Source organism: Procambarus clarkii, chromosome 52 (genome assembly GCF_040958095.1).
Source record: "Procambarus clarkii isolate CNS0578487 chromosome 52, FALCON_Pclarkii_2.0, whole genome shotgun sequence".
NCBI lineage: Eukaryota > Metazoa > Arthropoda > Malacostraca > Decapoda > Cambaridae > Procambarus > Procambarus clarkii.
In genome coordinates this window covers 5977876-6049964 of record NC_091201.1, presented here as the reverse complement: position 1 = coordinate 6049964, position 72089 = coordinate 5977876, and the positions used below count along the sequence as shown (strand labels likewise).

Below are 72089 nucleotides of genomic sequence, written 5' to 3'. Positions count from 1 at the left end.
CCTCTACCACAGTCTGAAGGTTCTCGTGGGTCAAGCACCTCTACCACAGTCTGAAGGTTCTCCTGGGTCAAGCACCTCTACCACAGTCTGAAGGTTCTCGTGGGTCAAGCACCTCTACCACAGTCTGAAGGTTCTCGTGGGTCCAGCACCTCTACCACAGTCTGAAGGTTCTCGTGGGTCCAGCACCTCTACCACAGTCTGAAGGTTCTCGTGGGTCCAGCACCTCTACCACAGTCTGAAGGTTCTCCTGGTGGTCTCTCACTTCGTTCCTCCGTCAGCTGTTAACGTTTAACAAGAGAATCAGGACTTTCAGCTTCTCAGAACGACCTCAATCGTTTAGTGTCATTTTCAAGACAGATTATCTTGTCTATCGTGTTGAAAAAACTAAATCTACATTATTAATGTTTTTTTTCAATTTTAACGGTGTTATTTATCTACTGACAGAGTTAAGAGTGCGGACATTGGTAAGTCTTAAGATATTGATGGTGACATCTTACGCATGGCGTAAGAGCTTCTGCCACGACAGCTGAACCTGTTATCACTGCTGATGCATCACAGTTCTTACGATATCGAACACAGCATCAAAATTCCGACTGTTTAGTGAAATTAGAAGCATTGATATATTGACGTTCCATGGGACTAATGACCACTGGCTTCTGTCGGTCACGAGAGCGGCCAAATTCGTACGCTTTAAGACCTGTAAAACCACTTCAAATTTAACGTTTGACAATCGAAGGCGCTAGCTGGTATCTTGCCATCTAGTGAGATGACAAGCTTGAGTCGACTTCAAGAACATCTCATCTCCAGGAGGAGCTATGAGCCAGGTAGGTGGTGAGGAGAGGTATGTGTTGATATTCCGAAACGGTTGGGCAACCAACCATTTGCTCTCGGTTGTTCCATCATACTGTTTGGTCTGGTGTTGGGCCTAAGGCCTATAAACCCCCTGGAGGGTTACTCCCTCCATGGCAAGATCGACTACACCATTACCATAACTACTCCCAGTTTAGAAGGACGAGCTCACTATTAAGGGCACGCAACTCTCTATAATGTCATTGTAACTCTCAATAATGTCATTGTACGACGGCTGTTAATGTCAGCAAGGCGGACAGCCCGCCTGCTTTCATACCTCTCACTGTATTTCCCACTTCTACACTTCCCTTCACCTATGCCTCTCCTTCTTCTTTACTCAAAAAAAAAAAAAACGGCTGTTAATTTTGTCTCGTCATTATAATTTTGTGATATAAATTATGTCAATATCTGTCTCATAATGTTAAATCTCACTTTGTCATTACCTCACCTTGCAAGTTGGTAATTTAATGTGCACTCATTGTATGTTAATATGTAAGAATGACATAGACCGTCGAAGACCTATTTAGTCCAGCCAGAACTGTATCAATTTGGGAGGAAATCCACAAGAGCTGTAGTGAGGATTCGAACCTATGTGCTTGGTGGATCCCCCCCCCCCCCCCCCCCGCTCTAGACATCCGGGAATAGCGCTGGGCCAGAGTGCATGGGGGAGGGGGGGGAATTGAGTGAAACCCAGGTTTGGCTTCAGTGGAAGCCTGGGGAAGCCAGGAGGGTGCAGTAGTAACCCCAGGTTGTGATTCTTTTGACCATGGCGTGACGAAGGGGTTAAGAAGATTTTGATTTTATTTTATTATGTCAATTAAGTCACGAACGGCATCTGTGATTAGCCTCTTGGTTGACGACCTCTTGGCTGACGACCTCTTGGCTGACGACCTCTTGGTTGACGACCTCTTGGTTGACGACCTCTTGGCTGACGACCTCTTGGCTGACGACCTCTTGGTTGACGACCTCTTGGTTGACGACCTCTTGGCTGACGACCTCTTGGCTGACGACCTCTTGGTTGACGACCTCTTGGCTGACGACCTCTTGGCTGACGACCTCTTGGTTGACGACCTCTTGGCTGACGACCTCTTGGCTGACGACCTCTTGGCTGACGACCTCTTGGCTGACGACCTCTTGGTTGACGACCTCTTGGCTGACGACCTCTTGGCTTGATTGTGACTGTTGCTGACAGCGACGTCACCTCCTGAATGACATTGATGTCGACTTGACGGTCTGACTGAGGTCTATCTTTTCAATTCTTCCTGTGTCTGTGAGAGAGAGAGAGAGAGAGACAGAGAGAGAGACAGAGAGAGAGAGAGAGAGAGAGAGAGAGAGAGAGAGAGAGAGAGAGAGAGAGAGAGAGAGAGAGAGAGAGAGAGAGAGAGAGAGAGAGAGAGAGAGAGAGAGAGAGAGAGAGAGAGACAGAGAGAGACAGAGAGAGAGAGAGAGAGAGAGAGAGAGAGAGAGAGAGAGAGAGAGAGAGAGAGAGAGAGAGAGAGAGAGAGAGAGAGAGAGAGAGAGAGAGAGAGAGGAGAGAGAGAGAGAGGAGAGAGACAGACAGACAGACAGACAGACAGACAGACAGAAAAGGCATCCCTCGCCTCATAACAGAAACATCCACAGACAATCTTGTCACATAATGAAAGAGGTTCAAACGATAGCAACACCCAGATGGGACTCCTAAACACAAAGAAATAGAGTGTTGATTAGAATGTGACAGAGTAATGACCCAATAGTTTATGTGAGATATAACACATGTAGTTTTCATGTGCTTTATTCTGTAATATATTTGTATATGCTTGGGGGGGGCGGGTACTTTTTAATAGTAATATATGGTATAATATTTGGGTTTTACCCTTCACTTTGTTAGAAAGAATTGCTTACGTAGATCGTCTTCGCCTTTCCCAGAATTCATGGAGTGGAAAGTGATCATGGACTACGGGAGCGAACGAAACACTTCGTTAAACTGCAGCAAATCGTTTGTTCCAGACTCGGAAGAGTACCTTCATGGTGAGAGAGAAGAGCATCATTGTTAGTTTACATCTTGTGTTTACCTCTTCTCTTCCCTTCAAGAAGTTTAAAACTTAACTCTTTAAAACTGGACTCTCTAAAACTTAACTCTTTAAAAGACAGTATTAAAATTTTACCTATCCCTGGAAAATAGGTAAAAGGTCCTCATATCCCAGCTTCATATACTCATATCCCAGCTCCTTGTCCTCTTATCCTAGCTTCTTGTCCTCATATCCCAGTTCCTTGTCCTCATATTCTAGCTTCTTGTCCTCATATTCCAGCTTCTTGTCCTCATATCCCAGCTTCTTGTCCTCATATCCCAGCTTCTTGCTCTCATATCCCAGCTCCTTGTCCTCATATCCTAGCTTCTTGTCCTCATATCCCAGCTCCTTGTCCTCATATCCCAGCTCCTTGTCCTCATATCCCAGCTCCTTGTCCTCATATCCCAGCTTCTAGTCCTCATATCCCAGCTCCTTGTCCTCATATCCCAGCTTCTTGTCCTCATATCCCAGCTCCTTGTCCTCATATCCTAGCTTCTTGTCCTCATATCCCAGCTCCTTGTCCTCATATCCTAGCTTCTTGTCCTCATATCCAAGCTCCTTGTCCTCATATCCCAGCTCATTGTCCTCATATCCCAGCTCCTTGTCCTTATATCCTAGCTTCTTGTCCTCATATCCCAGCTCCTTGTCCTCATATCCTAGCTTCTTGTCCTCATATCCCAGCTCCTTGTCCTCATATCCCAGCTTCTTGTCCTCATATCCCAGCTCCTTGTCCTCATATCCCAGCTTCTTGTCCTCATATCCTAGCTTCTTGTCCTCATATCCTAGCTTCTTGTCCTCATATCCCAGCTTCTTGTCCTCATATCCCAGCTCCTTGTCCTCATATTCCAGCTTCTTGTCCTCATATCCCAGCTCCTTGTCCTCATATCCCAGCATCATGTCTCATATCCCAGCGTCTTGTCCTCATATCTCAGCTCCTTGTCCGCCTATCCCAGCTTCTTGTCCTCATATCCCAGCTCCTTGTCCTCATATCCCAGCTTCTTGTCCTCATATCCCAGCTCCTTGTCCTCTTATCCCAGCTCCTTGTCCTCATATCCCAGCTCCTTGTCCTCATATCCCAGCTCCTTGTCCTCATATCCCAGCTTCTTGTCCTCATATCCCAGCTCCTTGTCCTCTTATCCTAGCTTCTTGTCCTCATATCCCAGCTCCTTGTCCTCATATCCCAGCTTCTTGTCCTCATATCCTAGCTTCTTGTCCTCATATCCTAGCTTCTTGTCCTCATATCCAGCTCCTTGTCCTCATATCCCAGCTCCTTGTCCTCATATCCCAGCATCATGTCTCATATCCCAGCGTCTTGTCCTCATATCTCAGCTCCTTGTCCGCCTATCCCAGCTTCTTGTCCTCATATCCCAGCTCCTTGTCCTCATATCCCAGCTTCTTGTCCTCATATCCCAGCTCCTTGTCCTCTTATCCCAGCTCCTTGTCCTCATATCCCAGCTCCTTGTCCTCATATCCCAGCTCCTTGTCCTCATATCCCAGCTTCTTGTCCTCATATCCCAGCTCCTTGTCCTCTTATCCTAGCTTCTTGTCCTCATATCCCAGCTCCTTGTCCTCATATCCCAGCTTCTTGTCCTCATATCCTAGCTTCTTGTCCTCATATCCTAGCTTCTTGTCCTCATATCCAGCTCCTTGTCCTCATATCCCAGCTCCTTGTCCTCATATCCCAGCTTCTAGTCCTCATATCCCAGCTCCTTGTCCTCATATCCCAGCTTCTTGTCCTCATATCCCAGCTCCTTGTCCTCATATCCTAGCTTCTTGTCCTCATATCCCAGCTCCTTGTCCTCATATCCTAGCTTCTTGTCCTCATATCCAAGCTCCTTGTCCTCATATCCCAGCTCATTGTCCTCATATCCCAGCTCCTTGTCCTTATATCCTAGCTTCTTGTCCTCATATCCCAGCTCCTTGTCCTCATATCCTAGCTTCTTGTCCTCATATCCCAGCTCCTTGTCCTCATATCCCAGCTTCTTGTCCTCATATCCCAGCTCCTTGTCCTCATATTCCAGCTTCTTGTCCTCATATCCCAGCTCCTTGTCCTCATATCCCAGCATCATGTCTCATATCCCAGCGTCTTGTCCTCATATCTCAGCTCCTTGTCCGCCTATCCCAGCTTCTTGTCCTCATATCCCAGCTCCTTGTCCTCATATCCCAGCTTCTTGTCCTCATATCCCAGCTCCTTGTCCTCTTATCCCAGCTCCTTGTCCTCATATCCCAGCTCCTTGTCCTCATATCCCAGCTCCTTGTCCTCATATCCCAGCTTCTTGTCCTCATATCCCAGCTCCTTGTCCTCTTATCCTAGCTTCTTGTCCTCATATCCCAGCTCCTTGTCCTCATATCCCAGCTTCTTGTCCTCATATCCTAGCTTCTTGTCCTCATATCCTAGCTTCTTGTCCTCATATCCAGCTCCTTGTCCTCATATCCCAGCTCCTTGTCATCATATCCCAGCATCATGTCTCATATCCCAGCGTCTTGTCCTCATATCTCAGCTCCTTGTCCGCCTATCCCAGCTTCTTGTCCTCATATCCCAGCTCCTTGTCCTCATATCCCAGCTTCTTGTCCTCATATCCCAGCTCCTTGTCCTCTTATCCCAGCTCCTTGTCCTCATATCCCAGCTCCTTGTCCTCATATCCCAGCTCCTTGTCCTCATATCCCAGCTTCTTGTCCTCATATCCCAGCTCCTTGTCCTCTTATCCTAGCTTCTTGTCCTCATATCCCAGCTCCTTGTCCTCATATCCCAGCTTCTTGTCCTCATATCCTAGCTTCTTGTCCTCATATCCTAGCTTCTTGTCCTCATATCCAGCTCCTTGTCCTCATATCCCAGCTTCTTGTCCTCATATCCTAGCTTCTTGTCGTCATATCCTAGCTTCTTGTCCTCATATCCCAGCTCCTTGTCCTCATATCCCAGCTCCTTGTCCTCATATCCCAGCATCATGTCTCATATCCCAGCTCCTTGTCCTCATATCCCAGCATCATGTCTCATATCCTAGCTTCTTGTCCTCATATCCCAGCTTCTTGTCCTCATATCCCAGCTCCTTGTCCTCATATCCCAGCTTCTTATCCTCATATCCCAGCTCCTTGTTCCAATACCACTTGCAGGGGTCGACGTTCAATTCCCTACCAGGGAATTTGCCCAACTACTTGGACAAATAATGCCCATATAGTTGGGCATTATATGTTCACTCCGTCCTCATATCCTTGCTGTTAGTTTGTCTCGTATCCCTTGCAAGTGATGTATAGTTAGACTGTCTTAGCGCTCACCCCTGCTAACGATCTAACTGTTGTAATGCAAGGTAATTACCATTATAAGCACTAAGCCATTACGACTATCACGCGCTTGGATGGGATAGAGGGATAAGTATTTGGGATAAGAATGGGTTCCCAACCACTTGCAAAGTCGGGGATTGAACGCCGACCTGCAAGAAGCGAGGCCGACGCTCTATCGCCCAGTACAAGTGGTTGAACGTTTAATTGAGGTGATCAGTCTCCCCTTCCCCATGCCCAGCTCTAGGGTGGTTCGGAATAGCCCTACTCGTTACCGGAGGGCTGATCACCGTGGCACTCTACGCTCTCTTCTTCGAACAAGTCTGCTTCACCTTCCTCAACGCCCATCGTGTCTTCCGGCGTCACATCTACTGGATCTCTTCAGTTTATCCGGTGAGTGGGTGGTCCTCATCTTGCGTCACATCTACTGGATCTCTTCAGTTTATCCGGTGAGTGGGGGGTCCTCATCTTGCATCACATCTACTGGATCTCTTCAGTTTATCCGGTGAGTGGGTGGTCCTCATCTTGCGTCACATCTACTGAATCTCTTCAGTTTATCCGGTGAGTGGGTGGTCCTCATCTTGCGTCACATCTACTGAATCTCTTCAGTTTATCCTGCTGTTTTCTGTCTACTTATCTCTGTTGGACACTTCCTTTGTCTGCCACTTTTTCATGATTATTGCCCTGACATGACTATATGTTATCTACTGCTTGTAACTAGTCACTGTCCCTACACCCCTCCCCATCGTCTCTCCCCCCTACAACACACCCCGAACACCCCCTCCTCACCACCCCATCCCACTACACCCCCTCCACACCTCACCAGACGACTCCCACCATCAATATTTTTCACAACATCTGTGAGATTCTGTCATTTACAATGAAGACATTTCCTTGCAGTTCATGGCGTTGATGAGTGTGATTGCAACCGTTGTTCCCAAGGCCCACAACATCTGTTCTGCTGTGAAGGTCACGTAAGTGTTCACCCCAGGTGCTGTCCCTCAGAGTAACTAACACACCAGGTGCACTGTCCCTCAGAGTAACACACCAGGTGCACTGTCCCCCAGAGTAACACACCAGGTGCACTGTCCCCCCAGAGTAACACACCAGGTGCACTGTCCCCCCAGAGTAACACACCAGGTGCACTGTCCCACCAGAGTAACACACCAGGTGCACTGTCCCCCCAGAGTAACACACCAGGTGCACTGTACCTCAGAGTAACACACCAGGTGCACTGTCCCCTCAGAGTAACACACCAGGTGCACTGTCCCTCAGAGTAACACACCAGGTGCACTGTCCCACCAGAGTAACACACCAGGTGCACTGTCCCTCAGAGTAACACACCAGGTGCACTGTCCCTCAGAGTAACACGCCAGGTGATCTGTCCCTCAGAGTAACACACCAGGTGCACTGTCCCCCCAGAGTAACACACCAGGTGCACTGTCCCCCCAGAGTAACACACCAGGTGCACTGTCCCTCAGAGCAACACACCAGGTGAACTGTCCCTCAGAGTAACACACCAGGTGCACTGTCCCTCAGAGTAACACACCAGCTAGCTAGGTGCACTGTCCCCCAGAGTAACACACCAGGTGCACTGTCCCCCAGAGTAACACACCAGGTGCACTGTCCCCCCAGAGTAACACACCAGGTGCACTGTCCCCCCAGAGTAACACACCAGGTGCACTGTCCCTCAGAGTAACACACCAGGTGCACTGTCCCTCAGAGTAACACACCAGGTGCACTGTCCCTCAGAGTAACACACCAGGTGCACTGTCCCCTCAGAGTAACACACCAGGTGCACTGTCCCTCAGAGTAACACACCAGGTGCACTGTCCCCCAGAGTAACACATCAGGTGCACTGTCCCTCAGAGTAACACACCAGGTGCACTGTCCCTCAGAGTAACACACCAGGTGCACTGTCCCCCAGAGTAACACACCAGGTGCACTGTCCCACCAGAGTAACACACCAGGTGCACTGTCCCCCCAGAGTAACACACCAGGTGCACTGTCCCTCAGAGTAGCACACCAGGTGCACTGTACCTCAGAGTAACACACCAGGTGCACTGTCCCCTCAGAGTAACACACCAGGTGCACTGTCCCCCCAGAGTAACACGCCAGGTGCACTGTCCCTCAGAGCAATACACCAGGTGCACTATTACTCAAAGCAACACACCTGGTGCTCTGTCACTCAGAGCAACACACCAGGTGCACTGTCCCTCACAACAACACACCAGGTGCTCTGTCACTCAGAGCAACACACCAGGTGCTCTGTCCCTCACAACAACACACCAGGTGCTCTGTCACTCAGAGCAACACACCAGGTGCACTGTCCCTCACAGCAACACACCAGGTGTTCTGTCCCTCAGAGCAACACACCAGGTGCACTGTCACTCACAGTAACAAAGTGATCACTCTACTATTCACAGTACCTGAAGAGGCAGCTAGAGTGTGTCTATTCTAGTTCTTCTATTCCCAAATATTAGGAATGGAACCTAGTTATAATTACCCCTCAGATGGCAGCATGGAGCCCTTACCAACCCCCCGTAGCCTAGGCATTAACTTTTCAAAATATGACCTATAGACTTAGTAGAAAGATTGTTATGAATTCCTTCAAAGTTTCGTTAGTGTTTATTACATTTTGCATTTGTGTCTATGGAGATGTGACTCGCAGCTGAGGAAATAGCATTTTACATTTGGATAGTTAGAAGTTGGATTACATCTATTTCCACAATGATGAGAATTTTTGTTTTTAACTATTTTTTTTTTACACAGGTGGGTAGGGTAATTCTTTGGCCTGTTAATAGGCTGCGGGTGTTACTCTCCCACAGTTCAGGGTAAACCTTAACCTGCTAGTTTTCCCTGGAACACGACCCGCCACTCAGTTTACAACCCGGTACTATATTACTGCTGGTTGAACAGAGGGGCGACAGATAAGGTTAGACACCTATTCACTCCTCCCTTGCTAGGACTCTAACCCAAACCGCTCGAGACATCTAATCTTATTGGTTTTACTTATTGCCACAAACACTACGTGAGAGTGGATAACAGAATACGTCCAGCTACAATACCTCTCTTAAAAGCTTCATCAGTATCGGAAAAAGGCGATATTGGTGAAACTTTTAAGCTTTACAAAAAAGTTCCTTTTTTAATACCAAGCTGGCATTAAAAAAAAGAAACCTTATTTTAATGTATTTTTTAAATGGTTAATGGTATGCAGACGATGAGTCACAATAACGTAGCTGAAGATATGATGGCCACACAACACACCAGAAGATGTGGTGACAATCGACTTGTAATGGTCCAGGACGGACCGAAACGTCGTCGTCTCCTCATCTTCTGGTGTGTAGTTTGGTCAACGTATTAATTGTACTTAAACAAAAATTACCTTAACTAAAAAATTATTACCAATTTGGCTTTTAAAATATCAAGTCTACTGAAAATAAATATTTCCTAAACTTAATCTAGATTTTTAAATCATAATTATCTTTAAAACAAAGCAATATTCCAAGTCGGCAAATCCGTCGTCATGGCTAAAAGTCCCTACCACCAATCTGGAATATATTTGTCGACTGATACGTATCTATCCCTTCAACTATCCCGCCCAGAGATACTATCATCTAGCCTTCCCCGGTCCACAGGTACATGGCGATCGGGATCAGTCACTTCGCGGACCTCACGGTACTGATGTTTGGGAGCGAGGAGGTCATGCTGGCCAGGACAGTAGGTAACACACTCAACCTACAGCTCCGACCACTTTGTTGCTGCTGCTGCTGTCTACCGAAGCCCTCGGTCACCAAGTCAGTTCACGTGACCCCGAGTTTCCTTTTTAACGAGTCCTCCCTCGTGTTCTAAATTGCCTTCATTCCATACCATCGTGTCATGTTCATTACCAACTACCATTTTATGAACATGTGGAAAAGTTTAGCATAACTACATAACCTAACGTTTACCTGTGAAAGGTGAGACGACGTTATAGTTCGTCCTGAAGTCTTATCGTGACGAATTTATTTTGTAGTTGTATATATGTAGAATGCTGGCGAGAAATGCAGGTATGGTCAATGAGAGTTAGTTCCTTACCTAAGATGGGTGCAGACACCCGCACTCGCCAGTGATACGGATTGAGAATATTGATTACAGTTTTGGATTCATCTGTCATAGACGCCACTATATGTGTCAAATCGAGTCCAGTTAGCCAACACATGTGTCAAATCAAGTGTAGTTAGCCAATACATGTGTCAAACCAAGTGTAGTTAGCCAACACATGTGTCAAATCAAGTGTAGTTAGCCTACACATGTGTCAAACCAAGTGTAGTTAGCCAACACATGTGTCAAATCGATATCTAGTCTTCTATTGTCACTGTATCAGTCGATTATTTTGGTGTTGTTTGACTGGAAACCTCTAATGATGGTCTGGTATAGAGACTAAATGTTTCTTGATAGACCCTTTATGTTTGTACATTAAGTTAGTCCCCTTGAAAGGGTTGCTATTGTCTTGCCTATATATTGAGATCGTTGCCTCTGACATGACCGCCCCCCCCCCCTTCCAAGTGGGCTTATACGAAGGACATAGTCGACGATTATCTTCTATGCCTTGATAGGACTCCCTGGGCCAGACCTGACCACTGTTCCCGCCACCCGCAGGTCATCACTACGCATGGTGATGCTGCTGTTGGAGCAGCTGCCCTTCACTCAGGCCGTCTACCATCTCACTGTACTCATCCTCATCTCTGCTGACATCATTACTCTCGGAAATGTAAGTGTAAAGAAGGAGAGAGAGAGAGAGAGAGAGAGAGAGAGAGAGAGAGAGAGAGAGAGAGAGAGAGAGAGAGAGAGAGAGAGAGAGAGAGAGAGAGAGAGAGAGAGAGAGAGAGAGAGAGAGAGAGAGAGAGAGAGAGAGAGAGAGAGAGAGAGAGAGAGAGAGAGAGAGAGAGAGAGAGAGAGAGAGAGAGAGAGAGAGAGAGAGAGAGAGAGAGAGAGAGAGAGAGAGAGAGAGAGAGAGAGAGAGAGAGAGAGAGAGAGAGAGAGAGAGACCACTACCACTACTCACCGTGCCTCACTAACCTCGTCACATCTACTCACCTTGCCTAACTAACCTCATCACCTCTACCTCACCGTGCTCAATATCTACCTAACCTGGACTACTGCCCGCCGGCAGGTGGACCCAGGGGGAGTCTACCTGTGGCTGAGTCTCTTCAACCTGGCCTCCTTCATGAGTGGGGTCTACGCCCTCCAGATCCTCACGCAGTTCTCCAAGGGCTACCTCGAGTACTACAAGTATACGGTGAGTCTCCTGGGGCCAGATTCACGAAACAGTTACGCAAGTACTTAAGAACCTGGAGACGGATTCACGAAGCAGTTACGCAAGTACTTACGAACGTGTACATCTTTCCTCAATCTTTGACGGCTTTGGTTACATTTATTAAACAGTTTACAAGCATGAAAACTTCCCATTCAACTGTTGTTATTGTTATAAACAGCCTCCTGGAGCTTTGGAGCTCATTAACTGTTTAATAATTGTAAACAAAGCCGTCAAATATTGAGAAAAAAGTTGTACAGGTTCGTAAGCGCTTGCGTAACTGCTTCGTGAATCTGGCCCCAGTTCTCTAAATATTTTCTTATCCTTATCCTCCAACCACTTGGGCTGGACGGTAGAGCGACGGTCTCGCTTCATGCTGGTCAGCGTTCAATCCCCGACCCTCCAAGTGGTTGGGCACCATTCCTTCCCCCCCCCCCCCCCCGCCGTCCCATCCCAAATCCTTATCCTGATCCCTTCCCGATGGTATACAGGCGTAATCGCTTTCTCCTGATAGTTCCCTTCCCCTTCATATCATAAATTATTTCCCTCGCGGTTGCAAGGCTTAACTAGCAGTAATGAAATGCATTTTGGAAAGTGTGACTGAAAATATTTACTGAACAGCCACAAATAAGAAAGGTTCTAGAAGCATCAAACTCCTGGCCAACTAGAACTTTAAACCTTCCTTGGAGTGCCACTTGAGGATGGAGGAATGAGGTGATCCACGCTCCAGTCACATATATTGTTAATTACAATTAACTTGGTAATAGAATTTTATTCACCTGGGTACTAGGAGTCTCGAACCCCCAACCCCCATGACCGGACGAACCACCAGTTCCTCTTGGGGTCGGTGGTTGCAGGCGCTTAGGTGAACTATCTTCATATTAGGTGAAATATAACTTAGGGAACTATCAGGTGCCAAGCCATTACGACTATATAGCACTTGGAAGGGGTCAGGATTAGGATTTGGGATGGGACGGGTTGGGAGAAATGGTGTTCAACCACTTGGACGGTCAGGAATTGAACGCCGACCTGCATAAAGCGAGTCCCGTCACTCTACCGTCTACCCCAAGTGGTTGGCCGGCTCTTAGGTGAATGAAATATAGATGTCTATCAAACGTAACGTAACATAACTTAACCTAACCTAACCTAACCTAACATAACATAATGTAACGTAATGTAACGTAACCTAACCTAACCTAACCTAACATAACGTAACGTAACGTAACGTAACGTAACGTAACGTAACCTAACCTAACATAACGTAACCTAACCTAACCTAACATAACATAACATAACGTAACCTAACCTAACGTAACGTAACCTAACCTAACATAACATAACATAACGTAACGTAACCTAACCTAACCTAACATAACATAACATAACGTAACCTAACGTAACGTAACGTAACGTAACGTAACCTAACATAACATAACATAACATAACATAACCTAACCTAACCTAACATAACGTAACGTAACCTAACCTAACATAACATAACATAACGTAACCTAACCTAACATAACGTAACGTAACCTAACCTAACCTAACATAACGTTACCTAACCTAACCAATCCTAGCCTACCTCATTATACAGGCCGTCCTCCTGTTTTCGTAGTTCTTACAGTACCGACGAGGACCATACCGACGAACAACAAAATTAGAAAGTAGAAATCGCCACTATGGAGTTGGACATACCGGAAAACTATTTTTTACTTGCGTTGCATAGACAGACTAAACTAATCTAGCCTAACTTCCCTAGGCCTAATACAAGATATCTGAGGCCTAATATAGTACATATGTGTGCTATACTAGGTGTATGAATATTTAAATTAGTTTTTTAGCTTAATTTTTTTCTTTAAAGACTTCGTTATTAGTCAGTATACTACTATCTAAAAGTTAAGAACGTACGAATTCGTGACTATTGACGATCGTGACAATAGGTATTATCTAAACAGGAGGATGGGCTGATATATGTCTAATCTAACATTATCTGAACAGAACAGATTAGATATTAATTTCAAAATATATAATAAATAAATATTCAATATTATTATAGTTGGAGATTTAAATTTGATTAGAATAAACTGGGATGACCAAAAGACCAATTATCAGGAAAAACAATATATTGGGAGAAACTTCCATTGTTGATGCTTTTAAAAATTGAGCAATCAAACTACACAGGAACATAATATTGTTAATTTAATCATTTTTCAACAAAAGCAAATTTAATTGCAAATTTCCAAAGAGGAACAAATAAGTAAATAGGATCATAATAAAATACGGGTTTGTCGTTACATGGTAACATTACTTAAAGAAACATTACTGTTCCGAGTTCCATCCTCAAGTCGTTGGATTCGATAAGATAATTTAGTAGTTAAACTGCAGCAATTACTTCAGAACGTAAATGCATAACTGCACGAGGCCTGCAGGCCCCTGAAGGCCATCTCTTATGGCCAAAATAATTCACTTTCGTGAATTAGCTCCGGCTTGATCTGAAGCCTGTAAATGTGTTCTATTTTATTGTGTTGACTTGAATAATCGGAGTACCGACACACTTCTTGTATCACCAATCAGTGATTGTATATTGTATCACCAAGCAGTGATTGTATATTGTATCACCAAGCAGTGATTGTATATTGTATCACCAAGCAGTGATTGTATATTGTATCACCAAGCAGTGATTGTATATTGTATCACCAATCAGTGATTGTATATTGTATCACCAATCAGTGATTGTATATTGTATCACCAAGCAGTGATTGTATATTGTATCACCAAGCAGTGATTGTATCACCAATCAGTGATTGTATATTGTATCACCAATCAGGGATTGTATATTGTATCACCAAGCAGTGATTGTATATTATATCACCAAGCAGTGATTGTATATTGTATCACCAATCAGTGATTGTATATTATATCACCAAGCAGTGATTGTATATTGTTTCACCAAGCATTGATTGTATATTGTATCACCAAGCAGTGATTGTATATTGTATCACCAATCAGTGATTGTATATTGTATCACCAATCAGTGATTGTATATTGTATCACCAAGCAGTGATTGTATATTGTATCACCAAGCAGTGATTGTATCACCAATCAGTGATTGTATATTGTATCACCAATCAGTGATTGTATATTGTATCACCAATCAGTGATTGTATATTGTATCACCAGGCCAAGTCGTTAGCGATGAAGACGCTGGTGATGGCCACTAACCTCCAAGGTCTGGCCTTCGACATTATGGCCAACTATGGGGCCTTTCCCTGCATCCCCCCTTTCCTCCCCCCTCAAGTCTACAAGCAGAGTAAGTCTTTTGTGTTGGCCTCTACAAGTCTTCAGGCAGGGGTAAGTCTTTTGTGTTGGCCTCTACAAGTCTTCAGGCAGGGGTAAGTCTTTTGTGTTGGCCTCTACAAGTCTTCAGGCAGGGGTAAGTCTTTTGTGTTGGCCTCTACAAGTCTTCAGGCAGGGGTAAGTCTTTTGTCTTTCCCTCTACAAGTCTACAGGCAGGGTAAGTCTATTCTTACCCTGCCTGTATGGGAAATTTTGGATCATCTTACAGGCGCTTCAGAAGTCTATGGTCTGTCTCTCAAGATTTTGCCTGGAAGCTCGAGTGGGGAAAAATGTGTTGTGTTGGTTCGTTTGTGTTGTGAGTGGTCCTGGCTTAGGGATTACTCTGACATTATGAAGTATGTGTTGGTGCTGAAGGTAATATTCCCCGCGTACTCCCACACTACAACACAATCGTCGTCCCACTCACTTCACACCTCTAATATACGGTTATTCTCGTTCATGTTCCTTTCCATATAACCTTGCACTTGTCTGAGTTTAAGTCAAGTAGCCATTTACCACATCTTATTATGTCTAGTATATTTTGCTGCATATCACATTTCCAGATCGTTTTAAAGAGCCAGATTCCTCTGTCAGGTCGTATATATTGGGAACAGGATAGACGCTAGCTCAGACCCTTGTGGTACTCCACTCGGTGCTTCTTTACTCTGATATACCTGCCACTCTCCGTGACTCTTTGTTCTATTCATGATAGATACTCCCTCGACCAACTTAGAACAGTCTCAGATTCAACAGCCTGCTTCTCTAGGTTGAATCTAGTGTGTACTCACCTATTTGTGCTTGCAGGATCGAGCATTGGCTCTTGGATCCCGCCTTTCCAGCCATCGGTTGTTTACAACAATGACTCCGGTCCCATTTTCCATGTCCCGCGCGTGTGTACTCACCTAATTGTACTCACCTAATTGTGCTTGCGGGGGTTGAGCTCTGGCTCTTTGGTCCCGCCTCTCAACCGTCAATCAACTGGTGTACAGATTCCTGAGCCTATTGGGCTCTATCATATCTACATTTGAAACTGTGAATGGAGTCAGCCTCCACCACATCACTTCCTAATGCATTCCATTTGCTAACTACTCTGACACTGAAAAAGTTCTTTCTAACGTCTCTGTGGCTCATTTGGGTACTCAGCTTCCACCTGTGTCCCCTTGTTCGCGTCCCACCAGTGTGTGTGTGTGTGTGTGTGTGTGTGCGTGTGTGTGTGTGTGTGTGTGTGTGTGTGTGTGTGTGTGTGTGTGTGTGTGTGTGTGTGTGTGTGTGTGTGTGTGTGTGTGTGTGTGTGTGTGTGTGTGTGTGTGTGTGTGTGTGTGTGTACTTACCTAGTTATACTTGGGGGGGTTGAGCGCTGGCTCTTTGGTCCCGCCTCTCAACTGTCTATCAACTAATATACAGGTTCCTAAGCCTATTGGGCTCTATCATATCTACACTTGAAACTGTGTATGAAGTCAGCCTCCACCACATCACTTCCTAATGCATTCCATTTGCCTACTACTCTGAAAAAAATTCTTTCTAACGTCTCTGTGGTTCATTTCGGCACTCAGTTTCCACCTGTGTCCCCTAGTGCGTGTTCCCCTTGTGTTAAATAGTCTGTTTTTTCCTACCCTATCAATTCCTCTGAGAATCTTGTATGTGGTGATCATGTCCTTTCTAACTCTTCTGTCTCCCAGTGACGTGAGGTTTAACTTCCGGAATCTCTCCTCGTAGCTCATACCCCTCAGTTCGGGTACTAGTCTAAACGCAAACCTTTGAATCTTTTCCAGTTTAGTCTTATGCTTGACTTGATATGGACTCCATGCTAGAGCCGCATACTCCAGGATTGGTCTGACATATGTGGTATACAAAGTTCTGAAAGATTCCTTACACAAGTCTCTAAAGGCCGTTCTTATGTTAGCCAACCTGGCATATGCTGCTGATGTTATCCTCTTGATATGGGCTTCAGGGGACAGGCCTGGCATGATATCAACCCCCAGGTCTTTCTCTCTCTCTGACTCTTGAAGAATTTCATCTCCCAAATGATATCTTGTATCTGGTCTCCTACTCCCTACACCTATCTTCATTACATTGCATTTGCTTAAACTCTAACAACCATTTGTTCGACCATTCCTGCAGCTTGTCCAGGTCTTCTTGAAGCCTCAAGCTGTCCTCCTCTGTCTTAATAATTCTTCTCATAATTTTGGCGTCGTCAGCAAACATTGAGAGGAGTGAGTCTATACCTTCTGGGAGATCATTTACGTGTATCAGAAACAGGATAGGTCCGAGTACAGAGCCCTGTGGGACTCCACTGGTGACTTCACGCCAATCTGAGGTCTCACCCCTCACTGTAACTCTCTTCTTCCTATTCCTTTGGTACTCCCTTATCCACTGGAGCACCTTACCAGCTACACCTGCCTGTTTCTCCAGCTTATGCATCAGCCTCTTACGGGGTACTGTGTAAAAGGCTTTCCGACAGTCCAAGAAAATGCAATCCGCCAGCCTTATCTTTCTTGCTTAATCTTTGTTAGCTGATCGTAGAATTCTATTAAGCCTGTAAGGCAAGATTTACCCTCCCTGAACCCATGTTGATGGGTTGTCACGAAGTCCCTTCTCTCCAGATGTGTTACTAGGTTTTTTCTCACGATCTTCTCCATCACCTTGCATGGTATACAAGTTAAGGACACTGGCCTGTAGTTCAGTGCCTCTTGTCTGTCACCCTTTTCGTATATTGGGACCACATTAGCCGTCTTCCATATTTCTGGTAGGTCTCCCGTTTCCAGTGACCTACTGTACATTATGGAGAGTGGCAAGCAAAGTGCTCCTGCACAGTCTTTCAATACCCATGGTAAGATTCCGTCCGGGCCAACAGCCTTTCTCACGTCCAGATCCAACAGATGCCTCTTGACCTCATCACTAGTAATTTCGAACCCTTCCAAGGCCGCCTGGTTTACTGCCACCTCTCCTATCTCTTAAACATTATATTGTAGACTGTCCCATATTGACTGACTCTCGCTCTCCTGGGCTAAGGTATGCTGAACTGTGTAATTACTATATGAGTACTGGAACACTTGATGATATATTAGACTTGTACCCAAGATTAACCATGTAATGTATCAATTATACAATGTATGTATGTGATGCAACTATATAACCTGAGCTTGTAAAACCAACTTCATCACCTTCAGTGATTAAGTGCTTAATTGCGCACTAGTTTCTCTATCAGCTATCTCACCCTGTCAGAGTAAAAGAGACAAATGTATGTGAATGCATGTGTGTGTATATATGTATATGTACGTATATGTGTGCGTGTGTATGTATATGTAAGTGTATAAAGTATATATGGAAGCTGATCAGAAATACATCTCACCTTTGTAAATGCACATTAATGACACTATGTAAAAGACACATCGAACACTTTATGTAGGGCATACGTAAATCTATGTATCTATGTATTTACGTATGTAGGTTAGCTTAGCATTTTAAAAGCACCGAATCACATTCTGTGGTTGATTGTTCAATAAACCCTTGAACTATATGTTTAACACATCTCTAACCCTGTCCATGGAGGACAGAAGAAAATGCATATATGCTGGTTAGCATTGTAAATGTGTGGTCACGTCTGTGGTAGAAAATAATAATAAAAAAAAACTCTCCTAGCGCAGCTAGTGACCTCTCCTTGTTCTATTGTGAAGACCTCCTTGAACTCTTTGTTGAGTTCCTCACACACCTCTTTGTCTTTCTCTGTGTACCTGTCCTTGCCCGTTCTAAGTTTCATCGCCTGTTCCGTCACTGTTGTTTTCCTCCTGATGTGACTGTGTAGTAACTTTGGTTCGGTCTTGGCTTTATTAGCTATATAATTTTCATACTTTTTCTCAGCTTCTCTTCTCACACTAGTATACTCGTTCCTGGTTCTCTGGTATCTCTCTCTACTGTCTGGTGTTCTGTTATTTCAGGGGTTCCTCCACACCCTTTTGTTCAGTTCCTTTGCTTTCATACATGCCCTATTAAACCACGGATTCTTCTTTTGCTTCTCGGTGTTTTCCTTTCGGGCTGGGATAAACCCGTTTACAGCCTCCTGACACTTTTGTGTGACATAGTCTATCATGTTTTGTACGGACTTAGTTGTGAGTTCTGTGTCCCATGGTATATCCCCTAGGAATTTTCCCATCTCCTCATAGTTTCCCTTTCAATACGCCAGCCCTCTGTTTCCCAGTTCTTTTTTGGCGGAGATAATTCCTAGCTCTACCAGGTACTCAAAGATCTATACACAGTGATCACTCATTCCCAAGGGGGCTTCCAACTTAACTTCCCTTATATCCGACTCATTTAAGGTAAATAACAGATCAAGCATGGCGCGTTCATCCTCTCCTTTCATTCTTGTCGGTCCCTTGATGTGTTGGCTTAGAAAGTGTCTTGTTGCTACGTCCAGCAACTTAGCTCTCCATTTGTCTGGTCCTCCATTTGGGTCTCTGTTCTCCCAATCTATCTTCCTGTGGTTGAAGTCTCCCATGATTGGAAGTCTGGATCCGTTCCTGCTAGCCACAGAAGCTGCTCTCTCTATTATATTGATGGTGGTCATGTTGTTTCTATCATAATCCTGCCTGGGTCTTCTGTCACTTGCGTAGGGGTTATATATGACTACTACTATAATTTCTTGTCCTCCAATTGCTATGGTTCTTGTTATGTAGTCACTGAAATCTTCACAGCCCTGAAAAACCATCTCTTCAAAACTCCAGCCTTTTCTTATGAGCAAAGCTACACCACCTCCTCCTCTTCCTTCTCTCTTTCTCACTACATAGTAGTCCTGTGGAAACACTGCATTTGTTATGGTTTTCGTTAGCTTTGTTTCTGTGAGTGCTATTATCTCTCGGTTTTCTTCTAGTGCTATTCTCCATGTTCACTTGTTTTATTCGTAATCCCATCTATGTTAATGTACATTGCCTTCAAGCTCACTTTCTTCTGTTCATTCTCTTGTCCCCTTCTTGGTGAGCGTTTTGCTGACGGAGGGAAGCTGTTCAGTAAAGATCTGTGAGGTTGTTAACAGTGTGTGTGTGTGTGTGTGTGTGTGTGTGTGTGTGTGTGTGTGTGTGTGTGTGTGTGTGTGTGTGTGTGTGTGTGTGTGTGTGTGTTTGTGTGTGTGTGTGTGTGTGTGTGTGTGTGTGTGTGTGTGTGTGTGTGTGTGTGTGTGTGTGTGTGTGTGTGTGTGTGTGTGTGTGTGTGTGTGTGTGTGTGTGTGTGTGTGTGTGTGTGTGTGTGTGTGTGTGTGTGTGTGTGTGTGTGTGTGTGTGTGTGTGTGTGTGTGTGTGTGTGTGTGTGTGTGTGTGTGTGTGTGTGTGTGTGTGTGTGTCTGTGTGTCTATGTGCTTACCTAATTGTACTTACCTAATTGTGCTTGCGGGGATTGAGCTTTGGCTCTTTGGTCCCGCCTCTCAACTGTCAGTCAACTGGTGTACAGATTCCTGAGCCTATTGGGATCTGTCATATCTACATTTGAAACTGTGTATGGAGTCAGCCTCCACCACATCACTGCCTAAAGCATTCCATTTATTAACTACTCTGACACTGAAAAAATTCTTTCTAACGTCTCTGTGGCTCATCTGGGTACTAAGTTTCCACCTGTGTCCCCTTGTTCGTGTCCCACCCGTGCTGAAGAGTTTGTCTTTGTCCACCCTGTCAATTCCCCTGAGTATTTTGTAAGTGGTTATCATGTCTCCCCTTACTCTTCTGTTTTCCAGGGATGTGAGGTTCAGCTCCATTAGCCTTTCCTCTCAGTTCCGGGACGAGCCTGGTGGCATACCGCTGAATCTTCTCTAGCTTTATCTTGTGTTTAACTATGTATGGACTCCAGGCTGGAGCTGCATACTCCAGGATTGGTCTTACATAAGTGGTATACAGGGTTCTGAAAGATTTCTTACACAAGTTTCTAAAGGCAGTTCTTATGTTGGCCAGTCTAGCATATGCCGCTGATGATATTCTTTTGATGTGGGCCTCTGGGGACAGGTTCGGTGTGATATCAACCCCCAAATCTTTCTCTCTATTTGACTCTTGCACGATTTCACCTCCCAGATGGTACCTTGTGTTCAGCCTCCTGCTCGCTTCGCCTAATTTCATCACCTTACACTTTCCTGAGTTAAACTTTAGCAGCCATTTTCTAGACCATTCCTCCAGTTTATCCAGGTCATCCTTTAGTCTCTGTCTATCTTCATCCGTCTTGATTCTTCTCATAATTTTTGCATCAGCAGCAAACATTGAGAGGAATGAGTCTATACCCTCCGGAAGACAGTTTACATATATTAGAAACAGGATGGGTTCAAGTGCTGAGCCCTGTGAGACTCCGCTGGTGACATCTCGCCACTCTGATGTCTCCCCCCTCACCGTTACTCGCTGTTTCCTGTTGCTTAAGTACTCCTTTATCCTCTGGAGCACCTCCCCTTTTACTCCTGCCTGTTGCTCCAACTTTTGTAACAGCCTTTTATGGGGTACTGTGTCAAAGGCTATACAGTCGGCAGGGCCGGCAGTCCAGGAAAATGCAGTTGGCACCCTTCTCTTTCCTGCCTAATTTTTGTTGCCTGGTCATAAAATTTAATTAAACCTGTGAGGCACGATTTACCATCCCTGAACCCATGTTGGTGGTGCGTTACAAAGTTATTTCCCTCCAGATGCTCTACGAGCCTTTTCCTCACGATCTTCTCCATCACCTTGCATGGTATACAAGTTAGGGAAACTGGCCTGTAGTTCAGTGCCTCTTGCCTGTCACCCTTCTTGTATATAGGGGCCACGTTAGCTGTCTTCCAACTTTCTGGTAAGTCTCCTATTTCCAGTGACCTGTTATACACCATAGAGAGTGGCACACTCAGTGCTTCTGCACCTTCCTTTAGTATCCATGGTGAGATTCTGTCAGGCCCAACAGCCTTTGTCACATCCAGCTCCAGCAGACACCTTTTGACCTCATCACTGGTTAGGTCAAATTCCTCCAAGGTTGCTTGGTTTGCCGCCTCCTCACATAGTACAGGGGCTTCTCCTTGTTCTATTGTGAAGACCTGTGTATTGTGTGTGTGTGTGTGTGTGTGTGTGTGTGTGTGTGTGTGTGTGTGTGTGTGTGTGTGTGTGTGTGTGTGTGTGTGTGTGTGTGTGTGTGTGTGTGTGTGTGTGTGTATGTGAGTGTGAGAGTGTTCGTGAGTGTGTGGGTGCGTGAGTGTGTGAGTGCGTGCGTGTGTTTTCACAGGTAAATATGTACAACTAATAGCTTTAATTACTCTACGTCTCACCTGCAGCTGTTGAGAACAGCATCTACCTGGTGGAGATGCTGGTGCTGGGGTCCTACACCTACTGGCACTACCACAACCGCAGGTTCCTCAAGTTTAACCCATCCGAGCTTCACCACACATCAGTGTACCAGCCTCGAACGAGCGTGGACGCGAGCAGCGGCAGCTGCAACAGGCAGAGGAACGCCAGCAGCAGCACCCGGAGCACGGTGCTGGAGTACAGCCTCAGCAGCATCTCCAGCAGCAGGACGGCAAGCCAAACCAGTATTACCAGCACCAATTTCGGCGTGGATAACAACCCAACTACTCGCCCGGTTAGGACCGCCAGTCGTGTCGTTGATGAATCAGACGGCATCATCACCACCACCTCAACAATACTCTCTTCAGGACCAGTCATTGAGATGTATTCATCTGATGATAGACACTCAACGGGTATAGCCCCACGGCAGGAGAGGCTGGCAGCGTTTGAACATGCGCCGGATGGCCTTGTTCAAGGGCTAAATGATGAACACGAGATAACATCACGCCTCACCGTTCACAAACCACCAAGTGAACAGGACACAGAGGCTACAAGCCATGGAGAACACTCCCTCAGCATATCACAGCAATCTGCATCAGTCACTAGCGGGGATATGTCACATACCAGAACATACCCGGTGGCCAGCTCGCAGAGCCGCCCCCTGCGACGGTATTCTTGCTAGTTCCTCCGCTCGTGACAAACTGGTCCAGATTATTTATGCGTCACAGCGCTTAACAGTCTGCTTGACCAGAGACCGGGCCGCGGAGGTAATGATCACCAGAACCACATCAAGATGGACAGAATTTACATGTAATTATCAAATTAATTTGTTAATATTTCAACGTCTAAGGCAATCGCATGTTTGACGTCAGTTCTGCCTCTAGAAAATAGAAAATATAAAAATATACAAATATACAAGGTGGTTTGCGCTGTGTTTACTAAAGCTTGTGGTATAAGGTAAAATTTTTAACATTTTCGTTAAACCTTTCAAACCCTTTTATACGATAATATTGGAGTCGTTCATATAGTGAGGTTAAGGCTCCCCATTAATTGGAAAGGTAACCGTATGGATAGAGCCATATCATTGGCCACGGGGCCTTGACAAGTCAGAGGTTTCCTGTTATTGAATGGTGTGTAGTCTTATAAAAATATATATAATCAGCGAATTATTCTTTAAATCAGTCCATCCTCACTTGAGCATCAAAGAAAACGTTATTCTTCCAGATATATCAGCCTAGACTAAAATGTTATAATAATAATAATAATAATAATAATAATAATTTTTATTTAGGTAAAGGTACATACATAAAGAGATTTTACAATGTTTGTTGGCTTTATAGATAGAGGTAGTACATACAATGCCTAAAGCCACTATTACGCAAAGCGTTTCGGGCAGCAGTTCACCTGCTATTGTTAATGCAGGTGATTGTTGCATTCCCACCGCCGCCCACAGGTAAGTGACAAACAAAGCACATATATGCAACTAAATAACCACTAACATAAATTGCTTGGCTAATAATTTGCTTTTGTTGATAACTGCTTTGCAATGATAATTAAGGTTCAGTACCTGAGCCTAAATACACTAAAGTAACTTAAACTCCTACTCGTTGTGTTAGGGCCTCTTGGGATCACTGTGGTGTTTGTTTGATGAATAGATTATTAGTGAACATATTGCAGGCGATGAGTCACAATAACGTGGCTAAAGTAAGTTGACCAGACCACACACTAGAAGGTGAAGGGACGACGACGTTTCGGTCCGTCTTGGACCATTCTCAAGTCGATCGACTTGAGAATGGTCCAGGACGGACCGAAACGTCGTCGTCCCTTCACCTTCTTGTGTGTGGTCTGGTCAACTTACTTTAGTGAACATATTGCTGTGATTAGTTATGGTTAGGTGAGTCTTCCCTGCAAATCTGTGTACATGGGCGTTTTTTATGGTGGATATAGTCGAGGGTCTCGGTAGTGCAGTCGGGTTCGTTCTCGACGCACACCAACCCGTCGGCTAGGAGTCCATCCTTGTCAATAACGGCCAACAGCTCGTTTATCAGCCCCATAAACCACCGGTTTATAAGAATGAAAAACGGTTTACACACGACTCGCAACTGATGACTGCCGAACATTTCTTGAAGAGTGCTTCGCTGGCGACCTCTGTTCGAACCACAACGCTGTAAATGCTTCACCCACGCACTACAAATACAAATAGTCACCAACAGAACCTAAACACCTAACCTAACCTAACCTAACCTAACCTAACCTAACCTAACCTAACCTAACCTAACCCAACCTATTCCAATCTATTTAGAGAACTTTTTTATATTATATACTCAATCATCAAGCCCACCCGAGTCACTCAAACATCTGCCACTACCCTGGATCACTTATGGACTAATATAACAGCTCCCCTTTACATCTGGGGTAATCTATGATAGAACAACTGACCACTATCCTACCTTCCTCATAGCAAACATGGATACAATACCTCCAGAAAGCAAGAAACTCTCATTCAGGCTACACAGTGAATCAGCTTTAGGCAATCTCTCTAATGCACTTCACAATATTAACTGGGAATCTGTATTCAATAATACACAGGATATAAACTCATTAACTACCCTCTTTCTCTCCAAAACTCTAAGCCTCTACAACACTCACTGTCCCCTCCTTACCAAACAAGTATCTGAAAAAAGTTAAAATAACCCGTGGCTCACAAGTGGCATAATCAAATCAATCAACAAAAAACATGAATATAAAAAGAAATTTAGGATTGGCCTAGTTACAAAGGAAGTAGCTAAAAGGTACTCATCAGTGCTTACCAGTATCATAAGAAAAGCTAAACTTTCATATTTTGAGACTAGATTCAAAGAAGCAAAAGGCAACACGAAAAGCACGTGGAATACCATCTCTAATATCCTAGGAAATAAACAACACTCCGAAAACCAGATAACACTCTTTAAGGATGGCTATACACCGTCAACTGATTTAGAAATGGCAAATGAATTTAATAGCTTCTTTTCATCGGTTGGTGCTAACCTTGCCAGTAAAATCCCACAGACTCAGACACATATCAACACATATCTCTCAGGCAGCTATCCAAACTCTCTTCTCCTTTCACCGGTCAGCCCGACAGATGTTGTGTCCATCATACAATCACTAAAAACCAAAGCTGGGAACATCAGTGAAATACCATCCATTGTATACAAGAGCGCCTCCCACGCCCTTGCGTCACCTATAGCTCTGCTGTTCAACAAATCCCTTGAGTGTCATACCTTCCCTGATATTCTTAAAAAAGCAAGAGTAACGCCAGTTCATAAAGGAGGTAATCCGGCAGACATAAACAACTATAGACCAATATCAAACCTACCCATACTATCAAAAATATTTGAAAAAATTATCTACAAACAGCTCTACTCCTATCTCGTAAAATTCGACATGCTTAGCCCCTGTCAGTTTGGCTTCCGCACCCAAAAGAGTACCAACGATGCAATCATTATTCTCCTTGATATAATTTATTCAGCCCTTGACAAAAATGAGTTTCCGATTGGACTCTTCATTGATCTGAGAAAGGCCTTTGACACTGTTAATCACAATTACTTCTTACGTAAACTCCATCATTATAGAATCCGAGGCCATGCACTGGATTATATCCAATCCTATCTTAGTGATAGACACCAATGTGTAACCATCACTATTATAACCTCTCCCACTTTACCAATAACCGTTGGAGTGCCACAGGGCAACATCTTGGGGCCTCTCCTATTTCTTATATACATCAATGATCTGCCTAATGTCTCTAACATTCTGAAACCTATTTTGTTTCCTGATGATACTACCCTCATCTACTCTAACCCCAACCCACATACACTAAATGATGTTGTTAATAATGAACTAAAAAAAGTCCCCTTATGGATGTCAACCAACAAACTAACACTTAACATAGAAAAGACCTGCTACATCTTATTTGGAAGCAAATCTATAAATGCAATTCAGCTTCAGATAATGTAAACATTAGCAATAAAAATGATGGAAAGTTTCTTGACCTATTCCTAGACAAGAGACTCAACTTCAGCACCCACATACAACACATAACTAAGAAAGTCTCTAAAACAGTTGGGATACTCTCCAAAATTAGATATTATGTACCTAACTCTGCTCTCATCTCTGTATATTATGCACTAATCTACCCTTATCTTAATTATGGTATCTGTGCATGGCGGTCAACCACTGCAAACCACCTCAAGCCCATCATCACCCAGCAAAAATCTGCCATCAGAATAATAACAAATTCTGCTTTCAGCCAGCACTCAGCCCCCTTGTTTAACTCCCTAAACATGCTAAACATAATCTCACTCCACACATTCTCTTGTGCCAACTACATTTACAAAACCCTGTTCTTAAATGCAAATCCTGCTCTGAAACTCTCCCTGGACAAATGTAATAGGACCCATTATCACCACACCAGAAATAAATATTCTTTGATATCCCCAGAGTCAAACTTAATCTGTGCAAATACTCTATGCAAATAAAGGGACCTATCGATCGACTTGAGAATGGTCCAGGACGGACCGAAACGTCGTCGTCCCTTCACCTTCTAGTGTGTGGTCTGGTCAACATACTTTAGCCACGTTATTGTGACTCATCGCCTGCAAAGGGACCTAGTCTATGCAACTCACTCCCTAATGAATTGAAAAGCTGTGCAACTTTTGCATTATTCAAAAACAAAACTAAAAAGTACCTAATTCCATCTTCATAGTTTTCTACCTTGTTGCTTTAAAATTGCACTGTATCTAGTGCTACCCAATCTCCCAATCTTCATGTACCCAATCCAAACAACTTTACCATTGTGATCATTGATGTCTTGTTATATGTGCTTTCAATTTGTTGTATGGTGCCTATTAATCTTCGTTTAAATTACTTATCAAGCTGTGAATGCAATCAGAGCTTTAATATACCTACTAATCTCTCTCATCTCATTTTTTTCGTCCTTGCAATGTATCTGTTATCATTTTATTAATTCCGCTAGAATTTATCTACTTAAAATTATCTGTTAGATTAAGGACCTGCCCGAAACGCTGCGCGTACTAGTGGCTTTACAAGAGTGTAAATTACCGTGCTATGTATTCCCACTGACCCAATGTACCTTCTTGTATATAAATAAATAAATAAATAAATAAACAAATAGATAGAGCTACAAGAGATTCTACAGGAAAGAGATGGTTGGGTTGACGGTGTGTGTCCAGACGTGAAAATAAGGCATGTGAATGAGACCAACACAAAAGGTTGTTCTATACAAAGGAACATGCTAGAGGGGTGACAGGCAGACTGCTAACATGACAATCAAAGACAATGTATCTGACTGAAGGAGCGTTACTAGAGAAGTACCACAGGGTTCCGTTCTTGCACCAGTAATATTTATCTTGCGTATATACGATCTACCAGAAGGAATAGAGAAGAACATGTTTGCAGATGATGCTAAGCTACGAGGGAAGATAACAAGCTTAGACGATGACATGACCCTCAAGATGACCTGAACAAACTAAGTGCATGGAACAACACTTGGCAAATATAATTCAATCTAAATAAATGTCATGTTATCGAGTGTGGAATAGGAGAAAATAGGCCACACACACACACACACACACACACACACACACACACACACACACACACACACACACACACACACACACACACACACACACACACACACACACACACACAAACACACACACACACACACACACACACGCACACACACACACAGCGAACAAATTTTGTGGAAAGGCATTAAAGAGCTCTGGCATAGAAAATCTAGGAGCGGCTCTGGATAATAAATTATCACCAGAAGACCACATAAAGAAAATGGTTTCAGGAGCATATGCTACACTCTCCAACTTCAGAATAGCTTTTCAATACATGGATGGTGAAATATGTTATTGTTCACGACTTTTATGAGACCCAAATTGGAATGTGCCATATCTCAAAAAACACATCAATAAATTGGAAAAGGTGCAAAGACATGCTACATAATGCCTTCCGGAACTGGAAGACAAAAGCCACGAGAAGAGGTTAGGAGCGTTAAGAAAAAGAGGCGATATGATCACTACATACAAAATAGTAGCAGAATTCGACAAAATTAACGAAGAGTAATTGTTGAAACCTGCAACTTCAAGAACAAGACATCATAAATTCAGACTAAAAAACAAAGATGCCGAAAAATAGATTAGAACGTTTTCTTTTGCAAAACAAAGTAGTATCCTTTGGAACAAGTTAAGTGAGAAGGTGGCGGAGGCCAAAACCGTCAGTAGTTTCAAATCGTTATACGACCAAGAGTACTGGGAAGACGGGACATCACCAGCGTAGCTCTCATCCTGTAACTACACTTAGGTAATTACACACACACACACACACACATACAGATACACACACACACACACACACACACACACACACACACACACACACACACACACACACACACACACACACACACACACACACACACACACACACACACACACACACACACACACACACACACACACACACACGTACGTTCCAAAATAACTAGATACTAATCAAATCAGCCTATGCTGTCATCCTAAGCATTTCTCACATAATATACAGACTGACTTCCGAAAAGTCATAAACACAAAATGAGTCTCATCAACGTGACGGGCATCATCACGGCGAGAATGGACCGCCATTTACAATATCCAGACAAACTTGAAATTAATGTCGAGCGTCCCGGACCATTTGGCTGCCGTAGACGCGTCAAAATTTCAGGGCCTATAGAGAAGAAAGGATGGGACAGAAGTTAGTTTCCTTTTGTCTGCTAAGCCGTGGGCCATATAGCCTTGCCCTGGATCTCTGCTAGGGACGGAGAAGACAGAGCTCTCTGTATCCAATTCTCCTGCAAATTGAAGCGTCGATCTCTCGGGTCAAAGAAACTGAAGCTCCACTAATTTCTATAGATTACAAAAACCTAATCCTATATGAATCTGCAGATTACTAAATATACACTTCGCCTATAGTTCCAGGTATTAAAGGAATGCAATTTTGAGTAACTGCAATGTTTTTGTTGGGTCAGCGACCCATCAATACCCAGCACTGAAAAATCTCTTCAAATGCAATTGCTTACGAAAAGTCATTATTTCCCGTGGTGTAGGTAGAAAATCTACTTATATCACTTACTCGTGCGAGGTAAAAGGACGAAAATGGTAGATTTCCCCTTTTACAAATTAAAGAAAAAGAGGGGAATAGGTGCCTAGATAAAGATTAAGATTCAGAGTGGAAACACAACAATTAAGAAAGCCACGATGGATCTGGACTCTTTCATGGCTTAGTTCGAGAGGGAAGCCACTCATCTCAGCTGCCTCGAACCCCATTATGTCAAGTTCTCGTGCTTGGGACCTGAAAACAAGGAAGCCAAAGACCTCCCAACGGACAACGATCTCCAAGTAAAGGCGAAGAACACTGCTGACCCTACGAGACGATGCCCTGATCAACAGAACACTGCTGACTATCGTGACCAGAAGGGTACGACCGCCTAGAGTGCTGACGAAGACACAGCCTCCAGTCAGCAGTACACAATGGACGTCTCACATGCTGAACCTCTTCATGGGAGCAGAGGACAGTCCGGAGTCCTCGCCGTGGAGGCCTATTACAAGATGCCGCCACAACACATTGTGGGGAATGAGGAGTCCTTAGGCAAGGAGAGCAACGATATCCCATGCAAGGATAACAAGCATATCCCAGGCAAGGATAACAAGGATATCCCAGGCAAGGATAACAAGGATATCCCAGGCAAGGATAACAAGGATATCCCAGGCAAGGATAACAAGGATATCCCAGGCAAGGATAGCACGGATATCCCAGACAAGGTATCTTTGCCAGGGAAGGATAACAAGCATATCCCAGGCAAGGATATTAAGGATAACAAGGATATCGGAGGTACAGACGAGGAACACAAGGAGGATGGCAACATGGAGCAAGAGTCGCCATGGAGAGTGGACCAGAGTGCGGGCGAGTCGACCTCGTAGACGTATTTCGGGAAACTGGTCGTAAGAGATTGCTTCCAAGTCGTCTCTGTAAACAAGGGCTGTAAAGTGATCACATTAGTCGTGTTTCTCATCATTTTTGTTATATGTCTCATCAATAAGGAAAAGATTGTAGCGCACAGAGACAAATCCTTCCAATCACTTAAAGATTGGTTTTCCTGGAGACAGGAAAGAGAAGTGTAGAGCGAATCTGATTCAGAAATCAAGGAATATTATGTTAAGGGTTTCGGCAGTTTGGAACAAAGTCTTCGCAAGCTGTATCGCTCTTCGTATGACTACTGATTGGACTTGCGGGCCTGCGTTCGATCCCCTATGGTTGCCTTCCACAGGTCTGTCTCAGATGCTTGTTCTGATTTGTGCTTATACTAGAGAATACCGAAGGGTAAGGGAGGTGGTGAAGGGTAGGGAAGGTGGTGAAGGGTAGGGAAGGTGGTGAAGGGTAGGGAAAGTGGTGAAGGGTAGGGAAGGTGGTGAAGGGTGGGCAAGGTGGTGAAGGGTGGGCAAGGTGATGAAGGGTAGGGAAGGTGATGAAGGGAAGGGAAGGTGATGAAAGGTAGGGAAGGTGGTGAAGGGTAGGGAAGGTGATGAAGGGTAGGGAAGGTGATGAAAGGTAGGGAAGGTGGTGAAGGGTAGGGAAGGTGGTGAAGGGTAGGGAAGGTGATGAAGGATAGGGAAGGTGGTGAAGGGTAGGGAAGGTGATGAAGGGTAGGGAAGGTGGTGAAGGGTAGGGAAGGTGGTGAAGGGTAGGGAAGGTGGTGAAGGGTAGGGAAAGTGGTGAAGGGTAGGGAAGGTGGTGAAGGGTAGGGAAGGTGGTGAAGGGTAGGGAAGGTGGTGAAGGGTAGGGAAGGTGGTGAAGGGTAGGGAACGTGGTGAAGGGTAAGGGAGGTGGTGAAGGGTAGGGAAGGTGGTGAAGGGTAGGGAAGGTGGTGAAGGGTAGGGAAGGTGGTGAAGGGTAGGGAAAGTGGTGAAGGGTAGGGAAGGTGGTGAAGGGTAGGGAAAGTGGTGAAGGGTAGGGAAGGCGGTGAAGGGTAGGGAAGGAGGTGAAGGGTAGGGAAGGTGGTGAAGGGTAGGGAAGGTGGTGAAGGGTAGGGAAAGTGGTGAAGGGTAGGGAAGGTGGTGAAGGGTAGGGAAGGTGATGAAGGGTAGGGAAGGTGATGAAAGGTAGGGAAGGTGGTGAAGGGTAGGGAAGGTGATGAAGGGTAGGGAAGGTGATGAAAGGTAGGGAAGGTGGTGAAGGGTAGGGAAGGTGGTGAAGGGTAGGGAAGGTGATGAAGGATAGGGAAGGTGGTGAAGGGTAGGGAAGGTGATGAAGGGTAGGGAAGGTGGTGAAGGGTAGGGAAGGTGGTGAAGGGTAGGGAAGGTGGTGAAGGGTAGGGAAAGTGGTGAAGGGTAGGGAAGGTGGTGAAGGGTAGGGAAGGTGGTGAAGGGTAGGGAAGGTGGTGAAGGGTAGGGAAGGTGGTGAAGGGTAGGGAAGGTGGTGAAGGGTAAGGGAGGTGGTGAAGGGTAGGGAAGGTGGTGAAGGGTAGGGAAGGTGGTGAAGGGTAGGGAAGGTGGTGAAGGGTAGGGAAAGTGGTGAAGGGTAGGGAAGGTGGTGAAGGGTAGGGAAGGTGGTGAAGGGTAGGGAAGGCGGTGAAGGGTAGGGAAGGTGGTGAAGGGTAGGGAAGGTGGTGAAGGGTAGGAAGGTGGTGAAGGGTAGGGAAAGTGGTGAAGGGTAGGGAAGGTGGTGAAGGGTAGGGAAGGTGGTGAAGGGTAGGGAAGGTGGTGAAGGGTAGGGAAGGTGGTGAAGGGTAGGGAAGGTGGTGAAGGGTAGGGAAGGTGGTGAAGGGTAGGGAAGGTGGTGAAGGGTAGGGAAAGTGGTGAAGGGTAGGGAAGGTGGTGAAGGGTAGGGAAGGTGGTGAAGGGTAGGGAAGGTGGTGAAGGGTAGGGAAGGTGGTGAAGGGTAGGGAAGGTGGTGAAGGGTAGGGAAGGTGGTGAAGGGTAGGGAAGGTGGTGAAGGGTAGGGAAGGTGATGAAAGGTAGGGAAGGTGGTGAAGGGTAGGGAAGGTGGTGAAGGGTAGGGAAGGTGGTGAAGGGTAGGGAAGGTGGTGAAGGGTAGGGAAGGTGGTGAAGGGTAGGGAAGGTGGTGAAGGGTAGGGAAGGTGGTGAAGGGTAGGGAAGGTGATGAAAGGTAGGGAAGGTGGTGAAGGGTAGGGAAGGTGGTGAAGGGTAGGGAAGGTGGTGAAGGGTAGGGAAGGTGGTGAAGGGTAGGGAAGGTGGTGAAGGGTAGGGAAGGTGGTGAAGGGTAGGGAAGGTGGTGAAGGGTAGGGAAGGTGGTGAAGGGTAGGGAAGGTGGTGAAGGGTAGGGAAGGTGGTGAAGGGTAGGGAAGGTGGTGAAGGGTAGGGAAGGTGGTGAAGGGTAGGGAAGGTGGTGAAGGGTAGGGAAGGTGGTGAAGGGTAGGGAAGGTGGTGAAGGGTAGGGAAGGTGGTGAAGGGTAGGGAAGGTGGTGAAGGGTAGGGAAGGTGGTGAAGGGTAGGGAAGGTGGTGAAGGGTAGGGAAGGTGGTGAAGGGTAGGGAAGGTGGTGAAGGGTAGGGAAGGTGGTGAAGGGTAGGGAAGGTGGTGAAGGGTAGGGAAGGTGGTGAAGGGTAGGGAAGGTGGTGAAGGGTAGGGAAGGTGGTGAAGGGTAGGGAAGGTGGTGAAGGGTAGGGAAGGTGGTGAAGGGTAGGGAAGGTGGTGAAGGGTAGGGAAGGTGGTGAAGGGTAGGGAAGGTGGTGAAGGGTAGGGAAGGTGGTGAAGGGTAGGGAAGGTGGTGAAGGGTAGGGAAGGTGGTGAAGGGTAGGGAAGGTGGTGAAGGGTAGGGAAGGTGGTGAAGGGTAGGGAAGGTGGTGAAGGGTAGGGAAGGTGGTGAAGGGTAGGGAAGGTGGTGAAGGGTAGGGAAGGTGGTGAAGGGTAGGGAAGGTGGTGAAGGGTAGGGAAGGTGGTGAAGGGTAGGGAAGGTGGTGAAGGGTAAGGGAGGTGGTGAAGGGTAAGGGAGGTGGTGAAGGGTAAGGGAGGTGGTGAAGGGTAAGGGAGGTGGTGAAGGGTAAGGGAAGGTGGTGAAGGGTAAGGGAAGGTGGTGAAGGGTAAGGGAAGGTGGTGAAGGGTAAGGGAAGGTGGTGAAGGGTAAGGGAAGGTGGTGAAGGGTAAGGGAAGGTGGTGAAGGGTAAGGGAAGGTGGTGAAGGGTAAGGGAAGGTGGTGAAGGGTAAGGGAGGTGGTGAAGGGTAAGGGAGGTGGTGAAGGGTAGGGAAGGTGGTGAAGGGTAGGGAAGGTGGTGAAGGGTAGGGAAGGTGGTGAAGGGTAAGGGAGGTGGTGAAGGGTAAGGGAGGTGGTGAAGGGTAAGGGAGGTGGTGAAGGGTAAGGGAGGTGGTGAAGGGTAAGGGAGGTGGTGAAGGGTAAGGGAGGTGGTGAAGGGTAAGGGAGGTGGTGAAGGGTAAGGGAGGTGGTGAAGGGTAAGGGAGGTGGTGAAGGGTAAGGGAGGTGGTGAAGGGTAAGGGAGGTGGTGAAGGGTAAGGGAGGTGGTGAAGGGTAAGGGAGGTGGTGAAGGGTAAGGGAGGTGGTGAAGGGTAAGGGAGGTGGTGAAGGGTAAGGGAGGTGGTGAAGGGTAAGGGAGGTGGTGAAGGGTAGGGAAGGTGGTGAAGGGTAGGGAAGGTGGTGAAGGGTAGGGAAGGTGGTGAAGGGTAGGGAAGGTGGTGAAGGGTAGGGAAGGTGGTGAAGGGTAGGGAAGGTGGTGAAGGGTAGGGAAGGTGGTGAAGGGTAGGGAAGGTGGTGAAGGGTAGGGAAGGTGGTGAAGGGTAGGGAAGGTGGTGAAGGGTAGGGAAGGTGGTGAAGGGTAGGGAAGGTGGTGAAGGGTAGGGAAGGTGGTGAAGGGTAGGGAAGGTGGTGAAGGGTAGGGAAGGTGGTGAAGGGTAGGGAAGGTGGTGAAGGGTAGGGAAGGTGGTGAAGGGTAGGGAAGGTGGTGAAGGGTAGGGAAGGTGGTGAAGGGTAGGGAAGGTGGTGAAGGGTAGGGAAGGTGGTGAAGGGTAGGGAAGGTGGTGAAGGGTAAGGGAGGTGATGAAGGGTAAGGGAGGTGATGAAGGGTAAGGGAGGTGATGAAGGGTAAGGGAGGTGATGAAGGGTAAGGGAGGTGATGAAGGGTAAGGGAGGTGATGAAGGGTAAGGGAGGTGGTGAAGGGTAAGGGAGGTGGTGAAGGGTAAGGGAGGTGGTGAAGGGTAAGGGAGGTGGTGAAGGGTAAGGGAGGTGGTGAAGGGTAAGGGAGGTGGTGAAGGGTAAGGGAGGTGGTGAAGGGTAAGGGAGGTGGTGAAGGGTAAGGGAGGTGGTGAAGGGTAAGGGAGGTGGTGAAGGGTAAGGGAGGTGGTGAAGGGTAAGGGAGGTGGTGAAGGGTAGGGAAGGTGTTGAAGGGTAGGGAAGGTGTTGAAGGGTAGGGAAGGTGTTGAAGGGTAGGGAAGGTGTTGAAGGGTAGGGAAGGTGGTGAAGGGTAGGGAAGGTGGTGAAGGGTAGGGAAGGTGGTGAAGGGTAGGGAAGGTGGTGAAGGGTAGGGAAGGTGGTGAAGGGTAGGGAAGGTGGTGAAGGGTAGGGAAGGTGGTGAAGGGTAGGGAAGGTGGTGAAGGGTAGGGAAGGTGGTGAAGGGTAGGGAAGGTGGTGAAGGGTAGGGAAGGTGGTGAAGGGTAGGGAAGGTGGTGAAGGGTAGGGAAGGTGGTGAAGGGTAGGGAAGGTGGTGAAGGGTAGGGAAGGTGGTGAAGGGTAGGGAAGGTGGTGAAGGGTAGGGAAGGTGGTGAAGGGTAGGGAAGGTGGTGAAGGGTAGGGAAGGTGGTGAAGGGTAGGGAAGGTGGTGAAGGGTAGGGAAGGTGGTGAAGGGTAGGGAAGGTGGTGAAGGGTAGGGAAGGTGGTGAAGGGTAGGGAAGGTGGTGAAGGGTAGGGAAGGTGGTGAAGGGTAGGGAAGGTGGTGAAGGGTAGGGAAGGTGGTGAAGGGTAGGGAAGGTGGTGAAGGGTAGGGAAGGTGGTGAAGGGTAGGGAAGGTGGTGAAGGGTAGGGAAGGTGGTGAAGGGTAGGGAAGGTGGTGAAGGGTAGGGAAGGTGGTGAAGGGTAGGGAAGGTGGTGAAGGGTAGGGAAGGTGGTGAAGGGTAGGGAAGGTGGTGAAGGGTAGGGAAGGTGGTGAAGGGTAGGGAAGGTGGTGAAGGGTAGGGAAGGTGGTGAAGGGTAGGGAAGGTGGTGAAGGGTAGGGAAGGTGGTGAAGGGTAGGGAAGGTGGTGAAGGGTAGGGATGGTGGTGAAGGGTAGGGAAGGTGGTGAAGGGTAGGGAAGGTGGTGAAGGGTAGGGAAGGTGGTGAAGGGTAGGGAAGGTGGTGAAGGGTAGGGAAGGTGGTGAAGGGTAGGGAAGGTGGTGAAGGGTAGGGAAGGTGGTGAAGGGTAGGGAAGGTGCTTTTTATTATTATTATTATTTTTCTACCACAGACGTGGCCACACATTTACAATGCTAACCAGCATATATACGTTTTCTTCTGTCCTCCATGGACAGGGTTAGAGATGGGTTAAACATATAGTTCAAGGGTTTATTGAACACTCAACCACAGAAGGTGATTCGGTGCTTTTAAAATGCTAAGCTAACCTACATACGTAAACATAGATACACAGATAAATACATAAATACATAGTAACACAGATTTACGTATGCCCTACATAAAGTGTTCGATGTGACTTTTACATCGTGTCATTAATGTGCATTTACAAAGGTCAAATGTAATTCTGATCAGCTTCCATATATACTTTATACCCATACACATACACACACACACATATACATACATATACATATATACTGTGGGGTTTTCTTTTTTGCTTTCACGACTGCAATGCGCACGTCGCCAATGTACATGTGGCAGACGCTTCACGAAGCTGTCGGAATCAGCAGAGAAAATACGAGAGCAACCGTACAGGGCCTGGGAGCAAGGTCGAGTTAGAGTCCTTGAGGGTCTCTTCTCAGACTAGCCTCACCTGGTCCTGCTCCACGTTGATCGTTGGCATCTCCTCAATGACTTAACACTTTAAGGGACTCCCAGGGTCCTCATCACATTTATAGTTTAGTGAATATAAGCAACTCGGTGTTGAAGACACCTGGAGCTGAAGGCTTGAGTAATATTGGCAGTATTCAGAAGTGGTTCAACGGAAACACTGCATGAAGCTTAACAGTAGTTTATTTACTAACTTAACCACTAATACAAAGGGTGTTTGATTTACTTTAGATTGGCGTCAGCAAAGCTATGGTTGTGTTAGCGAGACTCTTGACGTCTGGCTAATGGACTCGGATCCACTCGTGGAGAATCACCTAACTTAACACAGTTGACAGCCAATCATTAACACGGCAACCTAACTGCCGGTATGCAAAGGGATCACAAGAGTTCCAACAGGATACTCGGTAATGATGATATGCAATAAATCACATATACACTGTCAATGGGACAGGCAATAACATGCACAATAATAATATCACACAATAACTAAATGTATCGTGTATGTGAAGCTCACATTCACAGACTAGTGTAATGCCGTGATACCACACAGATAAACACACATACACCGTCGGGGTGTCTTCACCTATACCTGTGTCAGGTATAAGCAGGTGAGAACTGTGGTCGATCCCTCAGACCAACACAGACAGACACACTAAACAATGACAAAATCTGGTACTTACAGATAGGGTACCTCTCTTATTCAATCACTCACTCAGGGACATTTATGCAAGAAATCGTAGGTGGCCTGATAGCTGGTTTCCTCGTTCTGCAGTGAGACCATTGACGACAGGCTTTCCCACAAACTGTACTTGACACGGGAATGGGGGGGGGGGTACTCGCAAGAGGGCGCGCTGTATGTCACAGACACATGTACACACTCTGGCACTGGCGATGAATAAGGGTGGTAACGTTACGTAGTCTCTAGGTCACTCACAGATGATCTCCACTTGTCACCAGAGGTTACCTGATACCAGTCTGTTTCGCTCTGGTGATTTGTCACTACTAGGCTTCTAAACAATATATTCACAGTCGCGATTCCAGGTGAGTGTTGGTATATCGAAAAGACGCTGAGTTTAACTTGACAGTGAGGAATGGACGGTGTTCAGTCTATTGGCCGATAGACAGAACAGGACACATTCTCTGTGCTAGGGCTCCTTGCACTACCTTGAGAGACATACTCTCACATATACATACATATATACACACACATGCATTCACATACATTTGTCTCTTTTACTCTGAAAGGGTGAGATAGCTGATAGAGAAACTAGTGTGCAATTAAGTACTTAATCACTGAAGGTGATTAAGGTGTTTTTACAAGCTCAGGTTATATAGTTACATCACATACATACATTGTATAATTGATGCATTACATGGTCAATCTTGAATAATCAGGAAAGGTAGTGAAGGGTAGGGAAGATGGTGAAGAGTAGGGAAGGTGGTGAAGGATAGGGAAGGTGGTGAAGGGTAGGGAAGGTGGTGAAGGATAGGGAAGGTGGTGAAGGGTAATGAAGGTGGTGGGATCATGCCCAACATGATCTCATCCACAACATGGCCTGCACGAACCTTAGTCCCGTCCCATCCCCCCATCCTTTCAATGCGCTATGTAGCCGAAATGTCTTGGTGCTCTTCCATGATAATTCCCTCTCTTCCCTGTAAGAGTGATCTAATATAGGTGTCTGTCCCTCTGTGCTCTGTCCAATCACTTAGGGTGGACGGTAGAGTGACGGTCTCGCTTCATGCAGGTCGGCGTTCAATCCCCGACCGTCCAAGTGGTTGGGCACTATTCCTTCCCTCCGTCCCATCCCAAATCCTTATCTTGACCCCTTCCCAGTGCTAAATAGTCGTAATGGCATGGTGCTTTCTCCTGATCGTCCCATTTCCTCTCTGCATACAGCTGGTGGCCCCAGTCATACAGCTGGTGGCCCCAGTCATACAGCTGGTGGCCCCAGTCATACAGCTGGTGGCCCCAGTCATACAGCTGGTGGCCTCAGTCATACAGCTGGTGGCCCCAGTCATACAGCTGGTGGCCTCAGTCATACAGCTGGTGGCCTCAGTCATACAGCTGGTGGCCCCAGTTATACAGCTGGTGGCCCCAGTCATACAGCTGGTGGCCTCAGTCATACAGCTGGTGGCCCCAGTTATACAGCTGGTGGCCCCAGTCATACAGCTGGTGGCCTCAGTCATACAGCTGGTGGCCCCAGTCATACAGCTGGTGGCCCCAGTCATACAGCTGGTGGCCCCAGTCATACAGCTGGTGGCCCCAGTCATACAGCTGGTGGCCCCAGTCATACAGCTGGTGGCCCCAGTCATACAGCTGGTGGCCTCAGTCATACAGCTGGTGGCCCCAGTCATACGTGTACAGCTGGTGGCCTCAGTCATACAGCTGGTGGCCCCAGTCATACAGCTAGTGGCACCAGTCATACAGCTGGTGGCCTCAGTTATACAGCTGGTGGCCCCAGTCATACAGCTGGTGGCCCCAGTCATACAGCTGGTGGCCCCAGTCATACAGCTGGTGGCCCCAGTCATACAGCTGGTGGCCTCAGTTATACAGCTGGTGGCCCCAGTCATACAGCTGGTGGCCCCAGTCATACAGCTGGTGGCCTCAGTCATACAGCTGTTGGCCTCAGTCATACAGCTGGTGGCCCCAGTCATACAGCTGGTGGCCCCAGTCATACAGCTGGTGGCCCCAGTCATACAGCTGGTGGCCCCAGTCATACAGCTGGTGGCCCCAGTCATACAGCTGGTGGCCTCAGTCATACAGCTGGTGGCCTCAGTCATACAGCTGGTGGCCCCAGTCATACAGCTGGTGGCCCCAGTCATACAGCTGGTGGCCTCAGTCATACAGCTGGTGGCCCCAGTCATACAGCTGGTGGCCCCAGTCAAGCACAGCCAATTAATAACCTGACATTACCCTGTCAGGAGTAAATTAACAATATTATTCCCCTAATTCTTGAGGTGAACAATCAGGAGAAGACCATCTGAGAGACGGCGTCACCCTCCTCCTCCTCACCACTGCGGAGAATGGTGCCCATCTCCGTCTTCAAACTTCCAGCGATGCTTCAAGCATTTTTAAAAGCCAGTCACGTCTTTGTGCGCGAACCGGAAAAAAAGATTTAGATCTTGGAGGAGAATAGCTGGCATCGAGAGAGGTAATACCCGCGCTGGCAATAGATTTAATTAAAGAAATGTGGGAATCATGAAGTATTCCTCCTGCCTTAGGGGCACGTAAGAACGCCATCTAGAACTTAGAAAGGAATCTTTTCATTATAAACATATTTTATGGCCGCGCAGGGAGAAATGTCTGATGTGTGCAGGTCGAGCTGCTTCTCCGCGAAGGTTAGTTGTTTCATCTGTATAATGCCCATCTTCGCTAGTTATTTATGGTAATTATACTATATGAGACACAGAGATTCGACGCCAGGATAAACGGATAGATTTTTAAGTGATAATTGTCGAATATGGCAATGCAAAAGCTATTTCCTGATTCGAGTCATTTTCGAAGTGCTCCTGAAAGAGGTTTGGCGCTAATTTAATTAAACTCGGATGATTTCAAAGAGGAAAATAACTGTCATTCTCTGCAGTGCCTGACTGAATGTGGATTAAGACTTGGAGGAAGACTGGAAGCATTTATTGCTCGAGTTAGTAAAGTCTCCCCACACATATCTTCCATTTTCTTCTTCGCTGTTGTGACTGAATATTATTGATTTTGATATTGACTTTATTTGCGAAAAACAGTGTTTTTATTTACGAAGGTTCAAGAGATTTTATTTGAACTATTTTGGAAATATGCAATACAATTAAATTAATAGACTTGCTAGTACCAATTTATTTATTATACGTGTTAGTCTCCCCTGAAAAGTAAATTAGTACGTATTGCGGTTCTTACAAGGGAAACTTTTTTAATTCAGAATTGAGGCCTTCAAGTATTTTTTTGAGTACAGTATCACCAAAACCTATTATTAGATTTTCACTAAATAAAGACTCGTTCATCTACCCACCCTCACAATACACAACACTCCCATCCAACACGCACGAGAACATCAATACCTCGGAATGCACTTAGGGGGCGTATTAAGGGTTTCGTAAAAATTGTTCATTTTGTTTATAAATTTATTTATGAAATGGTTATAGAAAGAGCTGCAACTGGTCCAAGTTTCAGCATCACACCCTAAACAGAAAAGGAGAAAAAAAATACACAACGTATTATGCAACGAATTTTCAACATTTTCAAATAGTTTCAGGGAACACATGTGTCAACTAAAATCATTTCTATAACACTCAGATATTAAATGTAGCACATAATAAAGGATTGTAATGATCAGTTTTATCAAAAAAGTGTTTAGTGCAATAATATAATTATTCAAAGTTACCCTTCCAAAAATATGCAATATATGATGTTTATAAATTTTTATAAAATCAACAAATGGACTTTGGACTAAAATGTCTCAATAGGTTTGTAGAAGCACAAACGCTACATATAAGGTGTAATTTGCATGTAAATTGATTAATAAATGAAAGCTCTGAAGTACTTTGAAGGTGTAAATTACTTTCCAGAGTAAAATAAAGATCCAAGTTCGGCCACCTGTAGCTGAGCTTGACTTCGACAGATTTCGTTCATAATTGGCACCCTTGCAGATAGGCTTCCATTGAGCAAGGTGTTCAAGTTTCATGCAAATCCCTTGATAACAAACGAAAAAAAAAATTGGCCAAAAAAAAAGAAAAAAAAAAAAAGAAAAAAAAAATTACATATAAATATATTGCACATACATATTACAATTATTACAAGAGTTTGTGCTTCTACAGCACATAGTAGACATTTTAGTTGACACATGTGTTCCCTGAGATTATTTGAGAATGTTGAACATTCGTTGCATAATACCTTGTGTATTTTTTTTCTCCTTTTCTGTTTAGGGTGTGATGATGAAACTTGGACCAGTTGCAGCCCTTTCTATAACCATTTCATAAAAAAATTTATAAGCAAATTGAACAATTTTTACTCAACCGGTAATAAGCCCCCTTAGACTCCCCCTCACTTACCTGGAAGGTACACATTCAACACCTTAAACAGACGACACAACCTACTTAAAGCCCTCACTGGCACCGCCTGGGGAGCACACCGTCAAATCTTGCTCCGTTTCTATACATCCAACATTCTCAGCCAACTAGACTATTGTTGCCAGGCATATGCGTCGGCTGTCATCCAAAACACTGACATGCGACTTATATGTGGCGCAATGTGTTCCACTCCTATCCTGGGCCTTCACAGGGACACGGGCCTCACAAGCCTAGCCACCAGACGAGACATAATGTGTGCCAACTATCTGTCACTCTGTACCACTGCTCACCAGACACACTCATACAGATCAACAATTAACCCAACAGTTAACCCACATAACCCCCGCTTTCCTACCAATCACTCGCAACCTTTCCTCACACAGGGTGGGGAGGGCCTGCCACTACAGCTACAGGGTGGGAGGGTCTGCCACTACAGCTACAGGGTGGGGAGGGTGGGGAGGGCCTGCCACTTCAGCTACAGGGTGGGGAGGGTCTGCCACTACAGCTACAGGGTGGGGAGGGTGGGGAGGGTCTGCCACTACAGCTACAGGGTGGGGAGGGTGGGGAGGGTCTGCCACTACAGCTACAGGGTGGGGAGGGCCTGCCACTACAGCTACAGGGTGGGGAGGGTGGGGAGGGTCTGCCACTACAGCTACAGGGTGGGGAGGGTGGGAGGGTCTGCCACTACAGCTACAGGGTGGGGAGGGTGGGGAGGGTGGGGAGGGTCTGCCACTACAGCTACAGGGTGGGGAGGGTGGGGAGGGTCTGCCACTACAGCTACAGGGTGGGGAGGGCCTGCCACTACAGCTACAGGGTGGGGAGGGCCTGCCACTACAGCTACAGGGTGGGGAGGGTGGGGAGGGTCTGCCACTACAGCTACAGGGTGGGGAGGGCCTGCCACTACAGCTACAGGGTGGGGAGGGTGGGGAGGGCCTGCCACTACAGCTACAGGGTGGGGAGGGTGGGGAGGGTCTGCCACTACAGCTACAGGGTGGGGAGGGCCTGCCACTACAGCTACAGGGTGGGGAGGGCCTGCCACTACAGCTACAGGGTGGGGAGGGTCTGCCACTACAGCTACAGGGTGGGGAGGGTGGGGAGGGTCTGCCACTACAGCTACAGGGTGGGGAGGGTGGGGAGGGTCTGCCACTACAGCTACAGGGTGGGGAGGGTGGGGAGGGTCTGCCACTACAGCTACAGGGTGGGGAGGGTGGGGAGGGCCTGCCACTACAGCTACAGGGTGGGGAGGGTGGAGAGGGTGGGGAGGATCTGCCACTACAGCTACAGGGTGGGGAGGGCCTACCACTACAGCTACAGGGTAGGGAGGGGCCTGCCACTTCAGCTACAGGGTGGGGAGGGTGGGGAGGGCCTGCCACTACAGCTACAGGGTGGGGAGGGTGGGGAGGGCCTGCCACTTCAGCTACAGGGTGGGGAGGGTCTGCCACTACAGCTACAGGGTGGGGAGGGTGGGGAGGGCCTGCCACTACAGCTACAGGGTGGGGAGGGTGGGGAGGGTCTGCCACTACAGCTACAGGGAGGGGAGGGTGGAGAGGGCCTGCCACTACAGCTACAGGGTGGGGAGGGTGGGGAGGGCCTGCCACTACAGCTACAGGGTGGGGAAGGTGGGGAGGGCCTGCCACTACAGCTACAGGGTGGGGAGGGTGGGGAGGGCCTGCCACTACAGCTACAGGGTGGGGAGGGAGGGGAGGGTCTGTCACTCCAGCTACAGGGTGGGGAGGGTGGGGAGGGCCTGCCACTACAGCTACAGGGTGGGGAGGGTGGGGAGGGTCTGTCACTCCAGCTACAGGGTGGGGAGGGTGGGGAGGGCCTGCCACTACAGCTACAGGGTGGGGAGGGTGGGGAGGGCCTGTCACTACAGCTACAGGGTGGGGAGGGTGGGGAGGGCCTGCCACTACAGCTACAGGGTGGGGAGGGTGGGGAGGGCCTGTCACTACAGCTACAGGGTGGGGAGGGTGGGGAGGGTCTGTCACTACAGCTACAGGGTGGGGAGGGTGGGGAGGGCCTGCCACTACAGCTACAGGGTGGGGAGGGTGGGGAGGGCCTGTCACTACAGCTACAGGGTGGGGAGGGTGGGGAGGGCCTGCCACTACAGCTACAGGGTGGGGAGGGTGGGGAGGGCCTGCCACTACAGCTACAGGGTGGGGAGGGTGGGGAGGGCCTGCCACTACAGCTACAGGGTGGGGAGGGTGGGGAGGATCTGCCACTACAGCTACAGGGTGGGGAGGGTGGGGGAGGGCCTGCCACTACAGCTACAGGGTGGGGAGGGTGGGGAGGGCCTGCCACTACAGCTACAGGGTGGGGAGGGCCTGCCACTACAGCTACAGGGTGGTGGAGGGTGGGGAGGGTCTGCTACTACAGCTACAGGGTGGGGAGGGCCTGCCACTACAGCTACAGGGTGGGGAGGGCCTGCCACTACAGCTACAGGGTGGGAGGGTCTGCCACTACAGCTACAGGGTGGGGAGGGTGGGAGGGTCTGCCACTACAGCTACAGGGTGGGGAGGGCCTGCCACTACAGCTACAGGGTGGGGAGGGCCTGCCACTACAGCTACAGGGTGGGGAGGGTGGGAGGGTCTGCCACTACAGCTACAGGGTGGGGAGGGCCTGCCACTACAGCTACAGGGTGGGGAGGGCCTGCCACTACAGCTACAGGGTGGGGAGGGTGCGGAGGGCCTGCCACTACAGCTACAGGGTGGGGAGGGTGGGAGGGTCTGCCACTACAGCTACAGGGTGGGGAGGGTGGGGAAGGCCTGCCACTACAGGGTGGGGAGGGCCTGCCACTACAGCTACAGGGTGGGGAAGGTGGGGAGGGTCTGCCACTACAGCTACAGGGTGGGGAGGGCCTGCCACTACAGCTACAGGGTGGGGAGGGTGGGAGGGTCTGCCACTACAGCTACAGGGTGGGGAGGGTGGGGAGGGCCTGCCACTACAGCTACAGGGTGGGGAGGGTGGGGAGGGCCTGCCACTACAGCTACAGGGTGGGGAGGGCCTGCCACTACAGGGTGGGGAGGGCCTGCCACTACAGCTACAGGGTGGGGAAGGTGGGGAGGGTCTGCCACTACAGCTACAGGGTGGGAAGGGCCTGCCACTACAGCTACAAGGTGGGGAGGGTGGGAGGGTCTGCCACTACAGCTACAGGGTGGGGAGGGTGGGGAGGGCCTGCCACTACAGCTACAGGGTGGGGAGGGCCTGCCACTACAGGGTGGGGAGGGCCTGCCACTACAGCTACAGGGTGGGGAAGGTGGGGAGGGTCTGCCACTACAGCTACAGGGTGGGGAGGGCCTGCCACTACAGCTACAGGGTGGGGAGGGTGGGAGGGTCTGCCACTACAGCTACAGGGTGGGGAGGGCCTGCCACTACAGCTACAGGGTGGGGAGGGTGGGAGGGTCTGCCACTACAGCTACAGGGTGGGGAGGGTGGGGAGGGCCTGCCACTACAGCTACAGGGTGGGGAGGGCCTGCCACTACGGCTACAGGGTGGGGAGGGTGGGGAGGGCCTGCCACTACAGCTACAGGGTGGGGAGGTTGGGGAGATTGGGAGGGTGGGGAGGGTGGGAGGGTCTGCCACTACAGCTACAGGGTGGGGAGGGCCTGCCACTACAGCTACAGGGTGGGGAGGGTGGGAGGGTCTGCCACTACAGCTACAGGGTGGGGAGGGTGGGGAGGGCCTGCCACTACAGCTACAGGGTGGGGAGGGTGGGGAGGGCCTGCCACTACAGCTACAGGGTGGGGAGGGTGGGGAGGGCCTGCCACTACAGCTACAGGGTGGGGAGGGTGGGAGGGTCTGCCACTACAGCTACAGGGTGGGGAGGGTGGGGAGGGCCTGCCACTACAGCTACAGGGTGGGGAGGGTGGGGAGGGCCTGCCACTACAGCTACAGGGTGGGGAGGGTGGGAGGGTCTGCCACTACAGCTACAGGGTGGGGAGGGCCTGCCACTACAGCTACAGGGTGGGGAGGGTGGGAGGGTGGGGAGGGTGGGAGGGTCTGCCACTACAGCTACAGGGTGGGGAGGGTGGGGAGGGCCTGCCACTACAGCTACAGGGTGGGGAGGGTAGGGAGGGCCTGTCACTACAGCTACAGGGTGGGGAGGGTGGGGAGGGTCTGCCACTAAAGCTACAGGGTGGGGAGGGCCTGCCACTACAGCTACAGGGTGGGGAGGGTGGGGAGGGCCTGCCACTACAGCTACAGGGTGGGGAGGGTGGGGAGGGCTTGCCACTACAGCTACAGGGTGGGGAGGGTGAGGAGGGTGGGAGGGTCTGCCACTACAGCTACAGGGTGGGGAGGGTGGGGAGGGCCTGCCACTACAGCTACAGGGTGGGGAGGGCCTGCCACTACAGCTACAGGGTGGGGAGGGCCTGCCACTACAGCTACAGGGTGGGAAGGGTGGGGAGGGCCTGCCACTACAGCTACAGGGTGGGGAGGGCCTGCCACTACAGCTACAGGGTGGGGAGGGCCTGCCACTACAGCTACAGGGTGGGGAGGGCCTGCCACTACAGCTACAGGGTGGGGATGGTGGGGAGGGTCTACCACTACAGCTACAGGGTGGGGAGGGTGGGGAGGGCCTGCCACTACAGCTACAGGGTGGGGAGGGCCTGCCACTACAGGGTGGGGAGGGCCTGCCACTACAGCTACAGGGTGGGGAAGGTGGGGAGGGTCTGCCACTACAGCTACAGGGTGGGGAGGGCCTGCCACTACAGCTACAGGGTGGGGAGGGTGGGAGGGTCTGCCACTACAGCTACAGGGTGGGGAGGGTGGGGAGGGCCTGCCACTACAGCTACAGGGTGGGGAGGGCCTGCCACTACAGCTACAGGGTGGGGAGGGTGGGAGGGTCTGCCACTACAGCTACAGGGTGGGGAGGGTGGGGAGGGCCTGCCACTACAGCTACAGGGTGGGGAGGGCCCTGCCACTTCAGCTACAGGGTGGGGAGGGTGGGGAGGGCCTGCCACTACAGCTACAGGGTGGGGAGGGTGGGGAGGGCCTGCCACTTCAGCTACAGGGTGGGGAGGGTCTGCCACTACAGCTACAGGGTGGGGAGGGTAGGGAGGGCCTGCCACTACAGCTACAGGGTGGGGAGGGTGGGGAGGGTCTGCCACTACAGCTACAGGGTGGGGAGGGTGGAGAGGGCCTGCCATTACAGCTACAGGGTGGGGAGGGTGGGGAGGGCCTGCCACTACAGCTACAGGGTGGGGAGGGTGGGGAGGGCCTGCCACTTCAGCTACAGGGTGGGGAGGGTCTGCCACTACAGCTACAGGGTGGGGAGGGTGGAGAGGGCCTGCCACTACAGCTACAGGGTGGGGAGGGTGGGGAGGGCCTGCCACTACAGCTACAGGGTGGGGAGGGTGGAGAGGGCCTGCCACTACAGCTACAGGGTGGGGAGGGTGGGGAGGGTCTGCCACTACAGCTACAGGGTGGGGAGGGTGGAGAGGGCCTGCCACTACAGCTACAGGGTGGGGAGGGTGGGGAGGGCCTGCCACTACAGCTACAGGGTGGGGAGGGTGGGGAGGGCCTGCCACTACAGCTACAGGGTGGGGAGGGTGGGGAGGGCCTGCCACTACAGCTACAGGGTGGGGAGGGAGGGGAGGGTCTGTCACTCCAGCTACAGGGTGGGGAGGGTGGGGAGGGCCTGCCACTACAGCTACAGGGTGGGGAGGGTGGGGAGGGTCTGTCACTCCAGCTACAGGGTGGGGAGGGTGGGGAGGGCCTGCCACTACAGCTACAGGGTGGGGAGGGTGGGGAGGGCCTGCCACTACAGCTACAGGGTGGGGAGGGTGGGGAGGGTCTGCCACTACAGCTACAGGGTGGGGAGGGTGGGGAGGGCCTGCCACTACAGCTACAGGGTGGGGAGGGTGGGGAGGACCTGCCACTACAGCTACAGGGTGGGGAGGGTGGGGAGGGCCTGCCACTACAACTACAGGGTGGGGAGGGTGGGGAGGGCCTGCCACTACAGCTACAGGGTGGGGAGGGTGGGGAGGGCCTGCCACTACAGCTACAGGGTGGGGAGGGCCTGCCACTACAGCTACAGGGTGGGGAGGGTGGGGAGGGTCTGCTACTACAGCTACAGGGTGGGGAGGGCCTGCCACTACAGCTACAGGGTGGGGAGGGCCTGCCACTACAGCTACAGGGTGGGAGGGTCTGCCACTACAGCTACAGGGTGGGGAGGGCCTGCCACTACAGCTACAGGGTGGGGAGGGCCTGCCACTACAGCTACAGGGTGGGGAGGGTGGGAGGGTCTGCCACTACAGCTACAGGGTGGGGAGGGCCTGCCACTACAGCTACAGGGTGGGGACGGCCTGCCACTACAGCTACAGGGTGGGGAGGGTGCGGAGGGCCTGCCACTACAGCTACAGGGTGGGGAGGGTGGGAGGGTCTGCCACTACAGCTACAGGGTGGGGAGGGTGGGGAAGGCCTGCCACTACAGGGTGGGGAGGGCCTGCCACTACAGCTACAGGGTGGGGAAGGTGGGGAGGGTCTGCCACTACAGCTACAGGGTGGGGAGGGCCTGCCACTACAGCTACAGGGTGGGGAGGGCCTGCCACTACAGGGTGGGGAGGGCCTGCCACTACAGCTACAGGGTGGGGAAGGTGGGGAGGGTCTGCCACTACAGCTACAGGGTGGGGAGGGCCTGCCACTACAGCTACAGGGTGGGGAGGGTGGGAGGGTCTGCCACTACAGCTACAGGGTGGGGAGGGTGGGGAGGGCCTGCCACTACAGCTACAGGGTGGGGAGGGCCTGCCACTACAGGGTGGGGAGGGCCTGCCACTACAGCTACAGGGTGGGGAAGGTGGGGAGGGTCTGCCACTACAGCTACAGGGTGGGGAGGGCCTGCCACTACAGCTACAGGGTGGGGAGGGTGGGAGGGTCTGCCACTACAGCTACAGGGTGGGGAGGGTGGGGAGGGCCTGCCACTACAGCTACAGGGTGGGGAGGGCCTGCCACTACAGCTACAGGGTGGGGAGGGTGGGGAGGGTCTGCCACTACAGCTACAGGGTGGGGAGGGTGGGGAGGGCCTGCCACTACAGCTACAGGGTGGGGAGGGCCTGCCACTACGGCTACAGGGTGGGGAGGGTGGGGAGGGCCTGCCACTACATCTACAGGGTGGGGAGGGTGGGGAGGGTGGGAGGGTCTGCCACTACAGCTACAGGGTGGGGAGGGCCTGCCACTACAGCTACAGGGTGTTTCTGCCACTACAGCTACAGGGTGGGGAGGGTGGGGAGGGCCTGCCACTACAGCTACAGGGTGGGGAGGGTGGGGAGGGCCTGCCACTACAGCTACAGGGTGGGGAGGGTGGGAGGGTCTGCCACTACAGCTACAGGGTGGGGAGGGTGGGGAGGGCCTGCCACTACAGCTACAGGGTGGGGAGGGTGGGGAGGGCCTGCCACTACAGCTACAGGGTGGGGAGGGTGGGAGGGTCTGCCACTACAGCTACAGGGTGGGGAGGGCCTGCCACTACAGCTACAGGGTGGGGAGGGTGGGAGGGTCTGCCACTACAGCTACAGGGTGGGGAGAGTGGGGAGGGCCTGCCACTACAGCTACAGGGTGGGGAGGGTAGGGAGGGCCTGTCACTACAGCTACAGGGTGGGGAGGGTGGGGAGGGTCTGCCACTAAAGCTACAGGGTGGGGAGGGCCTGCCACTACAGCTACAGGGTGGGGAGGGTGGGGAGGGCCTGCCACTACAGCTACAGGGTGGGGAGGGTGGGGAGGGCCTGCCACTACAGCTACAGGGTGGGGAGGGTGGGGAGGGCCTGCCACTACAGCTACAGGGTGGGGAGGGTGGGAGGGTCTGCCACTACAGCTACAGGGTGGGGAAGGCCTGCCACTACAGCTACAGGGTGGGGAGGGCCTGCCACTACAGCTACAGGGTGGGGAGGGCCTGCCACTACAGGGTGGGGAGGGCCTGCCACTACAGCTACAGGGTGGGGAAGGTGGGGAGGGTCTGCCACTACAGCTACAGGGTGGGGAGGGCCTGCCACTACAGCTACAGGGTGGGGAGGGTGGGAGGGTCTGCCACTACAGCTACAGGGTGGGGAGGGTGGGGAGGGCCTGCCACTACAGCTACAGGGTGGGGAGGGCCTGCCACTACAGCTACAGGGTGGGGAGGGTGGGAGGGTCTGCCACTACAGCTACAGGGTGGGGAGGGTGGGGAGGGCCTACCACTACAGCTACAGGGTGGGGAGGGCCTGCCACTACGGCTACAGGGTGGGGAGGGTGGGGAGGGCCTGCCACTACAGCTACAGGGTGGGGAGGGTGGGGAGGGTGGGAGGGTCTGCCACTACAGCTACAGGGTGGGGAGGGCCTGCCACTACAGCTACAGGGTGTTTCTGCCACTACAGCTACAGGGTGGGGAGGGTGGGGAGGGCCTGCCACTACAGCTACAGGGTGGGGAGGGTGGGGAGGGCCTGCCACTACAGCTACAGGGTGGGGAGGGTGGGAGGGTCTGCCACTACAGCTACAGGGTGGGGAGGGTGGGGAGGGCCTGCCACTACAGCTACAGGGTGGGGAGGGTGGGGAGGGCCTGCCACTACAGCTACAGGGTGGGGAGGGTCTGCCACTACAGCTACAGGGTGGGGAGGGCCTGCCACTACAGCTACAGGGTGGGGAGGGTGGGAGGGTCTGCCACTACAGCTACAGGGTGGGGAGAGTGGGGAGGGCCTGCCACTACAGCTACAGGGTGGGGAGGGTAGGGAGGGCCTGTCACTACAGCTACAGGGTGGGGAGGGTGGGGAGGGTCTGCCACTAAAGCTACAGGGTGGGGAGGGCCTGCCACTACAGCTACAGGGTGGGGAGGGTGGGGAGGGCCTGCCACTACAGCTACAGGGTGGGGAGGGTGGGGAGGGCTTGCCACTACAGCTACAGGGTGGGGAGGGTGAGGAGGGTGGGAGGGTCTGCCACTACAGCTACAGGGTGGGGAGGGTGGGGAGGGCCTGCCACTACAGCTACAGGGTGGGAAGGGTGGGGAGGGCCTGCCACTAAAGCTACAGGGTGGGGAGGGCCTGCCACTACAGCTACAGGGTGGGGAGGGCCTGCCACTACAGCTACAGGGTGGGGAGGGCCTGCCACTACAGCTACAGGGTGGGGAGGGTGGGGAGGGTCTGCCACTACAGCTACAGGGTGGGGAGGGTGGGGAGGGCCTGCCACTACAGCTACAGGGTGGGGAGGGCCTGCCACTACAGGGTGGGGAGGGCCTGCCACTACAGCTACAGGGTGGGGAAGGTGGGGAGGGTCTGCCACTACAGCTACAGGGTGGGGAGGGCCTGCCACTACAGCTACAGGGTGGGGAGGGTGGGAGGGTCTGCCACTACAGCTACAGGGTGGGGAGGGTGGGGAGGGCCTGCCACTACAGCTACAGGGTGGGGAGGGCCTGCCACTACAGCTACAGGGTGGGGAGGGTGGGAGGGTCTGCCACTACAGCTACAGGGTGGGGAGGGTGGGGAGGGCCTGCCACTACAGCTACAGGGTGGGGAGGGCCTGCCACTACGGCTACAGGGTGGGGAGGGTGGGGAGGGCCTGCCAGTACAGCTACAGGGTGGGGAGGGTGGGGAGGGTGGGAGGGTCTGCCACTACAGCTATAGGGTGGGGAGGTCCTGCCACTACAGCTACAGGGTGGGGAGGGTGGGAGGGTCTGCCACTACAGCTACAGGGTGGGGAGGGTGGGGAGGGCCTGCCACTACAGCTACAGGGTGGGGAGGGTGGGGAGGGCCTGCCACTACAGCTACAGGGTGGGGAGGGTGGGAGGGTCTGCCACTACAGCTACAGGGTGGGGAAGGCCTGCCACTACAGCTACAGGGTGGGGAGGGCCTGCCACTACGGCTACAGGGTGGGGAGGGTGGGGAGGGCCTGCCACTACAGCTACAGGGTGGGGAGGGTGGGGAGGGCCTGCCACTACAGCTACAGGGTGGGGAGGGTGAGGAGGGTGGGAGGGTCTGCCACTACAGCTACAGGGTGGGGAGGGCCTGCCACTACAGCTACAGGGTGGGGAGGGCCTGCCACTTCAGCTACAGGGTGGGAAGGGTGGGGAGGGCCTGCCACTACAGCTACAGGGTGGGGAGGGCCTGCCACTACAGCTACAGGGTGGGGAGGGCCTGCCACTACAGCTACAGGGTGGGAAGGGCCTGCCACTACAGCTACAGGGTGGGGAGGGCCTGCCACTACAGCTACAGGGTGGGGAGGGTGGGGAGGGTCTGCCACTACAGCTACAGGGTGGGGAGGGTGGGGAGGGCCTGCCACTACAGCTACAGGGTGGGGAGGGCCTGCCACTACAGGGTGGGGAGGGCCTGCCACTACAGCTACAGGGTGGGGAAGGTGGGGAGGGTCTGCCACTACAGCTACAGGGTGGGGAGGGCCTGCCACTACAGCTACAGGGTGGGGAGGGTGGGAGGGTCTGCCACTACAGCTACAGGGTGGGGAGGGCCTGCCACTACAGCTACAGGGTGGGGAGGGCCTGCCACTACAGCTACAGGGTGGGGAGGGTGGGAGGGTCTGCCACTACAGCTACAGGGTGGGGAGGGTGGGGAGGGCCTGCCACTACAGCTACAGGGTGGGGAGGGCCTGCCACTACGGCTACAGGGTGGGGAGGGTGGGGAGGGCCTGCCACTACAGCTACAGGGTGGGGAGGGTGGGAGGGTGGGGAGGGTGGGAGGGTCTGCCACTACAGCTACAGGGTGGGGAGGGCCTGCCACTACAGCTACAGGGTGGGGAGGGTGGGAGGGTCTGCCACTACAGCTACAGGGTGGGGAGGGTGGGAGGGTCTGCCACTACAGCTACAGGGTGGGGAGGGTGGGGAGAGCCTGCCACTACAGCTACAGGGTGGGAGGGTGGGAGGGTCTGCCACTACAGCTACAGGGTGGGGAGGGTGGGAAGGGCCTGCCACTACAGCTACAGGGTGGGGAGGGTGGGGAGGGCCTGTCACTACAGCTACTGGGTGGGGAGGGTGGGAAGGGTCTGCCACTAAAGCTACAGGGTGGGGAGGGCCTGCCACTACAGCTACAGGGTGGGGAGGGTGGGGAGGGCCTGCCACTACAGCTACAGGGTGGGGAGGGTGGGGAGGGCCTGCCACTACAGCTACAGGGTGGGGAGGGTGAGGAGGGTGGGAGGGTCTGCCACTACAGCTACAGGGTGGGGAGGGTGGGGAGGGCCTGCCACTACTGCTACAGGGTGGGGAGGGCCTGCCACTACAGCTACAGGGTGGGAAGGGTGGGGAGGGCCTGCCACTACAGCTACAGGGTGGGGAGGGCCTGCCACTACAGCTACAGGGTGGGGAGGGCCTGCCACTACAGCTACAGGGTGGGGAGGGCCTGCCACTACAGCTACAGGGTGGGGAGGGTGGGGAGGGTCTGCCACTACAGCTAAAGGGTGGGGAGTGTGGGGAGGGTGGGAGGGTCTGCCACTACAGCTACAGGGTGGGGAGGGTGGGGAGGGCCTGCCACTACAGCTACAGGGTGGGGTGGGTGGGGTGGGTGGGGAGGGCCTGCCACTACAGCTACAGGGTGGGGAGGGTCTGCCACTACAGCTACAGGGTGGGGAGGGTGGGGAGGGCCTGCCACTACAGCTACAGGGTGGGGAGGGTGGGGAGGTCCTGCCACTACAGCTACAGGGTGGGGAGGGTGGGGAGGGTGGGGAGGTCCTTCCACTACAGCTACAGGGTGGGGAGGGTGGGGAGGGTCTGCCACTACAGCTACAGGGTGGGGAGGGTGGGGAGGTCCTGCCACTACAGCTACAGGGTGGGGAGGGTGGGGAGGGTCTGCCACTACAGCTACAGGGTGGGGAGGGTGGGGAGGGCCTGCCACTACAGCTACAGGGTGGGGAGGGTGGGGAGGGCCTGCCACTACAGCTACAGGGTGGGGAGGGTGGGGAGGGTCTGCCACTACAGCTACAGGGTGGGGAGGGTGGGGAGGTCCTGCCACTACAGCTACAGGGTGGGGAGGGTGGGGAGGGTCTGCCACTACAGCAACAGGGTGGGGAGGGTGGGGAGGGCCTGCCACTACAGCTACAGGGTGGGGAGGGTGGGGAGGGCCTGCCACTACAGCTACAGGGTGGGGAGGGTGGGGAGGGTCTGCCAATACAGATACAGGGTGGGGAGGGTCTGCCACTACAGCTACAGGGTGGGGAGGGCCTGCCACTACAGCTACAGGGTGGGGAGGGTCTGCCACTACAGCTACTGGGTGGGGAGGGTCTGCCACTACAGCTACAGGGTGGGGAGGATGGGGAGGGTGGGGAGGGCCTGCCACTACAGCTACAGGGTGGGGAGGGTGGGGAGGGCCTGCCACTACAGCTACAGGGTGGGGAGGGTGGGGAGGGTCTGCCACTACAGCTACTGGGTGGGGAGGGTCTGCCACTACAGCTACAGGGTGGGGAGGGTGGGGAGGGCCTGCCACTACAGCTACAGGGTGGGGAGGGTGGGGAGGGCCTGCCACTACAGCTACAGGGTGGGGAGGGTGGGGAGGGTCTGCCACTACAGCTACAGGGTGGGGAGGGTGGGGAGGGCCTGTCACTACAGCTACAGGGTGGGGAGGGTGGGGAGGGCCTGCCACTACAGCTACAGGGTGAGGAGGGTGGGGAGGGCCTGTCACTACAGCTACAGGGTGGGGAGGGTGGGGAGGGTCTGCCACTACAGCTACAGGGTGGGGAGGGTGGCTAGGGCCTGCCACTACAGCTACAGGGTGGGGAGGGTGGGGAGGGCCTGCCACTACAGCTACTGGGTGGGGAGGGTGGGGATCGAGGGCCTGTCACTACAGCTACAGGGTGGGGAGGGTGGGGAGGGCCTGCCACTACAGCTACAGGGTGGGGAGGGCCTGCCACTACAGCTACAGGGTGGGGAGGGTGGGGAGGGCCTGCCACTACAGCTACAGGGTGGGGAGGGCCTGCCACTACAGCTACAGGGTGGGGAGGGTGGGGAGGGTCTGTCACTACAGCTACAAGGTGGGGAGGGTGGGGAGGGCCTGCAACTACAGCTACAGGGTGGGGAGGGTGGGGAGGGCCTGTCACTACAGCTACAGGGTGGGGAGGGTGGGGAGGGTGGGGAGGGTCTGCCACTACAGCTACAGGGTGGGGAGGGTGGGGTGGGCCTGCCACTACAGCTACTGGGTGCGGAGGGTGGGGAGGGCCTGCCACTACAGCTACAGGGTGGGGAGGGTGGGGAGGGTCTGTCACTCCAGCTACAGGGTGGGGAGGGTGGGGAGGGCCTGTCACTACAGCTACAGGGTGGGGAGGGTGGGGAGGGTCTGCCACTCCAGCTACAGGGTGGGGAGGGTGGGAGGGTCTGCCACTACAGCTACAGGGTGGGGAGGGCCTGTCACTACAGCTACAGGGTGGGGAGGGTGGGGAGGGTCTGCCACTCCAGCTACAGGGTGGGGAGGGTGGGAGGGTCTGCCACTACAGCTACATGAGGGCCTGCCACTACAGCTACAGGGTGGGGAGGGTGGGGAGGGTGGGGAGGGCCTGCCACTACAGCTACAGGGTGGGGAGGGCCTGCCACTTCAGCTACAGGGTGGGGAGGGCCTGCCACTACAGCTACAGGGTGGGGAGGGCCTGCCACTACAGCTACAGGGTGGGGAGGGTGGGGAGGAAGCATCAGCTGCACCTTCAGAGGAGCTCACTTATCTCCCCGCGCCATCATCGCTTCAAGCAACTCTCCAATTTTGTGGGCCAAATGATGCCTTTACTGACTATTACAATTTCCGTACTGTTGGTGGTTGTGGTGGTGGTGATGATGGTGGTGATGGTGGTGATGATAGTGGTGGTGATGATGATGATGGTGATGGTGGTGGTGATGATGATGATGGTGATGGTGGTGGTGATAGTGGTGGTGATGATGATGGTGGTGATGGTGGTGGTTAAGATGGTGGTGGTGGTGGTGGTGGTGGTGGTGATGATGATGGTGATGGTGGTGATGATGGTGGTGATGGTGGTGGTGATAGTGGTGGTGATGATGATGGTGGTGATGGTGGTGGTGATAGTGGTGGTGATGATGATGGTGGTGATGGTGGTGGTGATAGTGGTGGTGATGATGATGGTGGTGATGGTGGTGGTGATAGTGGTGGTGATGATGATGGTGGTGATGGTGGTGGTTAAGATGGTGGTGGTGGTGGTGGTGGTGGTGATGATAGTGGTGGGGGTTGAGGTGGTGGTGGTGATGTTGGTGAGTGGTTGTGGTGGTGATGGTGATGAGGATTATAGAGGTGGTCGAGGTGATGGTGGTAGTGGTAGTGGTATATCGCCCCCCTCCCCCCAGCCACAACAACAACTAGCCTCCCCCAACTCAACAACAGTGAGTCTATCGTCATTACTTCACGTTGTTAGCTGCTTAAACTTTTGCCTCTACCTCCAAGCCCTTTTCTGCTCCAGGCCCCCCTTCCTACCCCAAGCCCCTCTCCTCCCCAGATCCCCCCAGCTCCTCTCCTCCCCAGATCCTCCCAGGCCCCTCTCCTCCCCAGATCCTCCCAGGCCCCTCTCCTCCCCAGATCCCCCCAGGCCCCTCTCCTCCCTAGATCCCCCCAAGCCCCTCTCCTCCCCAGATCCCCCCCACGCCCCTCTCCTCCCCAGATCCCCCCCGAGCTCCTCTCCTCCCCAGATCCTCCCCCAAGCTCCTCTCCTCCCCAGATCCCCCCCAAGCTCCACTCCTCCCCAGATCCTCCCCCAAGCCCCTCTCCTCCCCAGATCCTCCCAGGCCCCTCTCCTCCCCAGATCCCCCCAGGCCCCTCTCCTCTCCAGATCCCCCCAGCTCCTCTCCTCCCCAGATCCCCCCCAAGCCCCTCTCCTCCCCAGATCCCCCCAAGCCCCTCTCCTCCCCAGATCCCCCCAAGCCCCTCTCCTCCCCAGATCCCCCCAAGCTCCTCTCCTCCCCAGATCCTCCCCCAAGCCCCTCTCCTCCCCAGATCCCCCCAAGCCCCTCTCCTCCCCAGATCCCCCCCACGCCCCTCTCCTCCCCAGATCCCCCCCAAGCTCCTCTCCTCCCCCAAGCCCCTCTCCTCCCCAGATCCCCCCAAGCCCCTCTCCCCCCCAAGCCCCACCTCATTCCCTCATTAGTGACACCCATTCCCCTGAACCACACAGGCACGCACCGCCCAATCTCCCCTCTTTCCAGCCTCGTTACTACGGTGTTCTCCCCTCTCTGGCCCACGGCCCTCCCCTCCCTCTCTCTCTCTCCCTCTTTTCGCCCTGTTTATTCTCCCCCTTCCTCCCCTCCCCCCTTCTTATTCGTTTCATTTCTCATTATGTTTCATTGTTCTCGCTGATACAGGTCCGTCTCTCACTGGTTCCATCTCTCACTCCCTGTCTCTCACTCTCTCCGTCTCTCACTCCCTCCGTTTCTCACTCTAACTATTATAACGTTAGTATAGATGTTATAGTGGCCAGAATACGCCTGGGATATAGACGTATCTGGCAGCTTTCTCAAAACCTAAATGTCGAATACACCATGTGCCAGCTTTGTGAAAGTGTCGAATATACCCTGTGTCAACTTTTTGAAAGTGTCGAATAGTCAAAATAAAAATCAACATCAAAATGTTTATTCAGATAAAAGTACATACATACATGATGAGTTACAAACATAATGTTGGATTTATAGATAGAGCTAGTACATACAATACTTAAAGCCACTAATATGCACAGCGTTTCCGGCAAGGTGTGGAAAAAAGCCCACTTACACTAAATCATAATACTAGTTCAGATTAAAGTATAAATTTTGTAGGAAAAGGAAAAAGGGTTGGGGGGGGGAGGAGGACATGGCAGAAATCAACAACAGTAATATTTGAAAATAGCAAGACAAGGGTAGACATTTAGGGAGTAAGGTAGGTTACATGGAGTTTATTAGGTAGTACATAGTTTTCCTCTTTAACTGGTTGAGAGAGGTACAACCTTCGACATGATTGGGAAAGTCATTCCACATTCTTGGTCGCTTGATTTGTAGAATATTTCTAGTTTGGTTAAGGTGCACTCTTGGAATATCAAATAGGTATTTGTTTCAAGCGTGGTGTTCTGGTGTGGGTTCTGTTACAACCTTCTAAGAAGCATTTAAGGTCAGGATTAACATTACAGTTCAGAGTTTTAAATATATAGAGTACACATGAGAGGATGTGCAGTGACTTAATATCTAACATATTAAAAGATTTAAGTAAGGATACCCAGTGCTGTGTGGGGCCAGAGTTTGATATTTCTAATAGCAGTTTTGTGTTGAGGAATTAGAGGACGTAGATGATGTTGACCAGACCACACACTAGAAGGAGAAGGGACGACGACGTTTCTGTCCGTCCTGGGACCATTCTCATGTCGATGGTAAAAATCGACTTGAGAATGGTCCAGGACGGACCGAAACATCGTCGTCCCTTCACCTTCTAGTGTGTGGTCTGGTCAACATTCTTTAGCCACGTTATTGTGACTCATCGCCTGCACAAGGACGTAGATGATTTTGGGTAGTTGAATCCCAAGTACAAATACTATAATTGAGATAAGGATAGATGAGAGAGTAATAGAGATTCACCATGGCCAGGCGAGGTATATAATATCTGATCTTAGGAAGAGTGACAACAGTTTTAGAAACTTTTTTGCTATATTTAGAATGTGACCCTGGAAATTCAGCTTGTTATCGATGAGGACACCAAGGAATTTACCATCTACTTTATTACTAATTTGAATATTGTTTATTCTTGATTAATTTCATCTGAGGATTGATTACCAAACAAAATATTGAAAGTTTTTTCAATGTTAAGGGTGAGTTTGTTAGCAGTTAGTCAAAGATGCACTTTATTTAGCTCAGAATTCAATGTGACACTTAGATCAAGAGGGTCAGGACTGGAGAAAATGAAGGTTGTGTCATCAGCAAGTAAAATTGGTTTGAGGTGTTAAGAGGAATGTAGAAGGTCAGTAATGTAGATGAGAAAGAGGAGAGGGCCAAGTATGCTGCCCTGTGGAACACGAATGTTGATGGGTAGGATGAGTGCTTGGTACAACAAGTACACAGCTTGAGTGTTTGGTACAACAAGTACACAGCTTCAGTGCTTGGTACAACAAGTACACAGCTTGAGTGCTTGGTACAACATGTACACAGCTTGAGTGCTTGGTACAACAAGTACACAGCTTGAGTGCTTGGTACAACAAGTACACAGCTTGAGTGCTTGGTACAACATGTACACAGCTTGAGTGCTTGGTACAACATGTACACAGCTTGAGTGCTTGGTACAACAAGTACACAGCTTGAGTGCTTGGTACAACATGTACACAGCTTGAGTGCTTGGTACAACAAGTACACAGCTTGAGTGCTTGGTACAACAAGTACACAGCTTGAGTGCTTGGTACAACAAGTACACAGCTTGAGTGCTTGGTACAACAAGTACACAGCTTGAGTGCTTGGTACAACATGTACACAGCTTGAGCGCTTGGTACAACAAGTACACAGCTTGAGTGCTTGGTACAACAAGTACACAGCTTGAGTGCTTGGTACAACAAGTACACAGCTTGAGTGCTTGGTACAACATGTACACAGCTTGAGTGCTTGGTACAACGAGTACACAGCTTGAGTGCTTGGTACAACATGTACACAGCTTGAGGGCTTGGTACAACATGTACACAGCTTGAGTGCTTGGTACAACATGTACACAGCTTGAGTGCTTGGTACAACATGTACACAGCTTGAGTGCTTGGTACAACATGTACACAGCTTGAGTGCTTGGTACAACAAGTACTCGGCTTGAGTGCTTGGTACAACAAGTACACAGCTTGAGTGCTTGGTACAACATGTACACAGCTTGAGTGCTTGGTACAACATGTACACAGCTTGAGTGCTTGGTACAACAAGTACACAGCTTGAGTGCTTGGTACAACATGTACACAGCTTGAGTGCTTGGTACAACAAGTACACAGCTTGAGTGCTTGGTACAACAAGTACAGAGCTTGAGTGCTTGGTACAACAAGTACACAGCTTGAGTGCTTGGTACAACAAGTACACAGCTTGAGTGCTTGGTACAACAAGTACACAGCTTGAGTGCTTGGTACAACAAGTACACAGCTTGAGTGTTTGGTACAACATGTACACAGCTTGAGTACTTGGTACAACAAGTACACAGCTTGAGTGCTTGGTACAACAAGTACACAGCTTGAGTGCTTGGTACAACATGTACACAGCTTGAGTACTTGGTACAACAAGTACACAGCTTGAGTGCTTGGTACAACAAGTACACAGCTTGAGTGCTTGGTACAACATGTACACAGCTTGAGTACTTGGTACAACAAGTACACAGCTTGAGTGCTTGGTACAACATGTACACAGCTTGAGTGCTTGGTACAACAAGTACACAGCTTGAGTGCTTGGTACAACATGTACACAGCTTGAGTACTTGGTACAACAAGTACACAGCTTGAGTGCTTGGTACAACATGTACACAGCTTGAGTGCTTGGTACAACATGTACACAGCTTGAGTGCTTGGTACAACATGTACACAGCTTGAGTGCTTGGTACAACACGTACACAGCTTGAGTGCTTGGTACAACATGTACACAGCTTGAGTGCTTGGTACAACATGTACACAGCTTGAGTGCTTGGTACAACATGTACACAGCTTGAGTGCTTGGTACAACAAGTACACAGCTTGAGTGCTTGGTACAACAAGTACACAGCTTGAGTGCTTGCTACAACATGTACACAGCTTGAGTGCTTGGTACAACAAGTACACAGCTTGAGTGCTTGGTACAACAAGTACACAGCTTGAGTGCTTGGTACAACAAGTACACAGCTTGAGTGTTTGGTACAACAAGTACACAGCTTGAGTGCTTGGTACAACAAGTACACAGCTTGAGTGCTTGGTACAACGTGTACACAGCTTGAGTGCTTGGTACAACAAGTACACAGCTTGAGTGCTTGGTACAACAAGTACACAGCTTGAGTGCTTGCTACAACATGTACACAGCTTGAGTGCTTGGTACAACAAGTACACAGCTCGAGTGCTTGGTACAACATGTACACATCTCGAGTGCTTGGTACAACAAGTACACAGCTTGAGTGCTTGGTACAACAAGTACACAGCTTGAGTGCTTGGTACAACAAGTACACAGCTTGAGTGCTTGGTACAACAAGTACACAGCTTGAGTGCTTGGTACAACAAGTACACAGCTTGAGTGCTTGGTACAACAAGTACACAGCTTGAGTGCTTGGTACAACAAGTACACAGCTTGAGTGCTTGGTACAACAAGTACACAGCTTGAGTGCTTGGTACAACAAGTACACAGCTTGAGTGCTTGGTACAACAAGTACACAGCTTGAGTGCTTGGTACAACAAGTACACAGCTTGAGTGCTTGGTACAACAAGTACACAGCTTGAGTGCTTTGTACAACAAGTACACAGCTTGAGTGCTTGGTACAACATGTACACAGCTTGAGTGCTTGGTACAACAAGTACACAGCTTGAGTGCTTGGTACAACAAGTACACAGCTTGAGTGCTTGGTACAACATGTACACAGCTTGAGTGCTTGGTACAACAAGTACACAGCTTGAGTGTTTGAAACAACAAGTACACAGCTTGAGTGCTTGGTACAACAAGTACACAGCTTGAGTGCTTGGTACAACATGTACACAGCTTGAGTGCTTGGTACAACATGTACACAGCTTGAGTGCTTGGTACAACATGTACACAGCTTGAGTGCTTGGTACAACATGTACACAGCTTGAGTGCTTAGTACAACATGTACACAGCTTGAGTGTTTGGTACAACAAGTACACAGCTTGAGTGCTTGGTACAACAAGTACACAGCTTGAGTGCAAGACCACGATTATCTGTCCCCCACAAGAGTGGCGATGGAGGCGGGGGGGAGGGAGGGAGGGGGATGGGGGATGGGGGAGGGGGGATGGGGTATGGGGGGTGAGGGGAGGGGTCAAGGCTCCAGACAGTTACTTGCTACAATTTATTAGTTATTAATTACTTCTCCGTCGACACCAATTTCATGTTATTATGTAAGGTCAATGATCATTCAGCCGTTCTCTCGAGAGAATTATCTCACTTAGTGGTCACGTGAGCTCCAATCACCTCGTTTGGAAAGGGGACTCACAAGTTCTTTTTCCAGGTACCCAAGAGTCTGCTCGTTGTGAACCAGATACTCTGCATGCCAAGTGCTTTCTTGAAATTGGTTTCCTGCCCATCCACCCTTAACTATTGGTAGATGATTACCACTGACAGCAGTCGGTAAATATGTAGAGGCCAATTCGAGAGAAGCTGATTTTGAGACCTTGAAAGAGATAATTATATGATCTTATTCTCTTCTCTCTCTCTCCATTTTTCATTCAGAACAAAATATTTATAAATGTTCTTCAAATTGTTATTATATTCATCAAATTATTTCATTTAAAACTGATACGATTTGATATGCAAAGCCTGATTTGTTATTAAATAAGCCGAATTTACCCTGAAGTTATATATATATTTTACAAAATTATTTTCAAGTGAAATGATAAATCTTTACATTATATATTGTTCACGGAGCCGCTCCTGTGTCTAACTGAGATGCCATCAGCTCCCTGCACGTCCTCCTACACACTCCGCCGCTCCTCCTCCTATGCGCTACCACCAAAAAAAGCCGTAATATGAAAATGAACAATAATTGAAAATATATTTTGGATTGTTGTTTTCGAAAACAACAAGTTAAGGGTCCTCTGGTAGGTCAGGATAAGGGGTCCTCTGGTAGGTCAGGATAAGGGGTCCTCTGGTAGGTCAGGATAAGGGGTCCTCTGGTAGGTCAGGATAAGGGGTCCTCTGGTAGGTCAGGATAAGGGGTCCTCTGGTAGGTCAGGATAAGGGGTCCTCTGGTAGGTCAGGATAAGGGGTCCTCTGGTAGGTCAGGATAAGGGGTCCTCTGGTAGGTCAGGATAAGGGGTCCTCTGGTAGGTCAGGATAAGGGCACGTTAGTGCGACAGTTTCTTGACGTTGGGAAGCCTTAGGAGGCCGGGCTGCTCAGGTTTCTGACCAGGACTCCTAATGTCCAAAAAAGGTGCTGTTGTGTGTCGAAATAACCTTGCAAGGGTGGTAATCGTGCAGGAGGCGTTCTGCGCCAACAGGACGAGTTCTTTGAGAACTCTAAATGACTCTGTTGGATCCTTGAGGCCCTCTGCCAGCACGTCCCCCTAAGGTCGAGAAAACGGTCAATTTTTTAGTGCTTTTATCTTAACTTACCAGAGGCCCCAAAACAGAAAACGGAATTGTACGTCACTTTCGCGAGCCGCTTCCATGTTCTTTTACGACAATTTTTGGCCTTATGTTACGCATATGAGCGAAATGCGACGTTCTTTGTCAGAGGACAGCTTGCTCTATCTGACTGATTGCTCTTATTAACACTATCAGATAATGAGATTATCTATATCACTAATAGATTATCAGAAATCACGATAATCCCCCATGTTTATAAACAATTATATAAACAGATTTACATTTATAAATATCTTGAGATAGGATATAAATAGTTTCTCCTTTGCATCTGTTTCAACACTTCTCTGTTACAATAATTGCAATCCTCAATCCAGCAGGATTGATCACTGAATTTCTAACAAGATTCCTCTCTCTGACTGCACCATTGGCACACATGCAAGGCTGCTTGAGATTAAGCAACTCAATCTGGGAAGATCCATTCATCTGAATAGCTTCTGTGAGCATCTCGACAGATGCTCTTGCTGAACACCGACAACATGTTATCATTCATACAGATTCGAGAACCGCCATTGAAACCTTGCAACAAGAACACATAACATACGTGATAACATCCATCTGATCACAAATGTCATATGATTAATGCAAACACTCAAACGTCAAGGCCGTCGGGGATTTATCAACTGGGTGCTAAGTCATGTGGGAATAATAGGAAATGACAATGCAGACGAAGCTTCAAAACTTGCAATTAAGAGAAGAAATGTAGACATTTACATACCACAGAGTCTAACACAGATTAAGAAAGTAATTAGAAACAGAGCAATGCAAAAGATGTACTGTGACCACAACACATCACTTGCAACATCAGGATCTGCGGGTTGGTACATGAATTCAACCAACTACGAACCACTTAGTTTGATGAAAGGGATCAGTAGAGCAACAGAAGTACACTTACATCGCACCAGGCTTGGATACCCATGTGCATGGGAAATAGGCTTACAGGTTCCGGAAGATGAGAGGAAATGTCAACACTGTGGAGAAATGCCCGACAGACCACTGGAACATTATCTAACACAGTACACAGTTACAACCACAACAGACTACTGGAACATTATTTAACACAGTGCACAGTTACAGCCACAACAGACCACTGGAACATTATCTAACACAGTGCACAGTTACAACCACAACAGACCACTGGAACATTATCTAACACAGTACACAGTTACAACCACAACAGACCACTGGAACATTACCTAACACAGTGCACAGTTACAACCACAACAGACCACTGGAACATTATCTAACACAGTGCACAGTTACAAGCACAACAGACCACTGGAACATTATCTAACACAGTGCACAGTTACAACCACAACAGACCACTGGAACATTATCTAACACAGTGCACAGTTACAACCACAACAGACCACTGGAACATTACCTAACACAGTGCACAGTTACAACCACAACAGACCACTGCAACATTACCTAACACAGTGCACAGTTACAAACCCATTAAAGTTTCAACTTAGATTCAACGGAGCAGAAGAAGTTGTTAAACACATGAGACAAAATCTTACAGAAGCGACCATACGAGTCATAAATACTCATACTCCGCCCAAGTATGAAACAGAAACAAGCAACACTTAGGGCCCGCGGACCACTAAATTCACAATTTTAAGTCCCGTGGACCACTAAGTTCACAATTTTAAGTCCCGCGGACCACTAAGTTCACAATTTTAAGTCCCGCGGACCACTAAGTTTACAATTTTAAGACCCAAGGACCACTAAGTTCACAATTTTAAGTCCCAAGGACCACTAAGTTCACACTTTTAAGACCCAAGGACCACTAAGTTCACAATTTTAAGTCCCGCAGACCACTAGGTTCACACTTTTAAGACCCGCGGACCACTAAGTTCACAATTTTAAGTCCCGCGGACCACTAAGTTCACAATTTTAAGTCCCGCGGACCACTAAGTTCACAATTTTAAGACCCAAGGACCACTAAGTTCACAATTTTAAGACCCAAGGACCACTAAGTTCACAATTTTAAGTCCCGCGGGCCACTAAATTCACTATTTTAAGTCCCTCGGACCACTAAATTCACAATTTTAAGTCCCGCGGACCACTAAATTCACCATTTTAAGTCCCGCGGACCACTAAATTCACAATTTCAAGTCCCGCTGACCACTAAATTCACAATTTTAAGTCCCTCGGACCACTAAATTCACAATTTTAAGTCCCGCGGACCACTAAATTCACCATTTTAAGTCCCGCGGACCACTAAATTCACAATTTCAAGTCCCGCGGACCACTAAATTCACTATTTTAAGATCCACGGAACACTAAATTCACAATTTTATGTCCCGCTGACCACTAAATTCACAATTTCAAGTCCCGCGGACCACTAAATTCACAATTTCAAGTCCCGCGGACCACTAAATTCACAATTTTAAGATCCACGGAACACTAAGGTTTCCTGGTGTTTTGTTGCAAGTGTCTTGAGAGGTTGGAAGGTTTCACGGCATCGTTGGATAAATTTTCAGGCGACAAGACACAGAGCGGCCAGGGATGCTGTAGCTCACTGTCAGGTTCATGAATATATCCCAATTTAAAGTAGTTCGAATCCTATTTGCTTGATACTTAGAGATTTTTTCCGTCTCTCTCGGCCTCCAGTTTTAACGTTGTTGGTAATGGTGGTAATGTTGGTAATGTTGGTAATGGTGGTTGACGAGGACTGTGGAGGCTCTGAACCCATTGGTCAGCTCACTGTTGAATTTCACTGTGGAGAAATGCCAGTTGACCACTGGAACATTATCTAACACAGTGCACAGTTACAAACCCATTAAGATTTCAACTTAGATTCAACACAGCAGACGAAGTTAAACACATGGGACAAAATCTTACTGAAGCGACCATACGAGTCATAAATACTCATACTCCGCCCAAGTAAAACAGAAACAAGCAACACTTAGTGGGCCAGCCAGAGGCTTAGGGCCCGCCCAGTGGGCCAACCAGAGGCTTAGGGCCCGCCCAGTGGGCCAGCCAGAGGCTTAGGGCCCGCGCAGGAATATCCCTGAGAAAAAAAACAACTCACTGTTAGGTCAAGTACACACACAATAATGTTGTTACTGTGTTCATGAGTTACATTATCTTTTGTAGTGCTCAAGAAATGCAAAATATTCCTTTGGTTATTTTCACTCATTATGGGTTATTTTGCCTTCCATTCTGACGCCAAACAAGAAATGACAGTTATTAAACTCGAGCTATTTGATGCCACTAATTATAACACTTACATACAATAAACAGCTAAATACAATACACAGTTAAATACACTACGCAATTAAAATAAAACATTCAGAATATAAGAATTTATTAGAATATTATTTTTGTTTTATTATTAAGATAAAAAATTCAACAAATGTCCAGATTTCTTTCGCGGACCTCCAGTTGTTGACTGCTCGTCTGGCCGATATAAATCTTGATTACAATCGCCAATAATCACATGATATTGCAAATACTCGACCATTACTTCTGTCTATCACTCGTCATCATTATCCACTGTGCTTTCTTCAGCTTGGTTTTGTGTTTGACTAGATACGGGCACGTCGCTGGGGCTGCATATTCCAGAAATGGTCTGACATATGTGGAAGAAAAGAGCTACTGTCACCATTGCATTGCTATTATGTATATATCATTGGTAGTATGTGTATGTAATTTTGGATGTTTGTATTCACCTAGTTGTGCTTGCGGGGGTTGAGCTCTGGCTCTTTCGGCCCGCCTCTCAACCGTCAATAAACTGTTTCTAACTACTTTTTTTGTTTGTTTTTCTTCTTTTTTTCTTCTTTTTTCCACACACACACACACGGGGGCCTCGTAGCCTGGTGGATAGCGCGCAGGATTCGTAATTCTGTGGCGCGGGTTCGATTCCCGCACGAGGCAGAAACAAATGGGCAAAGTTTCTTTCACCCTGAATGCCCCTGTTACCTAGCAGTAAATAGGTACCTGGGAGTTAGTCAGCTGTCACGGGCTGCTTCCTGGGGTGTGTGTGTGTGTGTGTGTGTGGTGTGGAAAAAAAAAAAAAAGTAGTTAGTAAACAGTTGATTGACAGTTGAGAGGCGGGCCGAAAGAGCAAAGCTCAACCCCCGCAAACACAACTAGGTGAATACACACACACACACACACCAGGGAGCAGCCCGTGACAGCTGACTAACTCCCAGGTACCTATTTACTGCTAGGTAACAGGGGCATTCAGGGTGAAAGAAACACTGCCCATTGTTTCTTGCTGGCGCCCGGGATCGAACCCGGGACCACAGGATAGCGTGTCCAGCGTGCTGTCCGCTCGGCCGGCCGGCCCCAGTTTGTATGTCACTGTTAGTGTGTTTGTATGTTATTGTTAGAGTATGTGTGTGTGTCACTGTTAGTGTGTTTGTATGTTATTGTTAGAGTGTGTGTGTGTCATTGTTAGTGTGTTTGTATGTTATTGTTAGAGTGTGTGTGTGTCACTGTTAGTGTGTTTGTATGTTATTGTTAGTGTGTGTGTGTGTGTCACTGTTAGTGTGTTTGTATGTTATTGTTAGAGTGTGTGTGTGTCATTGTTAGTGTGTTTGTATGTTATTGTTAGAGTATGTGTGTGTCATTGTTAGTGTGTTTGTATGTTATTGTTAGTGTGTGTCATTGTTAGAGTGTGTGTGTGTCATTGTTAGTGTGTTTGTATGTTATTGTTAGAGTGTGTGTGTGTCATTGTTAGTGTGTTTGTATGTTATTGTTAGTGTGTGTGTGTGTGTCACTGTTAGTGTGTTTGTATGTTATTGTTAGAGTGTGTGTGTGTGTCACTGTTAGTGTGTTTGTATGTTATTGTTAGAGTATGTGTGTGTCATTGTTAGTGTGTTTGTATGTTATTGTTAGAGTATGTGTGTGTCATTGTTAGTGTGTTTGTATGTTATTGTTAGTGTGTGTCATTGTTAGAGTGTGTGTGTCATTGTTAGTGTGTGTGTATGTCATTGTTAGAGTGTGTGTGTCATTGTTAGTGTGTGTGTATGTGTCATTGTTAGAGTGTTTGTATGGCATTGTTAGTGTACTCACCTAGTTGTGCTTGCGGGAGTTGAGCCTTGGCTCTTTTGTCCCGCCTCTCAACTGTCAATCGACTGGTATACAGATTCCTGAGGCTTTTGGGCTCTATCATATCTATATTTGAAACTGTGTATGGAGTCAGCCTCCACCACAACACTACTTAATGCATTCCATTTGTTAACTACTCTGACACTGAAAAAATGAAAAAAACTCTGAACACGAAAATGAAAAACTCTGCCCATTTGTTTTTCCGCCGGCTGCCGGGATCGAACCCTGGTCCCTAGGTCCACGAGTCTAGAGCTCTGTCCCCTCAGCCAGCCAGCCCTCACCCTCAGCCAGCCCAGTGTGTATGTTCTTGTTAGTGTGTGTGTCAGTCACAAGGGTGGAACAGGGGGTGTTCGTAGCCTCTATCTCCCCCTTTGCCATAATCCTATTGCGTCTGCACCCCAGCAAAGTGTCCACTCAGCGAGGGGAAGAGTGGGCATCTCCCCTCACCCACCTCCTCCCTCATCTCTCTCTCCTTCTCAATTAGTCAGTCACACAATAATCCTTTTATTTCCTCTTGCTCCCATCTCCCTCCAGCCTCCCTCCTTCTCTCCTCTCTCCCTCACAGCCTCCCTCCTCCCCCCCCCAGCATCCCTATGATGCTCAAGTCTTACCAATTTCCTAATTTATAATCTCATCAGTTCTAATTTTTTTTAATTAAGCCCTGGATGACGGGTTTATTGTGGTTCGTCCTGGGAGAAAACACGCCACCATGGCAACGGGTACAACGCCGGCCTGATAGGATGGACGACGTTCTTCCTGCGTGTAAACAGAACCTTTTCATGGTCAGTGTCATTGTGGTTTTATTTGAGTTAATTTCTCAGTTCATTACTAATTTCTTCGATGTATTTGTCTCCTGTCGTGTGAGGCTATGTTGGACTGTGAGGTAAGAGTGTGGGAGATTTCCATCAAATAAGGAACTGTCAACAATGATATTGTATCGCATCTGACACTGCTTTCAGTGGACCCACTCAACACAGTCTCTTCACTATACCTGTGTGTGGACCCACTCAACACAGCCACCTTCACTATACCTGTGTGTGGACCCACTCAACACAGTCTCTTCACTATACCTGTGTGTGGACCCACTCAACACAGCCCCTTCACTATACCTGTGTGTGGACCCACTCAACACAGTCTCTTCACTATACCTGTGTGTGGACCCACTCAACACAGCCCCTTCACTATACCTGTGTGTGGACCCACTCAACACAGCACCCTTCACTATACCTGTGTGTGGACCCACTCAACACAGTCTCTTCACTATACCTGTGTGTGGACCCACTCAACACAGCCCCTTCACTATACCTGTGTGTGGACCCACTCAACACAACACCCTTCACTATACCTGTGTGTGGACCCACTCAACACAACACCCTTCACTATACCTGTGTGTGGACCCACTCAACACAGCACCCTTCACTATACCTGTGTGTGGACCCACTCAACACAGCACCCTTCACTATACCTGTGTGTGGACCCACTCAACACAGCACCCTTCACTATACCTGTGTGTGGACCCACTCAACACAGTCTCTTCACTATACCTGTGTGTGGACCCACTCAACACAGCACCCTTCACTATACCTGTGTGTGGACCCACTCAACACAGTCACCTTCACTATACCTGTGTGTGGACCCACTCAACACAGCCCTCTTCACTATACCTGTGTGTGGACCCACTCAACACAGTCTCTTCACTATACCTGTGTGTGGACCCACTCAACACAGCCACCTTCACTATACCTGTGTGTGGACCCACTCAACACAACACCCTTCACTATACCTGTGTGTGGACCCACTCAACACAGTCTCTTCACTATACCTGTGTGTGGACCCACTCAACACAGTCTCTTCACTATACCTGTGTGTGGACCCACTCAACACAGCACCCTTCACTATACCTGTGTGTGGACCCACTCAACACAGTCTCTTCACTATACCTGTGTGTGGACCCACTCAACACAGCACCCTTCACTATACCTGTGTGTGGACCCACTCAACACAACACCCTTCACTATACCTGTGTGGACCCACTCAACACAGTCTCTTCACTATACCTGTGTGTGGACCCACTCAACACAGTCTCTTCACTATACCTGTGTGTGGACCCACTCAACACAGCCACCTTCACTATACCTGTGTGTGGACCCACTCAACACAGTCTCTTCACTATACCTGTGTGTGGACCCACTCAACACAGTCTCTTCACTATACCTGTGTGTGGACCCACTCAACACAGCACCCTTCACTATACCTGTGTGTGGACCCACTCAACACAGTCACCTTCACTATACCTGTGTGTGGACCCACTCAACACAGCCCTCTTCACTATACCTGTGTGTGGACCCACTCAACACAACACCCTTCACTATACCTGTGTGTGGACCCACTCAACACAGCCACCTTCACTATACCTGTGTGTGGACCCACTCAACACAACACCCTTCACTATACCTGTGTGTGGACCCACTCAACAGTCTCTTCACTATACCTGTGTGTGGACCCACTCAACACAGCACCCTTCACTATACCTGTGTGTGGACCCACTCAACAGTCTCTTCACTATACCTGTGTGTGGACCCACTCAACACAGCACCCTTCACTATACCTGTGTGTGGACCCACTCAACACAGCACCCTTCACTATACCTGTGTGTGGACCCACTCAACACAGAACCTTCACTATACCTGTGTGTGGACCCACTCAACACAGCACCCTTCACTATACCTGTGCAAGGGGCTCCGTCACCATTTAATTAGCCAGATTTAACAGAAAAATCTATCACAACTAAATAATTTTAGATTCAATTCCATCCACTTTTGGGGAGTAAATTTGTCATTTTTTTTTTATTTTGATTGAAATCATACTTGATGTGTTTTGTTTTGCTCCTGTCTACAGTTTCTCGCTTCAGTGCAGGAGCAGTGACGGGCCTCCATCACTGGTCAGTGAAGGAACGCCCTCACTGCCTCACTACTCAGTCAAGATTTTCTTGACTGAGTAGTGAGGAAACGTGGTCTAGATGTCAACTGCTTCTTTGTGTCAATAGTAGTCTGGTGTTTTCCTTCATTCAGGGGACCCCTCCAGGGGACCCCTCTAGGGAACCCCTCTAGGGGACCCCTCCAGGGGACCCCTCCAGGGGACCCCTCTAGGGGACCCCTCCAGGGGACCCCTCTAGGGAACCCCTCTAGGGGACCCCTCCAGGGGACCCCTCCAGGGGACCCCTCTAGGGGACCCCTCCAGGGGACCCCTCTAGGGAACCCCTCTAGGGGACCCCTCTAGGGAACCCCTCTAGGGGACCCCTCTAGGGGACCCCTCAAGGGGACCCCTCCAGGGAACCTGGCTCTTGTTTGTCTTCATGGCATTTTGTTTTTTGTTCCTTCGGCCTCTCTCCCTGCCTCCCTGCCTGCCTCCCTCCCTGTCTGCCTCCCTCCCTGCCTCCCTCCCTGTCTGCCTCCCTCCCTGCCTCCCTCCGTCTGCCTCCCTGCCTCCCTCCCTCCCTCCCTGTCTGCCTCCCTCCCTGCCTCCCTCCCTGTCTGCCTCCCTGCCTGCCTGCCTCCCTGTCTGCCTCCCTGTCTGCCTCCCTGTCTGCCTCCCTGCCTGCCTGCCTCCCTGTCTGCCTGCCTCCCTGTCTGCCTCCCTGTCTGCCTCCCTGTCTGCCTCCCTGCCTGCCTCCCTCCCTGTCTGCCTCCCTCCCTGTCTACCTCCCTGCCTGCCTGCCTCCCTGTCTGCCTCCCTGTCTGCCTCCCTGTCTGCCTCCCTGTCTGCCTCCCTGCCTGCCTCCCTGTCTGCCTCCCTCCCTGTCTACCTCCCTGCCTGCCAGCCTCCCTGCCTGCCTCCCTGTCTGCCTCCCTCTCTGCCTCCCTGTCTGCCTCCCTGCCTGCCTGCCTCCCTGCCTCCCTCCCTGTCTGCCTCCCTCCCTGTCTGCCTCCCTCCCTGCCTGCCTCCCTCCCTGCCTGCCTCCCTCCCTGCCTACCTCCCTCCCTGCCTGCCTCCCTCCATGCCTGCCTCTCTCCCTGTCTGCCTCCCTGCCTGCCTGCCTCCCTGCCTCCCTCCCTGTCTGCCTCCCTCCCTGCCTGCCTCCCTCCCTGCCTGCCTCCCTCCCTGCCTACCTCCCTCCCTGCCTGCCTCCCTCCATGCCTGCCTCTCTCCCTGTCTGCCTCCCTCCCTGCCTGCCTCCCTCCCTGCCTGCCTCCCTCCCTGTCTGCCTCCCTCCCTCCCTGCCTCCCTCCCTGTCTGCCTCCCTCCCTTCCTGCCTCCCTCCCTGCCTGCCTGCCTCCCTCCCTGTCTGCCTCCCTCCCTGCCTCCCTGCCTCCCTGTCTGCCTCCCTGCCTGCCTGCCTCCCTGAATGCCTCGCTCCCTGCCTGCCTCCCTGCCTGCCTCCCTGCCTGCCTCCCTACTTATCTCTCTCCATCCCTGCCTGCCTCCCTCCCTGCCTGCCTCCCTTCCTGCCTGCCTCCCTCCCTGCCTGCCTCCCTCCCTCCCTGTCTGCCTCCCTCCCTGCCTCCCTCCCTGTCTGCCTCCCTCCCTGTCTACCTCCCTGCCTGCCTGCCTCCCTGTCTGCCTCCCTGACTGCCTCCCTGTCTGCCTCCCTGTCTGCCTCCCTGCCTGCCTC

At 50.1% G+C, this 72089-nt stretch overlaps 2 protein-coding genes across 2 annotated transcripts in view; both read left to right on the top strand.

Moving 5' to 3' along the window:
* The window catches only part of LOC123763695 (organic solute transporter subunit alpha), a 23873-nt gene extending 628 nt beyond the window's left edge, over positions 1–23245 (top strand). The window contains exons 2-10 of the mRNA XM_069304287.1: positions 242–824; positions 2758–2859; positions 6418–6569; positions 7077–7150; positions 9815–9973; positions 10818–10929; positions 11332–11457; positions 14656–14785; positions 22070–23245. Coding sequence (XP_069160388.1) covers positions 767–824; positions 2758–2859; positions 6418–6569; positions 7077–7150; positions 9815–9973; positions 10818–10929; positions 11332–11457; positions 14656–14785; positions 22070–22761 — 1605 coding nt within the window. The 5' untranslated portion in view covers positions 242–766 and the 3' untranslated portion in view covers positions 22762–23245. The remainder of the gene's footprint in view (positions 1–241; positions 825–2757; positions 2860–6417; positions 6570–7076; positions 7151–9814; positions 9974–10817; positions 10930–11331; positions 11458–14655; positions 14786–22069) is intronic.
* A 14763-nt stretch (positions 23246–38008) lies between these two features.
* Positions 38009–39067, top strand: LOC138352051 (calphotin-like). The gene has a single exon (XM_069304227.1). The coding sequence runs from the start codon at positions 38009–38011 to the stop codon at positions 39065–39067; it is 1059 nt and encodes a 352-aa protein (XP_069160328.1).
* Positions 39068–72089: the final 33022 nt, after the last annotated feature.

Coding starts and splice junctions, on each gene's coding strand:
- LOC138352051 (XM_069304227.1), top strand. CDS start 38,009: ATGGCATGGTGCTTTCTCCTGATCGTCCCATTTCCTCTCTGCATACAG.